This window comes from Zea mays, chromosome 5 (assembly GCF_902167145.1).
Source record: "Zea mays cultivar B73 chromosome 5, Zm-B73-REFERENCE-NAM-5.0, whole genome shotgun sequence".
Classification (NCBI taxonomy): Eukaryota; Viridiplantae; Streptophyta; class Magnoliopsida; order Poales; family Poaceae; genus Zea; species Zea mays.
In genome coordinates this window covers 116,481,233-116,553,168 of record NC_050100.1, presented here as the reverse complement: position 1 = coordinate 116,553,168, position 71,936 = coordinate 116,481,233, and the positions used below count along the sequence as shown (strand labels likewise).

Sequence of the window (71,936 nt, the reverse complement as noted above, 5' to 3'; positions counted from 1 at the left end):
TATAGTGTAGCGTAGTAGTAGTAGTAGTAGTAGGGAAGTATCAACTCATAATGAGTTGATTTGTAAGTACTGTTACTTCCCCTTAATGAAGAATGATATTGCCTTCTCTGTGCCAATTGTTCTGCTTCGTAATCAGTTAACTTCTGCTGTGATATTCATTGCTCATGATGCTCTCTGGTTGTAGCATAACTTAGAGTTCTTGAATCATTCCTCCGCCCACCTTATTTGTGAAGTTGATTTCCTTGGAATAGTAAGTAGATAACTCGGGCATCATATCGACGCTTTTAGAGGTAGCTGCCGAGTGACTTGAAGACGACGTCGGAGTTTTAGAGATAACTGTCGAGCGACCAAAGACGACGTCGGCGTGTCAGAGGTAACTGTCGAGCGACTGAATACGACGTCGGAGTTTTAGAGGTAACGCCGAGTGACTTGAGGATGACGTCGGAGTTTTAGAGATAACTGCCGAGCGATTGAACATGATGTCGGAGCTTTAGAGGTAACTGCCGAGCGACTGAGGACGACGTCGAAGTTTTAGAGGTAATGCCGAGTGACTGAAAATGACGTCGGAGTTTTAGAGATAACTGCCGAGCGACTTGAAGACGGCGTCGGAGTTTTAGAGATAACTGCCGAGCGACTGAAGACGACGTCGGCGTGTTAGAGGTAACCGCCGAGCGACTGAAGGTAACATCGGCGTTTTAGAGGTAACGGCCGAATTAGAACGGGCTGCGCCGGCCATGTTGAGGGTAATAGCCGAGTGATGATGTGGGAGTGACCGTCGGGTGACAATTTGGCACGCTGGTGTTTTGGAAGTAACTGCCGAGTGACAACGTGGCACGCTGGTGTTTTGGAGGTAACTGCCGGGTGCTGACTGGGCGCTTTTTGAAACGGTATCTGGCTCGGAAATATCCCATAAGTACTGCGCTTTTAGCCGCCTCTGCTTTCCGTGCCCTAGTTCTTGCTTTGCTGCCTCCAAATCCTCTCTGCAATTCGGCTCTTGCTCCGTCCGCCAGTAGAATTGAGATGGCGCCCAAGCGGAAAGCCTCGAGTTCATCCGTCGTGGTGATTCCCCCAATCGACCCCAACAGTCAGTTGCCTTTCGTAGGTAACCACATGTCTGTTGTCTCCGAGCTCGACCTTCTCCACCTCGTGTCCATCGGGGTCCTTCCCCTGAGGGAGCTCTGTTCTTGGCGGATTTGTCATGGGGTCACTGTCCCGACAGAGGATACCCATGAGTCCGTAATTTACGTTCCTTTTCTTCTCCGCGGTCTCGGTCTTCCCATTTCTCCCTTTTCCCGCGGCCTCCTTGATTTCTATCATCTTAACCTGACCCATTTGAATCCCAATTCTATTCTGCAAATTTCCATTTACATTCATTTATGTGAAGCTTTTCTTGGCGTGCTGCCACATTTTGGGTTGTGGAAGTACTTGTATCACTATCGCCCTAGGATGGCCGGGGGGCAGCATCAGTTGGTTGGGGGTGCTAGTTTGGAGATGCGTCATGGGAGGAAGACTGAGTATCTGGAAATCCCTCTCAAAGACAGTATCAAGGGATGGCGCTTGGAATGGTTTATTGTTGATAACCATGGCAATTCTCTCCCTTCACGGTCGGGAAGACAGTCGGATGTTCGCACTCCGAGTTGGACCGAATCCCCCACTGATCAGGAGGTGGCTGAAGCAGGGGCTTTGCTAGCTGAAGTTGGACTGCTGAAGGAGAGGGGTCTGACTGCTGAGGCTGTGGTTGCTGATTTTGTCTTCAAGAATATTCAGCCGCTGAAAGATAGGGCATACCCGGCTTATCTGTACCGAGGCCTAGCTGACTCGACTCGGGTTACCAACAGAAGAATTCCCTCTGTAGACTTGGTGAACCATCTTGAGATGATTCTTAGAGGCAAGGTATCAAATGTTGGTGCCCCAGTGGCATACTCAGCCTAGAACTTGCCTCCTCCCAAGGCCTTCACTCTTTTTGTGTCGAATCCACCTGTCACTGATGGCAGTTTGGGCCTTAGAGTGCGACCCTCTGCTGAAGAAGTTAGCACCTTGGTTGCCTCGCTCGGGGAAGTTCCTGATGGTGAACGGCAGGTTCACTTTGAGGTGCCCTTGGATCCTAGTGATGCAGAGATAAGTGCTATGCTTGATTTGCTGGCTGAGGACTCTTCCGATGCTGCTCCTGCTGGGACATTGATGGTGGCGCCTCTCCCAGAGGCTGGTACAACCTCAGATGTTTAGAAGCCTGTAAGTGTTCGCCCGAGACGTCCTTGCCGAGTCAATCAACTTGATCCTCCTGCTGATGAGCAGAAAAAGAAAAAGAGACGCCTCCAGCGAGTATCTAGTTTGGATCGGGACGTTGGTACTTCGGTTCCTGCTGCTGAAGAAGTGCCTGTGCCTGAATTTACTGACGCCTACCCCACTGGGTGTGCTCCATCTGCTGCTGATCCCAATGGGTGTGCTCCATCTGTTGCTGATCCCAATGGGGGTGCTCCATCTGTTGCTGATCCCAATGGGGGTGTTGCCTGTGCTGCTGGTGAAGACGACGGGGAGGAAGAAAATGAGGTCCCTCTGACTCGAAAGAACAGTCGGCAGTATGTCGCCAGCGGTGAAAGTAGTGGAGTTCCTTCTCCTGCTTTGTCTGCTCTCATTGGTCTGCAAGAATTGACCCTGGCGAATTTTGATCAGACTCTTGAGGATATGGTTCCAGAGGATCTGTTATCCGAGCCGGCAGATGATGGTGTGATGGAGGTTCGACGCTGGATTAAGGTCATCCCATGCCTCATCGACCTTAGAGTGCGGTCTCGAGGGTCAGGAGACTGACTTGGATCGTCCTGGTCCCATGGAAGTAACTGAGGGTCCATCAGCCTTAGAGGTGGCTACTGCAGAGAACTTGGTTCTCAAGGACGGTGTTGATACTTGCCTAGCCCCCGAGGATGTTGCCGGGGATGACTCGGCTCGGGTGGGAAGCGCAAGCCACTGCCCAGCCCCCGAGGGTACTGCCGGAGATGATCCGGCTCAAGTGGGCAGCGCAAACTATGACCCAGCCTCCGAGGGTGTCCGAGCGGGGTCTCCCTCTTGTACTTCTATGGACGTTCATGCGGGATCACCTCCGCACTCCGGCTGCATGGTGGTAGCCCAAGCTTTGGGCCAGGGAGTCGCTTTAGAGGGCAGCGTCCCCGCTGACCAAGTTTTGGGCTCTGTTGATGGCACTGAGTTGGTTTCTGCTGGTTCGTTGCAAGCTGCTTCGGGTGGCGACCTTACGCCCGGTCATCAGTTGATCTCTCACGATTTGGGAGTCCCTTCGTTCTTCTCCAATCTCTAGGTACTGTGATATATTCTGTCCTGACTTTCGTACTATATGAACTTCTGTCATTGCATTTATCTGTTCTCCTTATCAGGCTTTGGTGGACGGGATGGCTAGCCAGCTGAGGTTGCAGGGTGCTTCTGTTCCAGAAGGAGCTTTGTCTCTTGCGCGTTGGAATCCGGTGTTGCTTCAACATCGTGTCTCTGACTTGGAGGCGACCAATGCTGGTTAGTGCTTTTTTGCTTCTCTTTGTCTTCATTATTGAGCTGTCTTACATTCTGACCCCTTTTGTTTGATTGTCTCCTGCTAGATATGACTCGGCAGATTTCCACTCTTGAAGAAAAACATTCTCGTGATCAGGCCGAACTGGTCCAGCGGTGCTCTGATTTTGAAGAAAAGTATTCTCAAAGCCAGACTGAACTAGCTCAGGTCTCTGCTGCCTTAGATGACGCCAATGCACTGAGCTCTTCCCTTCACACTCAGCTTGATTCTGAAAAGGTGACTTATGAAACTGTGCCTTGCCTTACTGTGCTCCTATTGCTTGCTTGATGTTTGAAGGAGTTGATTCTTGTTTGCAGGAAGAAAAACGTGTCCTTGCTGCTTCTCGCGACAATCTTGACAGACTGTATCGTGATTCCAGCAACTCATTGACCATCCTGGAGAGGAGTCATCGCTTCACCATGGAGGAGTTAGACAACCATCGCTGTAAGCTGCAGGAATCTACGGATGAGGTGATCCGGCTCAAGCAATTGATATCGGCGAAGGATGCTACTATCAAAGAACTCTGTGCTTCCAAGAAATCCCTCGCCCAGGAGCTAGAAACCGCTCAGTTGGCTGCCAAGGTTGCTGAAGAAACTTCCATTACTCTGAGAGCCCAGTGCGACAGAGCCATGGATAAGGCCATTCGGGCGGGGCGAATCTTGATGAGGAGACCTGGCGTGGTTGTTCCTGAAGATATAAGGGCTGATGTGAATGCTGCTCCTGATTCCTCAAGTCGCCCTTCCTCGTCGGTTGCCCCTGAGAAAGATATCACGAAATAGAGAAATATTTTGCGTGCTTTGAGCACGCGGTTAGCATGGTCAGACATTTGTTAGAGAACATCAGTTTTAGCACTTGAATGATATTGTTATTCTCATATTGTTTCAGAATTCAACAGTACGTAAATTTACAGTAGTAAAATGCTGTGTGATGGTTTTGAAAACTTGTTTACGGGATATAGAAGTCATCCCTATATGAGTAATCGTAAGCGCGTCAGATTGCCTTAAGTTGCTGCTGACTTAAGTCGGTTGCCTTTGTTAATAGGGCATAGTGGTCACCCTGAGTTACGTAAGCGCGAGCATGTTGCACCGGCTTAAGTCGCTGCTGACTTTAGCCGATTGCTCTGTTAGCGGGGTATAGTGGTCACTCCGAGTTAAGTAAGCGCAAGCATGTTGCACCGCCTTAAGTCGTTGCCGACTTAAGCCGATTGCTCTGTTAGCAGGGCATAGTGGTAACCCCGAGTTAGGTAAGCATGAGCATGTTGCACCGCCTTAAGTCATTGCTAACTTAAGCCGATTGCTCCGTTAGTAGGGCATAATGGTCACCCCGAGTTAAGTAAGCGCGAGCATGTTGCACCGCCTTAAGTCATTGCCGACTTAAGCCGATTGCTCCGTTAGTAGGGCATAGTGGTCACCCCGAGTTAAGTAAGCGCGAGCATGTTGCACCTCCTTAAGTCATTGCCGACTTAAGCCGATTGCTCCGTTAGTATGGCATAGTGGTCACCCTGAGTTAAGTAAGCGCGAGCATGTTGCACCGCCTTAAGTCGTTGCCGACTTAAGCCGATTGCTCCGTTAGTAGGGCATAGTGGTCACCCCGAGTTAAGTAAGAATGCAAGTCGATCATGAACAAACTGAGTATCTTTGAAGCCTTTTTTATTGATGACATATTTCCCATTTTACAGAGTACATCGTCGTCCCGATAGCTTTTGAAATACAGCTAGGGATAAAACTTTCTGAGATGTTCTATATTCCAAGAGTTTCCAATTTCCGTGCCATCCATCTAAGTGAGATGATATGATCCTGGCCGAGTGACTTCTGCTACTATGAAGGGTCCTTCCCATAAAGGCGATAACTTGTGTCGTCCCTCCCCCGTTAGAATTCGTCGGAGGACGAGATCTCCTACTGAGAAGGATCGCTGTCGTATGGCCTTGTCGTGATGGCGCCTTAGAGTCTGCTGGTATCGTGCTGATTGAATTACTGCATTCAGTCGTTCTTCTTCGAGTACATCAATGTCTTCCAGCCTAGTAGCTTTGGCTTCTGCTATGCTTCGAAGATCAGCCTTGGCGCCCCGAACTTGAGATCAGCGGGTAACACTGCCTCCGACCCATAGACCATGAAGAAAGGAGTGTTTCCATGCAGAGCTCGGCTAGGTTGGGTTCTTAGGCTCCAAACGACGTAGGGCAATTCCCTTATCCATTTTCCTGCGAACTTTTCATTCTTATCGAAGACCTTTTTCCTGAGTGCCTCCAGTATCATCCCGTTGGCTCGCTCAACCTGCCCGTTGGCTCTTGGGTGTGCTATAGAAGCGTACTTGATCTGAATGCTTTTTTGCTCGCAGAAGTCGAAGAACTCTGAACTTGTAAAGTTGGATCCTAGGTCAGTTATGATGTTGTTTGGTATCCCGAATCTGAATATTATGTCTTGTATGAATTCCACGGCCTTAGCTGAGGTTAAAGAAGCAATGGGTTTGAACTCTATCCATTTAGTGAATTTGTCGATTGCTACCAGTACATGAGTGTATCCTCCTTGAGCTTTCTTGAAAGGTCCAATCATATCCAGTCCCCAGCATGCGAAGGGCCAAGTCACTGGTATGGTCTGCAATTGTTGTGCTGGTAGATGTTGTTGTTTCGACAAGTACTGGCAAGCTTCGCACCTCTGAACTAACTCGGCTGCGTCGTTCTTCGCTGTTGGCCAATAGAATCCTGACCTGAAGACCTTCCCGACTAGTGTCTTGGACACCGCGTGTATTCCACATTGCCCAGCATGGACTTCATCCAAAAGTCGCTTCCCGGTAGATGAGAGAATGCACTTCATGAAAACGCCTGATGCACCCCTTCTATATAATGTCTCCCCAATGAGCGTGTAGTGAGCCGACTGTCTGGCGATACGCTCGGCTGCATTTTTGTCATCTGGTTCCTCTTCATTCTTTATATACCTGATGATTGGCCTTCTCCAGTCATCAGAGTCTGACTCTGGTTGATTCACAATATTACACTCTTCTGCTTGATCCATTGAGATGCTCGGTTGTAGTATTTCTTGTACAAAGACTCCAGGTGGGACCTGAGTTCGACTGGATCCTAGCTTGGACAATACATCGGCTGCAGTGTTCCGATCTCTTTCTACATGATGAAATTCCAGACCCTCAAACTTATCTTCTAGTTTTCGGACGGCAGTGCAGTACTTTCCCATTGAATCGCTTGAACAATCCCATTCTTTGTTTATCTGGCTTATAACTACCAGAGAGTCTCCGTACACCATCAGTCTCTTGATGCCCAATGATATGGCGATGTTCAATCCATGGATCAGAGCTTCGTATTCGGCTGCATTGTTGGAGGCTGGAAATAGCAACTGGAGGGCATATTTGAGGCGCTCGCCTCCAGGTGCGGTGAAGAGAATTCCTGCTCCTGCTCCCTGCAGCTTCAGCGAGCCATCGAAATACATTCGCCATATTTCTGCAGTCTCTGGGTTATCTGGTACTTGCTGTTCAGTCCACTCTGATACAAAGTCAACCAATGCTTGAGTTTTGATGGCAGTGCGAGGTCGAAATTTGATGTCATGAGATCCCAGCTCACAGGCCCACTTGGCTATTCGGCCGATGGCTTCCTTGTTGTGAAGAATATCCCCTATCAGAAAACCGGGGACTACTATGACTTTGTGGTCGTCAAAGTAGTGACGTAGCTTGCGGGCAGTTAGAAGTACTGCATATAATAGCTTTTGAACTTGAGGATACTTTTTCTTCGAGGGACCCAGAACTTCACTGATGAAGTAAACAGGATGTTGCACTGGGTAGGCATGTCCTTCTTCTGCTCGCTCGACTACCAACGCGGTGCTTACCACGTGAGTCATGCAAGAGATATACAGCAGCAGATCTTCAGCTGGTTGAGTTAACGTGGCTCGCCGTGGCGGTTTCAGTACTGACGCGCCAGCTGTCGGTGTTTTGGGTCCGACCGCACACCCGGGGTTGCCCCTCAAGGTGTTTTAGGAGTAGGACGGTGTCGCCAACTGTAGCAAAATGGTTCGTGCGAGATGCACGAGGGACAATGGACAGTGTTCACAGGTTCGGGGCGCTTAGATATGCGTAACACCCTACGTCCTGGTGAATATGCTTTGTGTAATGGGTTACAAGGTAGCTCTCTAAAGCGAGAACGTGGAGAGTTGAGGTGGGTGGCTGAGTAATGGGATTGATCCTTTTGAAGGGGTGCCCCCTAGGCCTTATATATTCGACCGTGGGGCAATACACGTGGATATGATAACAATGTGCACCTAAAAGATAGTGAACTGTTTGAGTCTATCTTCCTATGATTCTGCTGACCTATCCTCGCCTGGTTCCGTTGCATGGGGCTCCAGCGCGGGAAAGTCGGATCCTTGTGGTCGCTTGCTCAACGTTGTGGGCCGTCCGAGCTTGCACCAATCTGGCCTTACATCAACCTGCTTTACTGATTGTCCCTTCCTAGGCCCACGAAGGAATGGCCTTACGATTTATTGGGCCCTTGGGCCTCTCGTGAGGTCTTTTACCCTTCCAGTGGACCCGGGGGATATCTGTCCCCCACAATGTTGTGTTAGAAACAACGAAAACTTTGAGCCCTGCTCCTACAAGGAAAGTTGCCGAAACTGCCAAAGTGCAACCCGAATTTGATACTAAGCAAGCAGAAATCGAAGCTGCAACAATTCAGGCTGAAACCGAAGCTGGGCCTTCAGTGCCCAACGGGATGGAGCTTGCTGATCCTAAGGAAAAATCAACAGAGTGGATTGCAACTGAAAAAATCGAAGCTCCTGGTCCCGAAGCGTCGAACAAAAGTACTGACTACATTATTCATCATGCTTCGGGAAAGGTACTATCCCAAGAAGAAATATAAGAAGCGCAACACTATGCCCAAAAATTGAAATATCCGAAGGGGGCGTTAGTGTTCAATGGCAGTGGCGAAGAAGACTTTTTGTACTGTCTCCCGGATAACAAAGAAATATCCGTTTGCCGGGAGATAGGTAAAAGCATCGGATTCTCGAAGCTAGAAGACGGTCTTTCGATTTTATCGAAGGACGAACTTGCTGATAGCCTAGCATACAATAGCATAAAGATATAAAAACTAACTCTAAATTTGAAAAATAAGGTATTTTATTTGTCATACTTATTATTTCCTCCACTTTGCAGGGCTTGATTCTTAGTAATGCCCTTAGGGCATAGAAAAATATAGAGGACGAAGGTTATACAACGGCCCTGAACAACCTTCGTTCAGAGGTAATTAAACTGAGAAACGAAGGTCTTGAAAAAGACAAAATCTTATTCTCTCTGGTTAACAAAGTCAAAGAAGATGAAGCTAGCTTCATAGCCCAGGTCGAAGCCCAAAAGACTGAGATTGAAGACCTTCGGAGGCAACTGGCCGAAGCTAAAGAAAAATGCGCGCTCGCAGAAGCTAACCAAGAAATCAGCGAATATTGGAAACATCATTTAGAGAAAAACGTTGAAGAACTTCGCACATCCAAGGAAAGATGCTTTGAAAAATCCTTGCACTGTGTGAAGAAAATAAAAATCAGCTTCGCCAACGTGGGCGCCTACTCTACCGAAGAAAACTTCATACGAGGCAACTCGAAGGTGTTATTGAATGGATAAGTGGGGAGGCCAAGAGCTTCGAAGAAATCTTAAGTGATCGCGGGGATGTCTGTGCATTTTTCGGTGCACGGGGGATTTCAGCTATCTTGGAGAAGGCGGGATGTGACCACATCAAGACCATGGCCCAGGCCGAAGCTGCCTTCTCCGCAGATGACACGAAGGATCCTTCAGCTGAAGCAACCTTGATGGGTGGAAAATTCTATAATGATGTCTGGGTGAATGGTGGCCGAGAGATGGCTCATGAAATTATAAATAAAAGTGAAAAAGACACCCATGACACCCGGATAGAAGCGAGACAAGCTGAAGAAGCTGCAGAGCGCGAAAAACGTATAGGTAATATCTTTTGGTATTCAGCTTCGGCATTTTGTTTTTGTGGCTTTGGACTAATTAATTTTTCCCACCTCAGCTGAATTATCCCCTCCACCAGAACTGTTCGATCCCCTGGCCGATCCAGAAATGAAGGAAGCACTGGAGATCATTAATATGGCTGAATCTATTGTTGACGAAGTCGTCAATAAACTACTAAATGAAGTAGCGGAGAAAATCCTGAACGAAGACTAGCACTTATTGTAAAAACATTTTTAAATGGTCAATGTAAGAGATACTAGAATGGACATTGTGCTTTTATTGTAACGAAGCTGTAATATTTGATGTGTATATCTTTGAATCTAATATGTAAATTATTTGAAATTCATTTCTTTGTGATGCATGAAATTTTATACACATACAGTTTTTGAGCCTTCGGCGAAAAAACACCTTCCCTTCTTTTCATGATTCGTAAAGAAACAGATCCATGCTTTGTGAAAATATCCATGCTTCGTGAAAATATCCATGCTCCATAAACAAGGGATCCCTTCTTTTGTAACAGAGCTGATGAAGCTATATTTCTCAGTTTACTTTGTGCCTTAGCACATTTTCATTTTTTACGAAGCATTCTCCGAAGATTGACTTCGTATTCAATTTGTGTCATTGGTGTGATATGATATATGATGTGATGCTATGCGGGATGATGTGATGATATGATGCAAAAATGATGCTAATGTTGAATACACACGCCCACACTGAAACACACAATCTTTGCATCTCCTTAGGAACGACTGGAATCTCTTTGCCGTTTATTTTTTGGCTTCACCGTTTATTTTTGGTGTAAGTTCTGCATCCCCTTAGGAACGTCTTTTGAACTTCTTCGCCTTCTATTTCGGCGGTATAAGTTCTGTATCCCCTTAGGAACGTCTTTTGAACTTCTTCGCCTTATATTCTGGCGGTATTTGGCTCTGCATTCCCTTTGGAACGACTTTTGAGCAGAAAACTTACACTGTGCTCCCTTAGGAACGACTTTTTTGTAGCTTCAGCAAAACTTACGTTGCGCTCCCTTACGAACGACTTTTTTGTAGTTTCGGTAATTTTTAGCTCTGCATTCCCTTAAGAACGACTTTTGAGCTTCGGCAATTTTTGAGCTTCGTAAGTCTGTGAAGAAGATATATTTCATTCTGATAGAAGCGAAACTATTACAAGGAATTAAAAACTAGATTTACATTGCTTGTTCTTTATTGAAAAACAAAATGACATAAAAACATAAAAGTATTTCAGATGTAGGATATCGCTCAATAAATGTGCTTTGATTCTGGCACAGTACTGTTGACTGTGCGAGCTTCGGATTCCTCCCTGAATTCACGCTGCTGTTGGGAGTGTTGGCGCCCTTCTGGTTGCTGGCTTCGGGAATAGGTAGGTTGCAGTGGTGGTGGCGGTGGGGGTTGTGGCCAGGAAGCCTGTGAATTGCTAGCTGAAGCAACAGAAGTTGTAGGATGATTGCCCACATATTCTGGTATGTAGGGAGAATGGCACGAAGCAGTGTGTAAGACCTGCTTCGGCTGATTCTGCCGAGCTTCGGCTTCTGCGATCTCCTTTTGCTTCATAATGGTGATTTGGCACATTCTTGTAGTATGGCCCTTGTCCTCACCACAGAATAAGCAATAGATCTTCCTGGATTGATCCCCATATCTTCCTCCGAAGCCCCTGGCGCCTCTGCCCCTTGGAGCTGGTGGTCTGAAAGAGCTTTGTTGTTGCCCCAAAGGTTGTGAGGTGTACTGTGGCCTCTGGAGCTGACTTCCTTTGTCGTCATTCTGACTGGAGCTATGGATTGACCTGACATGCCTCGGGTGTATTCTTCCTCTGAAGCCCCTGGTCATCTCCGAGAATCTGTAAGCTTCTTCCCTTCTTTGGCGGAAGTCGTTGTCAGCCCGAATGTATTCATCCATCTTCTGAAGCAACTTCTCCAGAGTTTGTGGGGGCTTCCTGGTGAAGTATTGAGCCGTAGGTCCTAGCCGAAGACCCTTGATCATGGCCTCAATGACAATTTCATTGGGCATTGTGGGCGCTTGTGCCCTTAGTTGCAAGAACCTTTGGACATACACCTGAAGGTATTCCTCATGGTCTTGCGTGCACTGGAACACGACCTGAGCTGTGGCTGGCTTCGTTTGAAAGCCTTGGAAACTGGTAACCAGCATGTCCTTGAGCTTCTGCCATGACGTGATTGTCCCTGGCCGAAGAGAAGAATACCATGTCTGGGCTACGTTCCGGACTGCCATGACGAAAGACTTCGCCATGACTGCGGTATTGCCCCGTACGAAGATATAGTTGCTTCGTAGCTCATCAAAAACTGCTTTGGATCTGAGTGCCCATCATACATGGGTAGCTGAGGTGGCTTGTATGATGGGAGCCATGGGGTAGCCTGCAGTTCTACTGCCAAGGGATAAGCATCATCAAAAGTAAAGGTATCATGACTAAAATCATCATACCATCCATCTTCGTTGAATAGGCCCTCTTGACGAAGCTCCCTGTGTTGGGGCCTTCGGTCTTGGTCATCTTGAGCAAGCTGACGCACTTCCTTAGTAGCTTCATCGATCTTCCTTTGAAGATCGGCCAGCCGAGCCATCTTCTCCTTTTTCCTTTGCACTTGTTGATGGATGATTTGCAGGTCCCTGATCTCTTGGTCCAACTCCTCCTCCTGGAATGTTGGACTGGTGGCCTTTCTCTTCTGGCTTCGAGACCCTCGGAGAGAGAGATTCTCCTGGTTTGTGTCCAGTGGATGCAGTGCAGTAGCCCCTAGCGCTGTTATCTTCTTCGACGGCATGACGAAGGTAACTGCTTTGCCGAAGGTTGTGGAAGTAGGTACACCGGAGGTGGGCGCCAATGTTGGGGACTTGTTCTCAAATGCTATGAGTTAAGAACAAGGCAACACAAATATTAATGGTTAAAGGTCCTTCGTCCTTTGAAGCATTATTTCCCTTAGGATATAATGATCTTCAGACGAAGGTCATGAAGGACATACCTTCATCATCGCAGTATATGTTAATGAAAGAAGAAGTATATGAAATATAAGAGACAACATGAATAATTATATGACATTACTAATATATCTTCTTTATGTTAACATGGATAAACAGAAACAATATTGAATTACATTTTGTACCTTCGGCTTGACAAAAGGTAAAAGTCCAAGCGTGACGCACAAATGAATACAAGTCAGCGTGAACAGTACGGGGGTACTGTTCATCTATTTATAGGCACAGGACGCAGCCTGTATAAATTTACATTCATGCCCTTCATATTTACTATTGACTTATGGACAACCCAGTGGGGACTAGATGGCCTTTTCCCCTTTAAGTCGGTTCCTTTTTCCGCCATTGAGTCGAAGCTCCCTTGCGCGTAGCTTCGGAGCAACATCAACCTTCGTCTTGACCATGCTTTTCACATCGTGTATGCTTTCAACCCGAGTCCGAAGGTACCTGTTCATATGTTAAACTTGGAAAACTTTGTTAAATCATGTTTTTGAGGACCTTCGGAAGATGAAGGCCCCCAACAACTACCCAGGTGAATGGCAAGGGATCCACTATGAGGCTTTCACAAAATATCCTTAGTACAAAGCCACTCGCTAAGGTTTCCACGTCAGTATTGATGGCCCTCTAGGTGAGGTAACTTAGCCAAGACTACCACCCCATGTTAACATGAGCTGCCATCAAACCACTGCTGCCCCCTCTTGCCCATCTTTTAGGTAAGGTTGCTAAGCACTAAGTCTATAGAGCTAATTACCAAAGCCAGAGGCATTATAGCACTCGTGGTTGCACTGTTATCCTGGGTGGTCACTCCATGTTCCATTTAACACAAAATGTTCTTTTTTTAACCATCGGGTTAACATTATAATAAAACTTCATTTCCGGAACATAGTATCATTAAAAGAGTGACATCATATTTATCAAGTTGAGCAATATCAAAAATTGCTAAGCATATCATTTATTCTAGGGTAATTCAAGGAATAGGGTTGGTAATTCTTGGAAATCCTTATTTAGGCAAATCCCATCAAATTATGCAATATCCGAAAAGTAAACATTATTATATGCACTATTTAGGTACAAATAGAAATGCAGAGGGAGAATCCACTTTCCTTGCTCGAAAGTGTCCTGTAGGTCGTCCTCGAACGTGTTTGGTTCGTCTACCTCACATTCAACTTCTAGCATCGATTTGTGTATCGTACATACAAAAGAATACATACGCCAAATAAATAAACATACACCATTACATGGGTAATCATTCACCATTACATACACATTCATATATCATACAACTATACTCATAGATATGTCTAAAGCATAAATATTTATTAATCCACTATATCCTCTACTTTGAGTTATTATTGGTGAAAATGTGAGTAGGTGACTATGACAATATTTTATCTAGTATAATGTTGATAAAATGTCTTAACAAACTTTACGGAAAATAATTAATTATTTGCTTTATTACTAATAATAGTCCTTTGGGTTTTATCCTTTTCTTTCTAAATAGAAATTATGCGTATAGCTAAAAATGTTTTATTCCTAAATCACCTAACATTAATATTCTAAGAATTAATGTAGATTACTAATTTTGGACTTTAGTAATATAATCATGGTGATTTTGAAATAAATATTTCACTAATTCTAAGTAATTAAGTGCTATACGTATGAACACATTTATCATGACTAGTAATAATCTAGATTTTAACAAGACCAAGAAAATGAGACCTAGTACTTATTTTAATTCCTTATATCATTAAAATTGTACTTAAACAATCATTTACATAATATTATTTTATATGCTAAAATGAGCAGTTAATCAAAAAGGATTCTAGTACCTAATCACAGAATGACAATCTATGTATTTTTCAAATTATAAAATATTGTCCATATTCAAAATACTATTGCCGGGGTTGATTCCAAATTACATGTATACTTCGAGGAGTAGCACATAAGATTTTAGGACTTCTTTTTGATACATTTGTACTGCAGAAAATACAGGAATAATTTCTAGAAACTGGAGGGCCAAAACGCAAAACTATCATCTTCTACCTTGGGTTAGTGCTTGTGAGCAGGGAGGAGCTCGATCGAGAGGGAATCGGCTGGGCGGGGAGCAGGTAAGGGGCTCGGCGTCGGGGTGGCCGGGGACGGGCACGACGAGGCTCGAGCTCCGGCGTGGCAGCTTGACGGGGCGCGGCTCCGGCGTGCAGGGCGCGGTGGCAGAGCTCCGGCGGTCGGCGGCATAGCGAGAGAGAGAACAAGGGAAGGAGAGCGAGCTCGGGTGAAGGGAGAGGGAGAGAGCTCGGTCAGCTTTTATGGGGAGGGAGAGGCACCGAGGGGAGAGGGAGAGAACGGTCGGCGGCTTCAAAGCCATTAATGGCGGTCGTTACCACCATTGAGTGAGGGCGGGACGTGGGGGGGAGGAGGAGATGGCAGCGGCTGTTTTCGGTTCGGGAAGCGGAGAGGACGCGGGTCGGGGCCAGGGCGCGCCTCGGCTGGCCGGCTACCCAGCCGGGGTGGTCAGGGCACGGCAGCGCGGCGCGAGGAGAGCGCGGGCACTAGGCGGCGACGAGAGGTAGGAGAAGGGGCCCCTGACGGGTGGCCCCACGCGTCAGTGAGAGACGGAGGGAGGGAGGTGGTGGGCGCGCGGCTGATGGGCTGTTTGGGCCGATTTTGGCCGGCGACTAGGGTTTCTCTTTTTCTTTTTTTTTATTTTCTATTAAAATATAAATAAATATATTTTTAAATATTTCTAAAAATCGTAATAATTATACCAAAATTATTTATAACTAAAATACTTATTTTTGGGCCAATATTTCTATATAAAAGGAATTCTACGAAACATCCATAAATCAAATATGATCAAACAAAATTATTCTAAATGCAAATAAAAATCAAACACTTCAAAGAAAAATTCATTACTATATTTAACACTAATAATCTAAATGCATTATTTTTAGTTGATGGTTTTGTGGTGTTACAATGAGCTTCGTAGATATCACGCCTGATGCCAAGCTTCGTCACCCTTTTTCCTTACAAAGGGGATAGGGTTTTTTAACAAAGCCGAAGAGATAATATTTGTACAAAGCGTACCTAAAGTCCATAAAGGTACATTTTCCCAAAAAAGCAATCATGCCAATGTTGTTCCTAAGGAAATGCAAAGCTAAAGTTTTATCACCAAGTAAAGGTGAAAAAGCTCCGAAGTCGTTCTTAGCTAAAATTTTATCACCAAGGTGAAAAGCTCTAAAGTCGTTCCTAAGGAAATGTAGAGCTACGCTTTGTTTCGGGTAAAAAGAAGGGAAGGTGTTTTTCGCCTTCAACTCAAAATACCAGTAAGGTTTGGTTTCACACGCAACAAAGCGCATAAAAGTAAACAGAAAAGGCAACAAAGGGTTAAGTGTTATATTACAGCAAGCGGTGCTTTAATTACATAAATATTCATTTCAAGTATACAAAATATCTTACTTCGACCTAAAAGACAAAATCAGCTTTGGCATCACTCACTTATTGTCTTTCTTTGTCTTCTTCGATTCTTTGTTCTACATGAAAGAAGAACATGGTAAGCATTTAAGAGAGTCTAAATAGAAACTTCAGCAATACAAGCCGAAGGATGAACCTTTCTGGTATATTCCTTGGCTTCCGAAGCAGCAAGCTGTCGGCCACCTTTGTCCCGTAATTCAAAGAAAAAAACATCTTTGCATCATTGAGGACGTTCTTCGAAGGAGTTTTAATATCTTCGACAGCCATGCCAAAACTAGCTTCACCAACGCTTTTAATATGATTACAGCAAGCCTTCTCAAGTACCAAAGTCATCTCACGTGAACCAATCATTGCGCACTAGTCACTGCGGACGTTATTGATTCAACTTTCTCCAATTATTTTTCTATCCACCCAACTACTCCTTCGGTGTCGCCGCTAGCATATAAAGTTGCCCTCAAAGTTGCACCAACCGAAGAGAAGATTCTCTTCATGGCATCATAACATCGAGAAGAAAGCGCAAAGGAGTTACCCTGAAGCTGATCTAAAGTTTTCATTATCCTTTGATTCTCTCTGTGCTAGCTGGTAGTGTCATCTTTTGTAGATTCGAGGTTGGTACGAAGAACCTTGATGTCTGGAAGCTGTTCTAAAGTTTTCATTACCGGGAAGCAAGGGCAAAGTTGCTGACGACATGCCCCCGCACGTGCATGGTGTTTAAAAATCAACAGTGCCTAAGATTAATTTGATAATGCAGCATAAAACGTAAAACCCATATCTACTGGCAGATAATATCCATGACATTAGAAGAGAACAGATCTGAACTAACTCAACAAGATTAACGCATAAAAGAAGAATCGACAACAGATCTAACCATAAAACTATCATCGCAATAAATTGAAAGTGCAGATTTACTGTTGGGGGCCTTCCTCTTCCAAAGGTCCTCAAAAACTTAACTAACATGTTTTCCAGTATGACATACTGTCTCAGGAGGCTTCGGCTTCTAGATGAAGGTGTGCACGGTATAAAGGCATGGTTTGAAGGAAGGATAAACTAGCTCCAAAGTTGTGACTGGAGAAGCTTCGGCTCAGCACAAGGACGATGGTGAAAGATGGAACCGACCTAAGGGAGAAAATACCACTTAGTCCTCGATATTTTGCCTTATGATTAATGGTAAATGTCAGGGACATGAATGTAATTTTGCCCGGGCTGCGTCCCGTGCCTATAAATAGATGAACAGTAGCACCATACTGTTCATGCTGATTTAAAAATCACTCTCGCGTCACTCCCGCATTTTTACCTTCTGTCAAGCCGAAGGTACACATGTAATATAAATATTGTTGATATTTACTCATGTTTATATGAAGCAAGAATATGAATAATCTAATGATTTGAGATAATTATTCATATTCCCTTTGTATTTCATATGTCTCCATTTATATTCTTGTCTATTGGGATGATGAAGATATGTCATTCATCACCTTTGTCTGAAGATCATTATATCCTAAGGGAGATAATGCTTCGAAGGACGAAGGTTTTTGATCATTAACAATTGTGTTGCCTTGTTCTTGATGTATAGCATTTGAGAACAAGGACCAACATTGGCGCCCACCTCCGGTGAACCCATTCGACCACCTTCGACAAGCATCAACCTTCGTCATGCCGCCGAAGAAGACAGCAGCGCTAGGGGCTGCACTGCAGCTATTGGACATTAATCAAGAAACGCTACACGAAGCTAGGAGCCAGAAGAAGAAGGCTACCAACCCCACACCTCAGGAGGAGGAACTGGACCAAGAGATCAGGGATCTCGAAGCTATCCATCAACAGGTCCAGAAAAAGAGAGAGAAAATGCTTCGGCTCGCTAATCTCCAGAAGAAGATTGATGAGGCCGCCGAAGAAATGCGACACCTCACCCAGGATGACCAAGACTGAAGGCCCCAACACAGGGAGCTTCGTCAAGAAAGTTCATACAACGATGATGAATGGTATGGTGATTTTCATCATGGCAATTTTGCTTTTGATGATGCTTCTCCCTTGGCAGCAGAATTGCAGGCTACCCTGTGGCCCCCATCATACAAGCCACCTCAGCTTCCCATGTATGATGGGCACTCAGACCCAAAGTAGTTCCTGATGAGCTACGAAGCAACCATATCTTCATATCGAGGAAATATTGCAGTCATGGCGAAATCCTTCGTCATGGCAGTCAAAAGCGTAGCACAAACTTGGTACTCTTCGCTCTGGCCAGGGACAATCACATCATGGCAGAAGCTCAAGGATATGCTAATTACTAGCTTCCAAGGCTTTCAAACAAAGACAGTTACTGCTCAGGCTCTGTTTCAATGCATACAAGACCATGAGGAGTAGCTTCAGGCGTATGTCCGAAGGTTCCTACGTCTGAGAGCACAAGCACCTACAGTGCCCAATGAAATTGTCATTAAGGCCATGATCAAAGGGCTTCGGCTAGGACCTACAACTCAATATTTCGCCAGGACGCCCCCACAAACCCTGGAGAAGCTCCTTCAGAAGATAGATGAATATATCTGGGCTGATAATGATTTCTGCCAAAGAAGGGAGGAAGCATACAAGTTTTCTGAGATGGCCAGGGGCTTCGGAGGAAGAATTCTCCCCAGGCACGTCAGGTCGATCCATAATTCCAACCCAAATGATGATAGAGGAAGTCAACCTCAAAGGAAACAACACAGCTCCCAGTCATTAGGGCCACAGCAAAGCTCCTTTAGGCTACCAGCCCCAAGAGGCAGAGCGGGCAGAAGCTTCGGAGGAAGATACGGAGACCAGCCCAGAAGACTATTTTGCTTATTCTGCGGTGAAGACAAAGGCCACACTACAAGAACATGCCAAGTCACAATTCAGAAGTAAAAAGAGATTGCCGAAGCTGATGCACGGCAGAATCAGCCGAAGCAGGTCCTACATACTGCTTCGTGCTATTCTCCCAGAGTACGTAGGTAATCAACAGCCTACGGCATTTGTCGCTTCGGCAAGCCATTCTCAAGCTTCCTGGACCCAGCTCCCACCACCACCACCGCTACCACCTACTCTGACCCGAAGCCAACAGCTAGAAGGGCACCAGCACGCTCAACAGCAGTGCGATTTTTGAGAAGAGTCCGAAGCTCGCACAGTCAACAGTACTGTACCTGAATCCAAGCACATCTACTAAAAGAATATCCTACCCTTGGTGTATCTTTATCTTTTCTATCATTTTATTTTTCTTGTATGAGAAACAAGTCACAAAGGATTGAATCCTGATTTCATGTAATAATTCTACTCGTATTATTGAGTAAAATGCTTCTTCCTAACAAACTTTCGAAGCTGTGAAAGTTGTTTTTAAGGGAGCGGAGTAAGTTCTGAAGTTGTAAAAGTCGTTCCTAAGGGAGCGTAGAGTAAGTTCCGAAGCTGCAAAAGCCATTCCTAAGGAAGCAAAAAGTAAGTTCTGAAGCTACAAAAGACGTTCCTAAGGGAGCGCAGAGTAAGTTACGAAGCTCAAAAGTCGTTCCTAAGGGAATATAGAGCCAAAATACCACCGAAATATAAGGTGAAGAAGCTCCAAAGTCATTCCCAAGGGGATGCAGAGCTTAAATACCACCGAAATAGAAGTTGAAGAAGCTCCAAAGTCGTTCCTAAGGGGATGCAGAGCTTAAAGACTCCAAAGACGTCCCCAAGGGGATGCAGAGTCTTGAATGTTTCAGTGTGGGTGTGTGTATCCAGCATAAACATCACATTGCATCATATCATTGCATCATTTCGCATAGCATTACATCATACATCATACCGCGTCGACAACAAAGATTGAGCATGAAGCAAATCTTCGTGCAATAACTTGATGAATCTAAGGCACGAAGAAAACCTTCGGCAAATGCAATTTTACCTGGAAAGCCTGTTGACAAGTCACACAACAGTCTCGCTATAAAAGGGGTTTTCTTTACGAAGCATTAAAAGAAAGGAAGGTGTTTTTTCGCCGAAGGCTCAACAATGGTATGTGCGTAAATTTCATGCATCGCAAAGAAATATATTACATTAACATACATGTTTGATAATTGTTTCATACACAAATATTGCATTGTATCATTACAACAAAAGTCTAGTCTTCTTTGAGAATTTTCTCGGTGGCCTCATTCAGCAGCCTATCGACGACTTCGTCGATGATGGTATTAGCAACACTCATTACATCCAACGCCTCTTTCATAACAGGATCGACCTGGGGGTCGTATGGCTCGGGTAGCGGTGAGAGTTCAGCTATAGTAAACAAATCGTTAGTCCAAAGCCAGAAAACAAACACCGAAGCTAAAATTCAAAAATAATACCTATACGCCTTGCGCACTCGGCAGCTTCTTCGGATCGCTTAGCTTCTTCTCGATCATCATGGGTTTCCTTTTCATTTTTCTTTATAATTTCGTTGGCCAATTCTCGGCCACCATTCACCCAGACATCGGAATAAAACTTCTCGCCCACCAAAGTGGCTTCGGCCGAGAGGCCCTTCGTGTCATCTGTGGAGAAGGCGGCTTCGGTCTGGGCTACAGCTTTAACATGGTCACAACCAACCTTCTCCAGAATTGTTGCAACCCCCCGAGCGCCGGCGAAGGCACAAATATCACCACGATCACTAAGGATCTCTTCAAAGGCTTCGACTTCTTCACCTATCCAATCAATGACTCCCTCGGGGTCACCTCGAATGAACTTTTCTTCGGAAGAATACACACCCACCTTGGCAAAGCTGGTTTTCAGTTTTCTTACGCAATCCGAGGATTTCTCAAAGCATCTCTCCTTGGATTCACGAAGCTCCTCAACATTCTTTTCCAGCCTAGCATTCGACCATTCACTTATTTCTTGCTTTGCTTTTGCAAGTTCAAAATCTTCATTAGCCTCGTCAAGTTTTTTCTGAAGGTTCTCAACTTCAGCTTTATGGGCTTCAGATTGACCATTAAATTTTGCTTCATATTTCTTCACTCTATCCACCAATGAAAGCAGAATTTTATCTTTCTCTAAGGCTTCATTTCTCAGTCTGATAACCTCCGACCAAAGGCTACCAAGGGCTATCTGACAACTTTCATCTTCAGCATTCTTTTGTGCCCTCAAAGCGTTGCTAAGAATTAAGCCCTGCAAAAAGGAGACAAAGGAACAGCACGAGAATAAAGAACAAAAAATAATCTATTTACAAATTCATAACTATCGTACCTTCATACTATTGTATGCAAGGCTGTCTACGAGGTCATCCTTTGACATGGCAGAGAGGCCAACTTCAAGCTTCGGAAATCCAATATTTTTTGCCATCTCCTGGCAAACAGATATTTCCTTGTTGTCTGGGAGACAGTATAGAAAATCATCTTCGTTGGTGCCATTGTACACTAGGGCCCCTCTCGGGTACTTCAATTCTCGGGCGTAGTGTTTGGCTTCCACGATTTCTTCTTCAGACAACCTCTTACCCGAAGCATGTCGTATAATAAAGTCAAGATCTTCGGAGGGTGCTTCGGGAGTAGAAGATTTAACTTTTTCGGGCATGTCTTTCTTCTCCAGAGCCAAGCCAGCATCTGGAGATTCTTGTTCAGTTCTTTGCTCAGTTCCAGTAGGCACTGCCTCAATGGGCACTGAGGGCCCAGCTTTGGCTTCAACACGAGTCGTACCAGCTTCGGCAACCTTCTTTGCTGGGGCAGGAGTTAATGACCTTGTTGACTCCATGACAGCGTCCAACACACTTGCCATCCTCCTCCTCTTAGGAGTCATGGCAGGAGCTTTTGACACCTTCGGCAATTCTGACTCCGCTAGTGAACTTAAGATTTTTGGTGGTCCCGTCGTTTCCTCTTGGTCTGGCTCTTCGGCTGCCTTTCCTTCGGCTTCGGCACCATGTTTTGGTGTTTCGACTGGCTCGGCTACAGGAACCTTCGGCAATTCAACCAATTTTACCCTGGGGCTGGCAGGAGCAGGCTGTTCTGCCTCATAAATGGAAGATGCCCCTTCACCAAGCTTTGGCACTATGGCCATTTCAATATATCTAGGCCGGTGCGTTAAAACTTTAATCTTTTTGCCCTTCGGCGCAACAGATATGGCCGAAGTAGCAACTTTCCTTTTCTTTCCCTACTTTCGCGAGGGATAAGCATAGTCTGGGTACACGAAGCCAATAACGTCAAAGACTCTGTTCAACCTCTTCTTGCCTCTTCCTCTGAAGGCTGAGGTCAAGGCATCATCTTCGGCTCTCGTATATGCCCCAAGCAACTCATCGCTAGTCGCCTCAACACAGATCAGTCAATCATCATTCGGCTCATCAAACTGATCGCAGTATCTTAAGGTGTATTTCAAATAAACCAAACCACCTTGACTGGACCCGGCAGCAGTCTCCTTCGGCATCTCCTAGTCATCCACAAGAGGCCACACTCTGTAGGCTATATGTTCCTGGACTAGGTCCCTTGTGTCAATGAAGGCGCAAACATTGTTGAAAGACTTCTAGCATGCTTCAATATCATTCCCAAGCGTAGTAGCCGGCCTTCTAATGCCGAAGCGAGACCAGATAGGGCGTTGGATAATCCCCTTTATGTCTTCCCTTTCAATCAGATTATTCTTAACATAAAACCATTCCTCCATCTAGGCCCCTGGCCACCTTTTCCGAAATGTTGGAACTGGATAACTTACACCAGACCGAGGCACGAAGCCACAACAATCAAAGTTGTTGTGATACTGCTCCTTACTAGTAGACTTCGTCTCATACAACAGCTCGTGCATGTTGCAGAAGCATTTGGCACTCGGCTCTAGCCCTTGGCTTCTCGCGATCCAAACAAAAACCCCCATCCTGATAATGGCTTCAGGGGTAATCTGATGAAGAAAAATTTCGAAGGTCTTCAGCACTTCAACCAGGAATTTGCTTAATGGGAACCGAAGCGCTGCCTTCATGAAGCTTCTGTAAACAACCACTTCATCTTCTTCGAGAGCAGGGGCGACACTATCCCCTCCAGCTCTCATAATAGAAATATCTCCCTTTCATAGCATCAATTTGATTCTGCTTAATGGATGATTTCCTAAAGATGGTGTGACTTGGTCGCCAGGGCCGGTTTTCAGCATCTTCGTCGTCACTTTCCATATCAAAGCTTCCGCTATCGTCAGAATCTTCAGACAGACCAGCTAGCATTTCGTTTGTAATCTTCTCTATATTTGTCCTTGAGATCACCTAGAGGGGGGTGAATAGGTGATCCTGTAAAAACTTGAAACTTAATCCGCAAAACTTGATTAGGAGTTAGCACAATTAAGCCAAGTGGCTGGAGAAGAGTCTTTGCAAGACACGATAACCACAAGAAGATCAATCACAGATAGACATAGTGGTTTATCCCGTGGTTCGGCCAAGTTCAACACTTGCCTACTCCACGTTGTGGCGTCCCAACGGACGAGGGTTGCAATCAACCCCTCTCAAGCGGTCCAAAGACCCACTTGAATACCACGGTGTTTTGCTTTGCTTTACTATATCCCGTTTGCGAGGAATCTCCACAACTTGGAGCCTCTCGCCCTTACACTTTGAAGTTCACAAAGAAGCACGGAGTAAGGGAGGGATGAGCAACACACACAAGACACGAAATCAGAGTACCAACACGCACACAAGTCGCAACAAGAGCTCACAACACAACTTAGCGAGTTCACAACTCAAATGGAGCTCTAATTGCTATCGCAAAGAATCAAATGCGCGGAATCGAAGTCTTGGTGCTTAGGAATGCTTAGAGAATGCTTGGTGTACTCCTCCATGCGCCTAGGGGTCCCTTTTATAGCCCCAAGGCAGCTAGGAGCCGTTGAGTGCATTCCAGGAAGGCAATTCTTGCCTTCTGTCGCCTGGTGCACCGGACAGTCCGGTGCACCACCAGACACTGTCCGGTGCGGATCTCCTTCCTTATTTGGCGAAGCCGACCGTTGGTGCTTTGGAGCCGTTGGCGCACCGGACACTGTCCGGTGCACACCGGACAGTCCGGTGCCCCCCTTCCAACCGTTGGCTCGGCCACGTGTCTCGCGCGGATCGCGCGGCCCACCGTTGGCCCGGCCAACCGTTGGCTCACCGGACAGTCCGGTGCACACCGGACAGTCCGGTGAATTATAGTCGTACGCCGTTAATCACTTCCCGAGAGCAGCAAGTTCGCCTGAGCCAGCCTGGCACACCGGACACTGTCCGGTGCACCCAGACAGAGCTGAGTTTGGCTGAACAAAGCCATCTTTAATTTCAACTTGATTTTTCCTGTTTCCAGCACTTAGACACAATACATTAGTCTCTAAAATAATGTACTAAGTCTGAGAAACATACCTTTATACTTGATTTGTACTTTATCCACCATTTAACACTTAGGCACTTGTGTTGGACACTAAATCACCAAAATACTTAGAAATGGCCCAAGGGCACATTTCCCTTTCAATCTCCCCCTTTTTGGTGATTTATGCCAACACAATATAAAGCAAGTAGAACAAGTGCAAAATCAATTCAAATAAGAACTCAAAATTGTTTTGATTTAGATTTGACATATATGGATCATTCTTTGCCACCACTTGGTTTGTTTTTGCAAATCAAACTCAATTTCCTATCTCTAAGTCAAACACACATGTTGACACATAAAGAGAGATATTTCACGAGAAATTGATCAAGGATTCAAAAAACTCCCCCTTTTTCCCATAATTAAGCCTTCTCCCCACAAGAGACCAACTTTGGACAATAAGAGACAAACAAGAGTATTTTGTCAAACAAAAACTCTAACTCTACTATTTTCAAAATTCTCAAGTGGTAGCTTATCCATTTCCTTGCTTTGGCCTTATTTTCTCCCCCTTTGGCATCAAGCACCAAAACGGGATCAATCTTGGCCCTTTAACCCCATTGCCTCACCAAAATCTTCAACTAAGAGTAAAAAGGCAATAAGAGTACAAGGATGAACTTGGAATAAGTTACTCTTTCATCGGAGTGCAGTGGAAGTCTTGCATGGTCCAAGTCCACCTTTTCCCTTTCAAACCTCCTTTGAGACTAAATTAAGCAAACTCAAGCACATAGTTAGTCTCAAAGGGTCAAGTTGTAGCACATCTCCCCCTAAATATGTGCATCACTTGCAAGTGGACTTGTGAGGTCCGGGGAGTGTTTGTACAACTTGAGCACATAAGTAAACAACAAAATGCTTAAGGAACATGATCAAGGAATAAAACACATGTATGCTATAAATCAATCCAAGTTCCACGAATCTAAGACATTTAGCTCACTACGCAACTTGCAAAAGGTCTGCTCAGCTAAAGGCTTGGTAAAGATATCGGCTAGCTGGTTCTCGGAGCTAACATGAAACACTTCGATATCCCCCTTTTGCTGGTGGTCTCTCAAAAAGTGATGCCGGATGTCTATGTGCTTTGTGCGACTGTGTTCAACAGGATTATCCGCCATGCGGATAGCACTCTCATTATCACATAGGAGTGGGACTTTTCTCAGATTGTAGCCAAAGTCCTGGAGGGTTTGCCTCATCCAAAGTAGTTGCGCGCAACACTGTCCTGCGGCAACATACTCGGCCTCAGCGGTGGATAGGGCAACGGAAGTTTGTTTCTTAGAACTCCAAGACACCAGGGACCTTCCTAAGAATTGGCACGTCCCCGATGTACTCTTCCTATCGACCTTACATCCAGCATAGTCGGAGTCTGAATATCCAATCAAGTCAAAGGTAGACCCCTTTGGATACCAGATCTCGAAGCAAGGCGTAGCGACTAAATATCTAAGAATTCGCTTCACCTCCACTAAGTGACATTCCCTTGGATCGGCTTGAAATCTAGCACACATGCATACGCTAAGCATAATATCCGGTCTACTAGCACATAAATAAAGTAAAGACCCTATCATAGACCGGTATGCCTTTTGATCAACGGACTTACCTCCTTTGTTGAGGTCGGTGTGTTCGTCGGTTCCTATTGGAGTCTTTGCGGGCTTGGCGTCCTTCATCCCAAACCGCTTGATCAAGTCTTGTGTGTACTTCGTTTGGGAGATGAAGGTCCCATCCTTGAGTTGCCTCACTTGGAACCCAAGGAAATAGCTTAACTCGCCCATCATCGACATCTCATACTTTTGAGTCATCACCCTGCTAAACTCTTCACAAGACTTTTGATTAGTAGAACCAAATATTATGTCATCGACATAAATTTGGCACACAAAAAGATCACCATCACAAGTCTTAGTAAAAAGAGTTGGATCGGCTTTCCCAACCTTGAAAGCATTAGCAATTAAAAAGTCTCTAAGGCATTCATACCATGCTCTTGGGGCTTGCTTAAGTCCATAGAGCGCCTTAGAGAGCTTACACACATGGTCGGGGTACCGTTCATCCTCGAAGCCAGGGGTTGCTCCACGTACACCTCCTCCTTGATTGGCCCGTTGAGGAAAGCGCTCTTCACATCCATTTGGAACAACCTGAAAGAATGGTGAGCGGCATATGCTAGCAAAATGCGGATGGACTCTAGCCTAGCCACAGGAGCAAAAGTCTCCTCAAAGTCCAAACCTGCGACTTGGGCATAACCTTTTGCCGCAAGTCTACCCTTGTTCCTTGTCACCACCCCGTGCTCGTCTTGTTTGTTGCAAAACACCCACTTGGTTCCCACAACATTTTGCTTGGGATGAGGCACCAGTGTCCAAACTTCATTTCTCTTGAAGTTATTGAGCTCCTCTTGCATGGCCAACACCAAGTCCGGATCTAGCAAGGCCTCCTCTACCCTGAAAGGCTCAATAGAAGAGACAAAAGAGTAATGCTCACAAAAATTAACTAATCGAGATCAAGTAGTTACTCCCTTGCTAATGTCACCCAAAATTTGGTCGACGGGATGATCCCTTTGAATCATCGCTCGGACTTGAGTTGGAGGTGCAGGTTGTGCTTCTTCCTCCATTACTTGATCATCTTGTGCTCCCCCTTGATCACACGCCTCCTTTTGATGAACCTGTTCATCTTCTTGAGTTGGGGGATGCACCATTGTTGAGGAAGAAGGTTGATCTTGCTCCTTTTGTTCCATTGGCCTCACATCTCCAATCGCCATGGTGCGCATTGCGGCCGTTGGAACGTCTTCTTCATCTACATCATCAAGATCAACAACTTGCTCTCTTGGAGAGCCATTAGTCTCATCAAATACAACGTCGCTAGAGACTTCAACCAAACCCGATGATTTGTTGAAGACCCTATACGCTTTTGTATTTGAGTCATAACCTAACAAAAACCCTTCTACGGCTTTGGGAGCAAATTTGGAATTCCTACCCTTCTTCACTAGAATGTAGCATTTACTCCCAAAAATTCGAAAATACGAAACATTGGGTTTGTTACCAGTTAGTAGCTCATACGAAGTCTTCTTGAGGAGGCGATGAAGGTAGACCCGGTTGATGGCGTGGCAAGCCGTGTTCACGGCTTCCGACCAAAAGCGCTCGAGGGTCTTGAACTCTCCAAGCATCGTCCTCACCATGTCTATAAGCGTCATGTTCTTCCTCTCTACCACACCATTTTGCTGTGGTGTGTAGGGAGCGGAGAACTCGTGCTTGATTCCTTCCTCCTCAAGATACTCCTCCACTTGAAGGTTCTTGAATTCGGACCCATTATTGCTTCTTATCTTCTTCACCTTGAGCTCAAACTCGTTTTGAGCTCTCCTTAGGAAGCGCTTGAGGGTCCCTTGGGTTTCAGATTTATCCTGCAAAAAGAATACCCAAGTGAAGCGGGAAAAATCATCAACTATAACAAGACCATACTTACTTCCTCCTATGCTTAGATAGGCGACGGGTCCGAAGAGGTCCATATGAAGTAACTCCAGGGGTCTTGATGTTGTCATCACATTTTTGGCATGATGAGAGCTTCCCACCTGTTTCCCTGCTTGACAAGCTGCACAAGGTCTATCTTTTTCGAAAGTAACATTAGTTAGACCTATCACGTGTTCTCCCTTTAGAAGCTTGCGAAGGTTCTTCATCCCCACATGTGCTAAGCGGCGATGCCACAGCCAGCCCATGCTAGTCTTAGCAATTAAGCATGCATCTAGACTGGCCTCCTCTTTTGCAAAATCAACTAAATAGAGTTTGTCGTCTAATACACCCTTAAAAGCTAGTGAACCATCACTTCTTCTAAAGACAGACACATCTACATTTGTGAATAGACAATTATATCTCATATTACATAATTGACTTACGGATAACAAATTATATCCAAGCGACTCAACTAAGAATACATTAGAAATAGAATGCTCATTTGAGATTGCAATCTTGCCTAAGCCTTTAACCCTGCCTTGATTCCCGTCACCGAATATGATTGAATCTTGGGGATCCTTGTTCTTGACGTAGGAAGAGAACATCCTCTTTTCCCCGTCATGTGGTTTGTGCATCCGCTGTCGATAATCTAGCTAGAGCCCCCGGATGCATAAACCTGCAAGACAAATTTAGGCTTGGGTCTTAGGTACCCAACTCTTGTTGGGTCCTACAAGGTTAGTACAAATAGCCTTAGGGACCCAAATGCAAGTTTTATCTCCCTTGCATTTTGCCCCTAATTTTCTAGCAATTATCTTCCTATGCTTTCTACAAATAGCAAAGGAAGCATTTAAAGCATGATAAATTGTAGAAGGTTCACTATTTGTTTTCCTAGGCACATGAACAACATTTCTACTAGACATGTGATTTATAGCATTTCTCCTAGCTAAATTTCTATCATGCATAATAGAAGAACTAGAAGCAACCATAGCATGAGAATCAAAAGCATCATAACTTCTATAAACATTTCTAGAATGTCTCCTATCATGATACATGAAGGCATGGTTCTTTTGAGCACTACTAACCATAGGGGCCTTCCCTTTCTCCTTGGCGGAGATGGAAGCCTTTTGGCTTGTTAAGTTCTTGACTTCCCTCTTGAAGCCAAGACCATCCTTAATTGAGGGGTGTCTACCAATCGTGTAGGCATCCCTTGCAAATTTTAGCTTGTCAAATTCACTCTTGCTAGTCTTAAGTTGAGCATTAAGACTAGCCACTTCATCATTTAATTTAGAAATGCAAGCTAGGTGTTCACTACAAGCATCAACATTAAAATCTTTGCACCTATTGCAAATTGTAACATGTTCTACACAAGAGTTAGATTTATTTGCTACTTCTAGTTTAGCATTTAAATCATCATTAACACCTTTTAGAGTAGAAATTGTTTCATGACAAGTAGATAGTTCACAAGAAAGCATTTCATTCCTTTTAACTTCTAGAGCAAGAGAATTTTGTGCACTAACAAATTTATCATGCTCTTCATACAAAAGATCCTCTTGCTTTTCTAATAACATATTCTTATCATTCAAAGCATCAATCAATTCATTAATCTTATCAATCTTAGTTCTATCTAATCCCTTGAATAAGCATGAATAGTCTATTTCATCATCATCACTAGACTCATCCTCGCTTGAAGAAGCATAAGTAGTATTGTTTCGAGTACATACCTTCTTATCCTTATCGTTGACCACCATCCCCTTGCCCCTAGGATCCATCTCTTCGGGCGGTTAGTCCCTTTCTTGAAGAGAACGGCTCTGATACCAATTGAGAGCACCTAGAGGGGGGGTGAATAGGTGATCCTGTAAAAACTTGAAACTTAATCCACAAAACTTGATTAGGAGTTAGCACAATTAAGCCAAGTGGCTAGAGAAGAGTCTTTGCAAGACACGATAACCACAAGAAGATCAATCACAGATAGACACAGTGGTTTATCTCGTGGTTCGGCCAAGTTCAACACTTGTCTACTCCATGTTGTGGCGTCCCAACGGACGAGGGTTGCAATCAACCCCTCTCAAGCGGTCCAAAGACCCACTTGAATACCACGGTGTTTTGCTTTGCTTTACTATATCCCGTTTGCGAGGAATCTCCACAACTTGGAGCCTCTCGCCCTTACACTTTGAAGTTCACAAAGAAGCACGGAGTAAGGGAGGGATGAGCAACACACACAAGACACGAAATCAGAGTACCAACACGCACACAAGTCGCAACAAGAGCTCACAACACAACTTAGCGAGTTCACAACTCAAATGGAGCTCTAATTGCTATCGCAAAGAATCAAATGCGCGGAATCAAAGTCTTGGTGCTTAGGAATGCTTAGAGAATGCTTGGTGTACTCCTCCATGCGCCTAGGGGTCCCTTTTATAGCCCCAAGGCAGCTAGGAGCCGTTGAGTGCATTCCAGGAAGGCAATTCTTGCCTTCTGTCGCCTGGTGCATCGGACAGTCCGGTGCACCACCGGACACTGTCTGGTGCGGATCTCCTTCCTTATTTGGCGAAGCCGACCGTTGGCGCTTTGGAGCCGTTGGCGCACTGGACACTGTCCGGTGCACACCGGACAGTCCGGTGCCCCCCTTCCGACCGTTGGCTCGGCCACGTGTCTCGCGAGGATCGCGCGGCCGACCGTTGGCCCGGCCAACCATTGGCTCACCGGACAGTCCGGTGCACACCGGACAGTCCGGTGAATTATAGCCGTACGCCGTTAATCACTTCCCGAGAGCAGCAAGTTCGCCTGAGCCAGCCTGGCGCATCGGACACTGTCCGGTGCACCACCGGACAGTCCGGTGCACCCAGACAGAGCTAACTTTGGCTGAACAAAGCCATCTTTAATTTCAACTTGATTTTTCCTATTTCCAGCACTTAGACACAATACATTAGTCTCTAAAACAATGTACTAAGTCTGAGAAACATACCTTTATACTTGATTTGTACTTTATCCACCATTTAACACTTAGGCACTTGTGTTGGACACTAAATCACCAAAATACTTAGAAATGGCCCAAGGGCACATTTCCCTTTCAGTCCTCTCCATAGCCTCGTAAAAACCAGCTAGTGTGGGATCAACAACCTTCTTCTCGTCAGCCATTTGATGCACACTTGAACAAATGTCGAAGCTCACAAAACAAGCGAAATCTGACGGCAAAAAAATTAAAACTTGAAAAATAGCACAAGCAATTGAGATGGCGCAGCAAATGCTATCGTTGCAGGTTCCTATGTATATGCCCAGTGCATTGCAACTTGGCGGGCCCTACATGTCATTGACTTTCGCTATTCTAGCGAAGGGAAGGTGTTTTTTCGGACCTTCGGCTAAAGGCCTTCGTTCACGTCGCAGTCTGAATTTGTCAAATGCAAAGACAAATTGATACTGCGAGGGGCTACAGTTGGGGGCCTTCCTCTTCCGAAGGTCCTCAAAAACTTAAGTAACATGTTTTCCAGTATGACATACTGTCTCAGGAGGCTTCGGCTTCTAGATGAAGGTGTGCACGGTATAAAGGCATGGTCTGATGGAAGGATAAACTAGCTCCGAAGCTGTGACTGGAGAAGCTTCGGCTTAGCACAAGGATGATGGTGAAAGATGGAACCGACCTAAGGGAGAAAATACCACTTAGTCCTCGATAGTTTGCCTTATGATTAATGGTAAATGTCAAGGACATGAATGTAATTTTGCCCAGGCTGCGCCCGGTGCCTATAAATAGATAAACAGTAGCACTATACTGTTCACGCTGATTTAAAAATCACTCTCGCGTCACTCCCGCATTTTTACCTTCTGTCAAACCGAAGGTACACATGTAATATAAATATTGTTGATATTTACTCATGTTTATATGAAGCAAGAATATGAATAATCTAATGATTTGAGATAATTATTCATATTCCCTTTGTATTTCATATGTCTCCATTTATATTCTTGCATATTGGGATGATGAAGGTATGTCCTTCATGACCTTCGTTTGAAGATCATTATATCCTAAGGTAGATAATGCTTCGAAGGACGAAGGTCTTTGATCATTAACAATTGTGTTGCCTTGTTCTTGATGTATAACATTTGAGAACAAGGACCAACATTTACTTATAGTGATTTTCACGAGTGATGGTAAGAAACCCGAGCGGATGTGCATGAAGCACTTCCCAGAAAGTTGATTCATCGGCACCTATGCAGGTCGTCAAAACGCCGGCGGTGGGTCGGATGTCTGGATCCCAGCTCGCGGCGCGGTGGTTGCAACGGAATCCGGGATTCCAGGGTGGTGGATTGCAACGGCGGGCGCCTCGGGCCTTTATGTGCTGACCCCGCGACCGTCTTCCCCATCCTCGCGCCTCGATTAGGAAAGCATCAACGTGATCAGAGGGTTGGGAAAAGCTTGGCATTCCGCCAATCGGGTGCCGCCGCCGTGGGAATCTCATCAACGCGAGCTCCCGTGCGGCCACCTCAGGGTGGTGGTGCGGAATCACCGTTGTGTTCGGGTCTCCTACAAGGTTTACGGAGCTGGGAAGAAGCGATTGGGGTCGAAGGGAGTCTGGAATTCTTCGCTCCGCTATCTCCTCCGTCGCAGTCAGCTCGGTTCCGTGGCTGGAGAATTATTCTGCGCCACTACAGGTAAATTACCCATCCACGTGTTCACCATTAGTTCTGCATTGTGTTGAGGCTATCGGGCTCAGGGTTGGGGTTTTAAAGCGCTAGGCCGCGGTTCGCAGGTGTTCGTCGCTAGCACAGTGGAGTCGCCGTACCCAGGCGAGCGCGGAGAAGAGATGGCGCGGGCCGTCGATTTCTTGATGGGTGGTCGAGATTAGGTGAAGTGCGGTAGGATTGGTAGCCGTGGGATCGTGAATGCGCGGTGGGGATTCAATCTTGCTTTCCCCGTGGCGAGTCAATCGGGACCGTATGGTTCTGATCGGACGGTTTGAGGCGATTCAGACTTCATAAAATCATAACCATTGGATTCCGATCTGATGACGCCAGTCACACACTGATTCATAGCACGATAAAATCTAATCGCAGCCGCAAGCATTAGATCGGACGGCCTATATCACCTCGTATCCTTTCGTCGTGCGCATCTTGCGGAACAACCCCTCGGTTATCCAGGAACCAACCCGCCATCCTGCGCGGGTGCCCTCTGTGTCTAGGGTTTTTTATTGATTGGCCCGTGTACTTTACAGAAAATGACTCGCAGTCCAGGGGCAAATAAAAATAGAGAATTAAATATGGAAATTGATTTTTAATGCAAAAGAAATTTCAGAAACTTGTAAAATTCATATAAAATTCATTTTTAGTCTAAATTGACCCATTCCAGCTCCTAAATTTTTGTAATATTATTGGTTACCCATTAGTGCCACTGTTTTGGCATGAAGGCACATTAAAGTTTATCTAGTACTGAGTCTTGTATTAAATACATAAAACCTTCAGAAATTCATATCTTAAAATCTATAACTCCAAAATTAATATTTACAGTTCCTATGATCTTATTTTAATGTCTAGATTATTATTGTGTATTTTATTTACATGTTTGGTGTGATGTTAATTTTTGCTATACTATGTATGTATTGTATTGATGCGAGTAGACGAGCAAGCTATTGAGGATCCTGAGGTTCAGCTGGTAGAAACTGCTGAGCAGGAGCTCGTTGAAGGCAAGTTGTGCCCTTGATCACTTCTTTTACCTATTCATGTTCTTATTAATCATAATGATCTGCATAGGTTAATTTTGATGGGACCCAATAGGATACCCTAGAATTTGACTATCTTTATACCTTGTTTCACCACTGGTTTTACTACAAACTTTTTGGGTAGTATATGCTATTGCTTTATATGGCTTTGGGTATAAATATATTCATCACTCATTGTTATACTTTTTATTATCTGTTTATTATTATTATTCATGATAAGATCATTATGTTAATGGGAACATGGAGAACCACCCGGGAAAACAGTGCTACCACAAGGGTATAATGGGACGCCCTTGGCTGATTAACTAGGAAAGCTAGTGGATGACTACCTTACCCGAAAGGGGCAAGGGCAGTAGGGGAGTGGTCAGTGTAGGGAGGTCCTTGGGTTGATTTTGCTGCGATGGCGGTCAGGCGAGGGATTCCTGCATTGGAGCTTCCTATAAACTGTAGCGGATTTTCTGAAGGTAGTGGAACTTTGTAAAGGCCTCGTAGTGGTACCCTGCCTCGCTTCCTAGGTAGAGGTGTATGGGGTCTGATCAACTCCGTGGCAAATGGGTAACACGACTTGTGGGTAAGGATGTGCAACCTCTGCAGAGTGTAAAACTGGTATACTAGCCGTGCTCACGGTCATGAGCGGCTCGAACACTCACATGATTAATTTATGGAACTTAAACTTAATCTGTCATTTCATTGTATTTGGGATTATTTTATTATTACTTTTACTTATTATTATAATGGTTTGGTATTTACTTACACTTAGTAATTGCTAATAAAATTTTGACCAACTTATAAAAGCAATGCTCAGCTTCAGCCTTTATTTCATTGATCAGCCTTACACTTCATGAACTCTCACCTTTGGTGAGTTCATGCCACATTATTCCCCATGACTTGTTGAGCTATGAACGTATGTGAGCTCACTCTTGCTGTCTCATACCCCCCCCCACAGGAGAAGAGCAGGTGGTTCAGGAGGAGCCACAAGGCGAGGAGTATGATCTGATCTAGGTGGCGTTTCTCAGTTGACATCGGCGCCGACGATCCTTAGTTCGTTTTATGTTTATTCTTTTATTTTGTATTAAGTCTTCCGCTATGTAATAAATACTCTGATGTTTTACGACATTTATCTCTATACACTCTGTTATTATATATGTTGTCTTCTTGGCGCATGTATGAGATGCACATGGCTTTGTTCCTTAAAGCCGGGTGTGACAGGAGAAAAGCGACGGTGCAGATAATTGAGATGGAGAGAACAAGGCGGTTCTGTTTTCTATACGCCCCTCGTCTAGCAGACGTCTTCCTTAAATAGAGGACCAACCTGGACTAGATAATAGTTCGATCTGCTAAATTCCAAGAATTGCTCCCCTGGAATATCTCTACGTGCAACCACATGGAGATCTCGCACATAACGTGCGTGCCCATTACTCCCGGTTGACGTGGCAATCTAGGTGTAGTATTCGATAACCAAACAAAACAAAAGGCAAAAATTGAACTGTCGTTTAGAACACTTCACGTCACGACCGCGCATTGTCACAAGTCACAAATCACGCAATAAATAACGCGAGCGAGCGCGCGTGTGGCAGCCTTCATAGCCCTTTATTTGTCTCATATGAAGAGTAGTGAACACTACCACATATAAGTTGGTTCTCCCCTACCTAGATGAGCAACATAGAACTAAAGTTGCATGTCATCTATACACACCACATTGACTTCCTTAGTGAATTGAGCCACACACTAGTGGACCTAATTCTAACGCATGGTCCGGAGCAGGCGTCGTCCATTCCGGTGCGCGCCGACGGTGATGTATGCTAGCTACAAGGAAGTTGCAGGAAGCTACATCGAGGCAGGTGAAATATTGAGATCTATAATATATAATATATATTTGTTTTTATATAATTATTATGTATTAATATCTATACTATATATAAAGCATCAGTTTCAATGGTCGTCTTGCGTCATCTTTTTACAAATAACTCCTCACAGTTATTTCAAATTAATCCGCTGCACGCCTATAGATGGTCAAACGGCACCCGGCACGGGCCAGACGCCAAGAACATCATGCTCAGATATTTTAAATATTGAATATAAATTGTATATATGTATATACGTTTTTTGTAAAATAAGAAATATATAATCGTGTCGGGCCGGACCAGTACTACGGGCCGAGGCTACAGCCTAAGCACGGCACGACGTTCTTGGCTCTTGCAAACATTAGGTCGTTTCTAAGACCACATTGGCGCAATGGACTCCATGACATTTGAGGTTGCTGAATTGGATGGAGCAACAATGATTTGTCACACTAACAGTAAAAATAAAAGGTTATTTGTTGGTTTTAAACGTTAGTAATTGCTACGAAGTAGCATAATTTTTATGAAGAAAATCCAGTTTTTATTGATGCCTGACTTTAGCAATCACTCCATATTTTGATATATCTTTTTTATAAGTTTGAGTTTATGTGACTTATTTTCGAAACTTGAGCTCACAAACTTTCTCTTATTTGATCTCTGTATGGTGGAATTATGTCATTTTATAATCTCTGTTCGTTCAGTTGGACAGTTGGTCGTTGTGAACTCTTTTCTAATCGCTCACTTCATTGGTCGTGTTGTACCAAGACATATTGCATGGAGTAAGCAATAACATCAGTTAGCCAAATAAAAAAAAATGTTATATGGAGAGCGAAGACAACCAATAAAAAATCTTAAAATTTTATTGGTGGATAGTTTACGTGGGTATTGTTATAAGCCGTCGCAACGCACGGGCAAACCGACTAGTTTTATCTAATTTGTGTCTCTTGGTAACGTACGATCATTCATTGTACTATTTTAATTAATATAAATCTGGATAATTATGCTCCTTAATTTGATTTGACGGGGATCGATGGGATGAGTAGATGGCCGGACGGGAAGCACACGTACGGTCGCGGTACGCGTGTGCGCCATGCAACTCGCGAAGTCGTGAACTTGTGATCCGGTGCTTGGTCGTTTTCCACGGAGAACGCATGATATTATCAGCGATTGCCCACGGGCCACGGGCCACGGCCCACGGCGCTAACCTATACCATGCGTCGTAGGAGCGAGTAGTGCTAGCCGGCCAGCAAGCACGACGGCGACCCAATGCAGGTACCGAACCATCGAATTTTAAACAACGGCGACGCCGGGAACAACGACGGCCCAAGCTACGCCATCTTTCGAGACAACTTTACCGAACTTTAGATTCATTGGAAACAATTCTACCCTAAACAAATTTATTAAACAGTTTAGATTTCATAGAATCTAAGTTCATCAGAATGGTGAATCTAGGAACCAGATTCGTGAAACGTACGTGCTGCGTCTTGTGTGCTGTCGTTCTCTCTCCTTCTCTCATCTCTTTCTCTCTCTTTCTTTGGATGCAATCAGCGTCGTCGATGGAACCGAGAAACCGGCCGGCCGGCGGCTAGCCGCGGCAGAAAATAAAGGACACTAGCTCATAAATTTGTTAGAGTACATCGGATTCTCTCGGCCGTGTCTACTATTACGTAGTAGCTAGTTCTCTCACTATATATATATAGTCTCATGCACACCATCCATCGCCTACGGCCTACTACGCTCTAATAACGGACGACAAAGACGGAGTAACCATGCTTAACTTAATTGCTTAATGTAACGACCGATGTCTATCAATAGGAGTATTTATTGTTTAATTAATCGCTGACCAAAATGCGTAGCGTAGCGTACGCACGTACGCACGTCAGTCGCTCTTGTCTTGGCTAGGTACGTAAGACGACGTTTTCACGTTGTCTCATCCGGAAATGGATGCCACTGATCCATCCATCCATCCATCTCGATGATTCCTATGCAATGTGCCATTCAAACCCAGTGAGTCCTCAGCTTCCTGGGCTGCCCAATGCGATATGTGGTCCGATCAACAGGCCATTTTGGGCCCTGCTTATTTTGCTGCCCACACTGGCACACTTGATGCTCACTTGACTTGCGAATAATAAATAGTTTTTATGAATTAGAGATTGGCATAGATGTATGTATGAACCTATTTTTCAAGGTTCATTCTTTCTAGGTGCGTGGTATTGATACAGGCTTGATTACCATGTAGTATGTGTTTTTGATGTACTTTGCATTGATTAATTAGTTGCCAAAGAGGTCGACGTCCGGTCCGATCGATCACAACGGAACCATGCATGTCCTGAGGCTAGAGTGTGTAAGCTCAGGGATTGTTTGTCGGTACATAGAAGAAAAAGGCTAATAAGCTTTTGGAAATCCATCCGCGCGAGCAAGCCACTCGACATACATGGAAATTACCACTGGTCAAACACGCACGTGTGCTCCCTAATCAAGTACTAGACACCAGTACTACTGCTATATAGTCTGTCATGTGAGCACATGCCTGGAGCACAGCGTTCGAACTGGCCCGGCCAGCCTGTTTTTTTGCGAGGGGATGCAGTTGGAGGAGGCTAAAAGAGACCCCCCAGACCCATGGGCGTGGTAGGCTAGCTGTGGCGCGCCATGGCCGCTGGCTCGATCCACACTCCACCACGCACGAGAAAGCTACGGTTGGAGTGGATCCGAGTGATTAAAGCCAGCTTTATTGCGCTGTCCCCAGATTTGTCCTTGCGGCCTCAGCTTTCCAAGGAAAGATAACAACAAAAGTTAAAAACAGATGGCGAGTAGTTGCTAGGGCAAAACCGTGCAATTACGGCACAGCTGACCATATCCTACTTGCCCCTCCTTTCACCAACCCACACTTTGATGCCCAGTTCAGATCTACTGATCTCCGCACGAGACGAGAGTAGGACAACCGGCCGGCTTTCTAATCTACTGATGATGACGGACCCATGCATGTAAAGACTGGAAAGTGCCCAACTACTACAACTCTTGTCAACACTAATAATCCATCTCTGCACTGCCAGATTAGTAGACTGCATTTTTTTTTTTGGTATTGTCTACCGCTCCAGCCTCCAGGGATGGAGGTACCATTAATGTGGATATGGAGGACTACTACAACGTAGTAACAGATTCCAAGTTCCCAACGTTTTCCAACGCATTTCTTTTTTCTTGCGATGATGCTGGAACTTATCTATAGTACTAGTATATTCATATTTTACTATACCATGCATGTCGGTTTGCCGCTTTGAGCGGATTAATAATCTATACAGAATACAAACATATACATAAAAGAAAGAAAGAAAGAAAACCAAGCAGCTTCCGGTTCCTCGCTAAGGTCCATGATTTTGCCGGGAATGATTTGGGGAGACCAGCTTAGTCATATATATGGTCCCAAAAAGAACCTTACCTCTCTGTCCACTGCGCCTAGGCAACATCAAACAGATTCATTTCTAACGTAGGTGATGATTAAAAATAATAATTCGGACTCCGAGATGCGCCTCAGGTTACAGGAGCTGAGGAACAGATAACTGCTGCCAAACATGCAGGGGCTTCAAATCCAAATAAAATACAGTGCACTGCATGCTCCTATTTTCTTTTGACTCCACCGGCAATTTTTAAAGATACACCTGTGCACAATGCGTGAGAAAAGGGTGTACGTACCAGACAGTGTCAGAGGACAAGATCTCACAGAACCTTCTTATGCTCCAGTCAGAGGTGATCGACTGACACATGACATCCCCACCGTAGATGTACTGCAGGTACCTGTTTCTCATTAATTAACTCGACAAGGGCAACAGACTCAATCAATTTATTTCACCTTTTTATTTTACACAGCTTAACTTCTGTAGCAACGGGGGCAGTTGCTCGCCTGGTAAAAATATGACCCACAGCTTACCGATTTATTGCAGACCGACGCTTCATTTTGGTATCACAGGAAAGCCTAGCACCTCATTCATGCAAATGGCTCGGCTTAGAAATACGAGCGCACGGCATGACCACGAGCTCACCCGTAACTGATTTTTTTTTTCTTTTTCTCCCTTTCTAAAAAAGCACGGCTGTGAAAGATATTCCAAGGTGTGACTTGCTGAAAAACCCCAGTCAAAACCATTAAGATACTTCACATCCAAACAATGCGTGCAAACTGATACTTCCAAACAAAATGGCAACAGTTTTTTTTTCTGGAAAGCACCCAAACGGGAAAGTTGTGGGAGAGGGAACACAACATTTAAGTGTGCAAAGTCGTAATCTGCAACCAAACATTTTCAGCAAAGACTCCAGCTCCCTTTCAAAGAACCCAAAATTATTAGAATGTTTGGATACAGCGAAGGATCTGATCTTACTATAAACATTTGTCATCCTAAGACAAGAGTAAGCTTATTGCTGAAGCAGACTACCATAAACCTTTAGAGCTACCGTCTTGTGGATAGTTTCAGAGGTTAACGAAAGAAAGCCAAGTTCAAGTGAAATGAAATGAAATTTTCTACAAACCGAAGCACACGAGATGTTCAATGGAGAAGAAATGAAGTTACGTGTAGACAGATTATTATAGCCTAACTTCATAACCATTTTGCAACCTGATTTCTATTGTGAGAATATAGCGAAGCCAAAATGTAAACATACTATCAAATTCTCCACTGAACAACAGTTCAGTCTACTCCCATATTATAAGTGACAGAAAAAAAAAACTTTTATATTTCTTCATTGAACAAGTATCCATCAACTGAGCACACACCATCATCATCACCAGTCTGTACCTGCAGCTACCTCAGACAAGCTTAAATGCCAACCATCTCCAAGCAATTCCAGAACTAACACCCCAGGACAAAGGCACCCTTGTCAATTCTCATACACAGGTCGCACTGAAATCACTCTAAACACACAATCTATATTCAGTTCAAGAACAATTCACTGTAAATTTCAACATCCCATTACATATTTATAGAGAAAAAATTGGGTGACGGAACACGACTAGAGATTCCAAATGAAGCAAAAGAATTTTGACGTTATCTCAAAAATATGCAGTAAATATTCCAACACCCTAAGTTTCAGCACAAGTCTTACCTATATGCTTTGCCGCAGTGTCCACGCTTCCAGTGATACTCAACAATATGATTGGCCCCAGTAGCTCTGGAAAAAGAGATGAAGTTATCCAAAACAGATGTACATTAACCCTACATAAACTACTACTAGGACTATGTGGATCAACTTAGGGTTGCCCCACAAATAAATGTGGCAGCCATGGGTGTAGGTGAGAGTGTTTATTACCACTGTACTAGCAGGGAAGGTGGTTATGCTATGCATACACACAGTTCACCGACAGCCCACACCTGCAGACACCATGTGGCCCCCCCTTCAGTTGCCCCTCCCCTCATCTTTTGCCTCTATAGTTTTATCCATTGACGCACGCTTGGTCTACTGCTCTTGGCCCCAGCACCCCTGCTCTCCAGTCAGTGTATGCCGCCTTCTATCAAGGTGGCTTGGTGACTGGTGAGTGAAAACTAGGTCCAGACATATTCTCCACTCCTTTCCTCTCTTACTACCTACGCAGCTAACCACATTTATCACTCACTGCAGAAGCAAGTACAGGCTGGGCAGTTTATATTCACTCAAACCAGCCCGTTCCTCCCCCACACGGCCACACACACTTCACTTCATAGGCGCCCCAGCAGAGCTCATCTCTGCCTCCTGTGTCCTTCTCCATGACAGAGAATCTCCACTCCAGGAAAATGGTACAGCCAAAGAAGTTTCGTGGAGTCCGGCAGCGCCACTGGGGCTCCTGGGTCTCTGAGATCAGGCATCCCCTCCTGTAAGGCCTCCGTCCCTCTAATTTTTAGGGAACATAAACTACTGATGCAACCATAATTCTGAATTGCAATGCATGTATCTTTTTGTGATACGTACAGTAAGAGGAGGGTCTGGCTGGGTACCTTTGAGACGGCTGAGGAGGCAGCGAGAGCATATGATGAGGCTGCTGTGCTGATGAGCGGACGCAACGCCAAGACCAACTTCCCAATCCAAAGAAGCAGCACAGGGGAGCCTACCCCAGCTGCGGGAAGGGACGCCCGCAGCAACTTCAGCAGCGGCTCCTCTACCACCAACCTGTCCCAGATTCTCAGTGCGAAGCTCCGCAAATGCTGCAAGGCGCCATCACCGTCCCTGACCTGTCTCCGCCTTGACCCTGAGAAGTCCCACATTGGTGTTTGGCAGAAGCGTGCAGGAGCCCGTGCTGACTCCAACTGGGTCATGACAGTGGAGCTCAACAAAGATGCAGCATCCACTGATGCTGCATCACAGTCCACATCAGCAACAACTGCTCCACCAGCCACGCCGATGGATGAGGAGGAGAGGATCGCACTGCAAATGATCGAAGAGTTGCTGAGCAGCAGCAGCCCAGCTTCACCCTCAAACGGAGATGACCAAGGTCGCTTCATCATCTGAAAAGCATGGATCAAACAGCACAAGTCACCATCCCAGATCAGAGTTTCGCTAGGTCGGTTGGTACACAAGCAGTTCAGGTTGCTTCAGTAATATAGATATATGTCTATTACTAAATCCAACTTACAAGAACTATAAAGTTTGCAATTGTGTGCAGTTCTATGTACGTGAAAAGCTCTACATACACATGTTCCTATCAAGATACTTTGTTACACATCAATGTCAGTGATATAATTGCTTATAAAAGAAATAAATAGATTATGATTGTGTTACTGCTCATCCTTTGCTTGGATCCTGATGTCAAACTCAGTTGAAGAATCTCAACAGTTTTTTTTTAAATAGTGAGTATACAGTCTTACTTTATTTCTTCAAACAAAGAAAAAAAAGCTAAACAAATAAAAAATCTCAAAACAGGATGAAGGTGATGTTTGCGGATAACTTTACTTTTATGAAAGAATGGTTAGAAGGGCCATGCTTTATGAGATGTCATCACTATGGCATACAAGACAAACCAGCAAGTAGACAATACATCCAATTCCACATTACCAAGCACTACTGAACACTATTAAGAATGGAACATTTAAAGATGGCAAAAACTGTTATGCAATCAAGATTCTCGTGCAATCGTCGTGCCATCAAATTAAAGTCATAAAAAATTCTCAAAAGAATTATATATGTACTTCATTATTTACTCTACCAATATATTAAATTTTGTATTCTAATTCATCCTATGTTAGGAGATATAAAAAGGAGAAAAATGATATAATTCTCTTATTTATATCTCTTAACATAGAATGAATTAGAACGTAAACTTTATATATTGGTAGAGTAAACAATGAAGTACAATTATATTCTTTTTAAAAAAAAAATCATGACTTTTGGTAGCTTGATTGCATAGCAGTTTTTGCCTTTAAAGATACCCTCTTCTGCCAATCTTGTATTAATGAATAGGTCATGCACTATGTTCAGCATCATGTAACTATCAAAAGCTCTACAATGTGGACGTAGAGATGCACTAAGGGTGGAACAATCAACCCAGCGTATGGACCATGAAGATGTGCAACAAACACTTTAAAGGCCTTAAGGTTATATTTCTCCTCATTAAATAAGCAAATGTAATATATAAATAATTGATAATCATGACAAGGTAGTACAGACAAATGTCATAATGATCAGCATAACATTTGCCATCAGACTAGGAACAATTGATTGTTCTTAGAATTTTGCCATCTAGCTCCAGTATCCCATGGCCGGAATCAGAGTTACCATACCATACCAAAATTGAGGCCTTCATGTGCCCATCACATGCCATTATGACCGAAAAGGCAGCCATCCAATCAGATACATTAGTGAAAATAACTTGCATAGTGGTGATTCATCCACCACAGTAGTAGTAAACTCATGATCAGCAATTCTTGGCATTGAGCTACCCCTAACAAGTAACAACTTGTATCTTAGCTGGCATGCAAACATGACAGTGCAAACCCCTGCACGAGTGCAATAGATAACAAGTTAACAAAAAAAAACACAGTAACTGTGCTATTTTCTCTTCCAGAACTCAAAGAGCAGACAGCGAAAAAAGCAATTATCAGCTCCATGGTTGTATTTGGAGGTTGGTGCAAAGCATGCAGTCAATGCTAAGGGCCCAGCCAGTTAGTTGGTCAGTCAGAATGTACGATTGTATTAGAGAAGAATAAAAGAGAAGGAAACTATATTCCCACCAGTGTTGATCCGTTCCGAGTTGTGTTTCAAAAAATAACAAAACAGCAACTTTGAGGCCTGTCATTTCGAAAGAATTTCTGGATAGCTACATAAAAGAGTTAAGTTGTTTCAAGATAGTTTAGATGCCTGTTTTATATCCAGTTCTTGTCTACACTGGATAATGGTATAAACATGGAAGGTTTGGAGTAATGCTTGTTTTTGTTCCCAATTTTTTGTCTACAGCAGTCAAACCGAATTTCATTACCAGGGAGCAACAAAATTACAATAGTTTAGTGAGAGACAAAGCAGTCCAGACGCAAACAAAAACGCCGTCACCTCTGACCACCAAGGGTTCAGCCGATTAGGCACTTCTGACCGTGCAAAAAAATAATGTTCCCACTAGTGTTTATCTCAATCATATGTTCCACATGTAGTTATGTTTGATAACTTCAGTTCATTCAGTGGGTACTAGCTGTTTCCCCTTAAAATTTCTTAAGTTATTTCCCATTACTACCATTGTTATCTCCTAATCAATAGACGATTGTATTCATAATTTGGTAGAAATTTGCTGTGCATCCAGCGCCAATAGTAGACTATAACACAGACAGTATGTGAAATTTGATGGCCTGACCACAAAATTTAGAGGTATGACATGAACATCTCCAATTTTTTTGCTATTCTGTTTCTGTGCTCGGAAGGGCAGGCTTGGTGTAGTGGTGAGAACTGTCTCACTGAGTCACCAGGCCACGGGTTCGAACTAGCATTTCCGCATTTGCGGAAGGAAGGCTTGCCTTGGTTTATCCCTTTCCCAGACCCACTCACATGGAAGCCTCCGGCACTGGGTCTGCCCTTCTATTTCTGTGCTCGATAATTTCTAGTACCACATTAGCTGATTAAGGAACTTCTATAATGCAAAAGCATGCAATGAATATGTCCAGCAAGAAAGCTGTAGTGGTCCCTTAATATTAACTCAATCCTTTGCATCGATCCTATTCAAATAGACCACTGATGTCATCTTAATTAAGATTGAGAAGCACGTCGTATTAACTTATTCACTTGGTAATGGTGGTCTTGTCATACACTAGATCTACCCAAAATGGTTTAAATAAAGTTCAAATGTACTCCCTCCGGTCCAGTATATAAGGCACAATTTGACATGACATGGTCTTCTTTGACCATTATATTGTTTATAATCATAGTATTAAGACTATTGGATAGTGCATTTAATTACAAATCTAATCATATCAAATTTGTATTACAATAGTTAACAATGGTTGGCCAAATTATTAGTCAAAGATTGTAAAGTTTGAACCTTGATATGCGTGTGTTCCTTATAAACTGGACCGGAGGGAATTCGTGTCATTAATTAAACTGCATACCAAGGGTAAACATTGTAGAACGTTTCTGCAAATTATAGCTTGTGGAACAGAAAATTATTGAATGTTGCAATAGTTACAATGAATAAAAATATGTTCTACCTGCTAATTTGTTATTCCACTGAATCTTCTTTTTGCACTCAAAACTATTGCTAGTAACCTTTCCAAAAACACGTTAATTCTCCCAAACCTTGCATCAGATAAGCAGGGAGTGAACAGAATATGAATACAAAATATAGTGATTGAACATTAACAATAAGGGAACAAATTGAATGCAAAAAAGGTTACAGAGTGTAGGGTTCAGCTATATTTTTCAGCATAGTTACTTCTCATCAAATTGTTATATTGTCAGATTCAGCACAGCATCTTCGGCTACGAATGAGCTACAGACAGTTTACCAACCCATATACTAGACATTTGTAAGGGCAACCACTAGAGTGTAAGATCCAACCTGCCCCTTTGAGTAGGGATAAGTACCACAGGTCCACAACATAGTGGTCCTGAAGTACTTTCTAAGCTTTCTTTATGTTTTGTTTATTAAGATCAGCATACACCCTCACTGCTATGGAATTGTACATGGTAACATTCAACCAAAATCACAATGATCCGTTCAGTTTTCAGTAATGAAGCACTATTCAGATTCAAATCTCACTTCACCAACATAACTGAATGAAATAACTCAGGAGGTGAAACAATACTCTAGTAGCCTACAAGATATAATAAAGCTAATCAATTTTCAATCAAACTGCATGTTCATTTACTGATAAAGAAACTAGAGACAAACATAAAAAATAGTAAAATACTGTAGCTGAAAATGAGCACAGGAAAAGTCACTTGTATCATATGCATTTGACTTACATTTTGTTAAAATTTACAAGCAATGAATCTTGTTTATGTTTTTCCAATGTATTGATCTCAGACATCACACATTGAGAAATAATCATGGACTGTTTGCCCCTGTTGGGTCTGTGCATGATTGAAATTCAGGAATAGTATGAACTCTAGAGATAACCAAATTATCCTTTAGGTAGATACTAAATAGACAGATCTTCAAACGAATTGACAAGACAGTCTCAGAAAAACATGCAAAAACATCATATTTCATTTCAAGAAAGATAGAGCAACTCTTTCACACATGTTGGTCAAGAACGAGACCTAGAGCTCAACTTTCTCTTCCTCTCGCTACCAACATAAACACCAGCTGTGTATCTTGAATTTGCAATTTCACGGGGTATCGGTGCTCCTGCAGTCTTCAGAACCTGAACAAGCTCTTTGAAAATCCTTCTATCCTCCTCATTCACAAACACAACAGCCATACCCTCCTCACCCATCCGGGATGCCCTTCCAACTTGGTGAATATATTCATCAATGGAATTTGGTAAATCAAACAATATCACTTGACGTACTTTCAGAAGATCCATTCCACGCCCCAGGACGCCAGTAGAAACAACGACAGATACTTCTCCTGTTAAAAACCTTCGCAAATTCTCTCTTCTCTCAATCATCGTTTTCTCACCATGGATAGAAACAACCTCTAATCCAGTAGCAACAGTAATTGCTTCAGACAACAGATCAGCTCCAACCCTGGAACTCACAAACACAACAGCAGGAGGTTTAAAATGTTGCTTGCTTTTCATTATCTCAAAAATCTTCTGCTTCTTCTTCTTAGACTCCACCCAAATGACTACTTGTTTAACTAATTTGTTTGGTCTGTTTGGGTTCCCACAAGAGATACTTATCACATTATTAGCCAGTGAGTTAGACATCTTCTCAACTTCTGAATGTATTGTTGCTGAAAACATCATAACCTGTGGGTGTGAAAGTGACTGAAAAATCTGCATGGCCTGATCCCTGAATCCCCTCTCCAGCAGGCAGTCCACCTCATCCAAAACGAATACAGAAACATAGGTAAGGTCAACATTGTGTTTCATGAGAAGATCAATTAGCCTCCCAGGGGTGCCAACAATTAACTCAACACCATTTTCAATTCTGTAAATTTGTTGAGGCAATGGATCTCCGCCGACAATTAGAGCAGTTTTGAAAGGCAAACCTTTACCAAGCACCTTTGCTTGCTCTTCTACCTGCAGGCATAGCTCTCTTGTTGGAGCAAGAACTATAGCCAACGGTCCTTGATTGCCTGTGCATTCTTGTGATCTTAATCGTGAACAATGAGCAATTATGGGAATTAGAAAAGATGCAGTTTTCCCTGAACCAGTATCAGCAGAAACAAGTAAACTTCTATTACTCATTGATGCAGGGATGACTTGCATCTGCACTGGAGTAGGCATGCAATATCCCGCAGTCTCGAGATTGTGCACAAGCTTCTCAGGAAGACCACAGGCAGAGAAACACATGATTGGATCAGGAACAGCATCACCCTTGACACAAATGTCAAGTTTACTCCTCAGTGAACTGATCCGGCTGTCAGCTAAAGTAAGTATATTTGGAAAATTGATGTCCTTAATACAAAAGCTCTCATCGCCTAAAGGAAGGTTCACACGCTTTGCTGCTTTTACTGCTGGCTTTGTTTTAGCAACTATCCGAGAAAGAAGGATTGTCTTACATTCCACACTGCAGATGTCATCATCAGTCTGATCACATATATATTCACCATATCGGCCACACACAACACAGCGAGGCTCCCCAGGAAGAGCTTCTCTCTGCTCAAAGCATCTTTCCTTCACAGGTAAATCTGCAAGTAACATATATGAGAGGAAATACATTGATATCTGATCAAAATGGATGGAATAGTGAGCCAGCTAATTTTAGTCTTTGACCTCCTAATTACTGAACATCAAGTCAATAAGGAAGTTGCGGCTTTACTATATAGTTTTAAGGACCATAAATAGATCTATGTAAGGTGTAATAAAAATTTTAGTGCCATGCATTTCTGTGTTGTAGAGTTTTTCCTTCCTCCAGTTTCTGTGTAATATAGGCGTTCAATATGATGTGGGATTTCAAGAAACGTGCAGCAACCAATCCAGTACAATTACCTTCCAGCTCATTATTATCCGATGATGAAACAACAAAACTATCAGCTGATTGGTTCTCCCCTTGCTCCATTCAGTCCAGGAAGAAAAGAAAAGGCACTAGTCAACTACACAGAAGAAAGGTAGATACGATCAGTTCAGACACCTCAAATATTAACCCAACCCAATCCAACCACTATTTAGAAAGAGGTAAAATGTTAGGTCATATTTCAAAGAGAAACATGAAATTTCGACAGGTTTCAACTGCTTTCTGTGATTTGTATTCTGTACGAGTGGAATATGGATTTAAGTTAAAGCACACAGCTCGTTACCCGCAACCCGTGGGTCACCAACTCGCAATGACGCCCACCTCGGACGGTCACGGCCAAAGCGCCCGAGTTTGGAGCCTCTACCGCCCCTAGGGTTTGGAAGTTGAGGGCGGAGACACCGGGGGCAGCAACAGCTCCTGGTGGCCCACGAGGCGCGGGGCACAGCTGATTCCCGAGGCGTTTGCCTGTCGGCTGCGATTTCCCGCGTAGGGCGCTGGCGGGAGCTAGATGAAGGCCAATCAACGACTCCACTTCAAGCAGGCAGAAAGGTAGTGTCACGACCCTTGGCCGCCAAACCCTAGACGTGACTCGTGAGCGCGCGAACCTACAAAGAACCGATGAACTAACTAAGGTAAGTAAGGCGTTGTTTTCTCGCTTATTGTTTGCCGGTGGCTAATTAGCAGCTAAATAATTAGCTAAAAAAATTAGCTAGATTATGTTTGGAGACTTGGCTAATAGATTTTTTTATACGACCTATTAACACGTATTAGCAAGGTCAAATGGCTAATAGATAAACAGTTTGTCAGCCATCCGACTGACAATTAACCAATTTATTAGCCGATCTGTTTGGAGGTTAAGGTGCTAAAATTAGCCGGTAAACTATTTGCCACAAGGATCCAAACAGGCTCTAAGTCACCGGAGGCGACGAGAAACACATGTAATCCTTTCATTCATTTCATGATTCCTCTTATTCATCTGCTACAAATATTTATAGATCATTTATATAGGTCAGATTATAATCAAGGGTTAGGCCACACTTAGGCTCAGATTAACCATAATCCTTCTATAAGCTTCTCCACCAGATCTACTCTTCAGCACGCATTTGTGCACCAGCACTCACCTGTGCGCTGGTCATGACATTTCCCCCTCCAACAGAACTCGCTTGTCCCCAAGCGAGGGCTTCGGCACCAGATCTACTCTTCAGCACGCATTTGTGCACCAGCACTCACCTGTGCACTGGTCATGACATTTCCCCCTCCAACAGAACTCGCTTGTCCCCAAGCGAGGGCTTCGGGAAACCTATTCTTGATGACATGAGTCTTCCCATGTTGCCGAAGAAGCAGGCAAGCCTGACCATTTGATTAAGACTTGAGGCACCACATGATTACCCTTCCTGACCAACCTTCGATCCACAATCTCCTCAGGTCAAATCCCTAGACCAGTTAAATCTGCCACCTTGGAGAGCTCAGCAAAAACTAGGGTATATTTTGGATGAAAGGCCTTCAGTTGGGACACATGAAAAATAGGATGGATCTAAGCATTTTTAGGCAGATCCAATCGATAAGCCACAGCACCAATTTTGGTCACAATCTTAAAAGAACCAAAAAAAAACTTAAAGAGAGCTTTGGGTATGGTCTGTTGACCACTGTCTTCTGTGCATAAGGTTGCAATTTGAGAAGCAGAAGTTCCCCCACCTGAAATTCCCTTGGAGTTCGACCTCTATCTGCTAATTGCTTCATTCTGTTCTGAGCTTGGGCCAATCTTTCCTTGAGCAACTCAGAAGTCACATGTCTCTCCTGCAACCAGATAGTGACATCCCTATCTTCCCCATCTCTCAGCCAAGGAACAACCATCACAGGAGGATCATAACCATACAAAAATTTGAAAGGAGAGCAGTCCCGAATAGAGTGGTAGGTAGTGTTATACCAGAATTCTGCTAGAGCCAACCATTGCTTCCATTTGTGAGGGTGATCATAAACTCCACACCTAATATATTGTTCCAAACACTAGTTCACCCTCTCAGTTTGCCATATGTCTGTGTATGGTAGGCATTAGAGAATAATAACTTCACTCCTATGAGCTGAAACAAATGTGTCCAGAAAGAGCTTGTAAACAACTTATCTCTATCTGAGACTATAGTTTTATGAGCTCCATGTAGCTTAACCACATAATCCAGAACACATGGGCTACCCCTTGAGCAGTGAATGGATGTCTAAGGGAAATAAAATGAGCATACATAGAAAACTTGTCCGCTATCACCAAAAAAGTGTCAAAACCCTCAAACTTAGACAATCCCTCCACAAAATCCAATGAGACATCCTCCCAGACACCTTTAGGAACAGGCAAAGGTTGCAACAGTCCTGGTGGATGTACCTGTTGGGGGCCTTCATCTCCCAAAGGTCCTCAAAACACGATAACCATTGGTTATTAACATGTTATCAAGTATTGTAGGAGCTTAGGCACCAGAACACGGAACGATGGAGGGACGATGAAGATAGCTTCGTCATAACAACACAGGAAGACGATGTAAGAAGAAGGTGTCATCCTAAATGTTGAAAGCAAAAGACAATGTTCCCCTTGTATTATTTGTAAATCCTGTGTGTAATCGTTGTGGGTATAAATATAATTTCGTACAAAGCTGTACGATTCCCTATAAATAGGTGAACAGTGACCTGCATAAAGTACCTTTTAAAGGACTGGATACTTGCTGTGCGTAATCTTTTCTCTAGATTACCTTCATTCTAACTCACTCTGTAGAGCCGAAGGTATGATTGTAAATACATTTTATGAAAGAGGAGAAATGCGATATTAATATATCTGAGATGAGTTGACATGTTTGAACCCTTTTTACATTCTTTACATATTTATTTATTTATGTAACTGAATCATGATTTACCCAGTTAAGTCTTAACCTTCGTCTTTGAAGGAGTTATCCGAAGGGATAACTGCTTGGGGAAGAAGGTTGATTATCTTTTTAATAGTGTGTTGCCTTGTTTTTAATTGTACATAGTAATTGAGAACAAGTAACCAACATTGGCGCCCACCTCCATTGAACTCATCAACGACCACCTTCGTCATGCCACGAAGAAGACAACGGCGCCAGGGACTATTCTTGCTCATCTGGATACCAATCAGGACAAAATTCTTCTAAGTGAGGCCTGAAGCCAGAAGAGGAAGGCTGCTAGCCCAACCCTACAGGATGAGGAGCTAGATCAAGAGATCAGCAACCTAGAAGTCATACACCAACAAGTGGAGAAGAGAAAGGAGAAGATGCTTTGGTTGCTTGAGCTACAAAAGAAGATCGACGAAATGCGACACATCGCACAAGAAACCGAACAAGGGTATCGACTACAACAAAGAGACCTTCATTAGGAAGGCCCCAGCCATGAAGATATGTGCTATGATGATTTTAACCATGACAATATTGCTTTTGATGATGTTTCTCCCCTAGCTATAGAGCTGCAGGCTGTGCCATGGCCACCTTCATACAAGCCACCCCAGCTACCCATGTACGATGGCCACTTTGACCCAAAGCAATTCTCATGAGCTATGAAGCAACCATATCATCCTATGGTGGCAACACGAGTGTCATGGTCAAATCCTTCGTCATGGCGGGCAAGAGTGTTGCCAAAACTTGGTACTCCTCTCTCAGGCCAGGAACAATCACCTCTTGGCATAAACTGAAGGACATGTTGATTACAAGCTTTTAGGCGTTTTAGACAAAACCGGTGACTGCTCAGGCTCTGTTCCAATGCACATAAGACCATGAGGAATATTTACAGGCTTACGTCCAAAGGTTTTTGCGGCTCATAGCCTAGGCACCAATGGTGCCAAATGAAATTTTCATTGAAACGATGATTAAGGGACTTCGGCCAGGTCTAACGACATAGTATTTTGCCAGGAAACCCTCTCAAACTCTAGAGAAGCTTATCCAAAAATGGATGAGTATATCAGGGCCGATAATGATTTTCGACGAAGAAGAGAGAAAGCTTACAAGTTCTCTGAGATGTCCAGGGGCTTCGAGGGAAGATTTAATCCAAGACATATTAGAACAATCCACAATCTAGGCTAAAGTGAAGACAAGAACAACATAATCAAGGGCAGCAGAGTAATTCCCAATCAATAGGGACGCACCAGAGTTCCTTTAGACCGCCGCCCCCAAGAGGCAGAGGAGGCCAGAGCTTCGGAGGAAGATACAACTCTCAGCCAAGAAGACTATTCTGTCTGTTCTATGGAGAGTATAAGGGACACACAACAAGGACTTACCAAGTCACGATACAAAAACAGAAGGAAATAGCTGAAGCCGAAGCACGGTAAAATCAGCCGAAGCAAGTTCTTCACACTGCTTCGTACTACTCTCCATACATCCCAGAGTATGTACGCAACCAACAGCCACTTCCATAGTCCACAGCTTCAGTCGCCTCAGCAAGTCACTCTCTAGCTAGGTGGGCCATACCTCAATCACCTGCACCAGTTCCATCTACATCTTACAATCAGCAACCTCAGAGGTAATATCAAGATCAATAGCAGCGTGATGTGAGGGAAGAGTCTGAAGCTCGAATAGTCAACAACACCGTTCCAGAATCCAAACATATCTACTGAAGCATCAGAGGGGCTGGGTCAAGAGTTCAAAGCATATCTATTGTAATTTTTGTTTCTTTTGCTTTACATTTTGCCTCAAAAACACTTTAAGAAGGTACATCCTTCGACACTTTGTAATAAATTTGAGGTTACACCATCGAGTGTAACAAAAGTACTGAAGAAGCTTCAAAGTCGTTCCTAAGGGGATGCAAAGCTAAAATGCCACCTAGTAAATGTGAAGAAGCTCCAAAGTCGTTCCTAAGGGGATGCAGAGCTAAAATGCCACCTAGTAAAGGTGAAGAATCTCCAAAGTCGTTCCTAAGGGGATGCAGAGCTAAAATACCACCTAGTAAAGGTGAAGAGGCTCCAAAGTCGTTCTTAAGGGGATGCAGAGCTAAAATGACACCTAGTAAAGGTGAAGAGACTCCAAAGTCGTTCCTAAGGGGATGCAGATTCTTATTATAATGCCTTTTCTATCATCATATTAACCCAAGCATCCTTGCATCATATCGTCACATCATTTCGCATCATACCATCATGCATCATCCTGCATCAATCGTGAAGAAAAAAGAAGGGGGAGTTGCCCATCTGCAGATATGGCTTAGCTACGAAGCTAAATACATATTTCTTGAGACATCAAAGATTGAAGACAGGAGAATGGAAAGAAGGGGAAAATATTACATCTTCAACAGTCATCACCACCAATGTCTTGACTCCGGTAACAGATATTGTATGATATCACAAGACCTTCGGCTGAGAAGTTTTTTCTTTTCGAAGCGTGAAAAGAAGGGAAGGTGTTTTTTTCACCTTCGACTCAAAAATGGTATGTACATTAATTTCACGCTCCATAAAGAAAATAGTACACAGTGCAAAAATATATAGAACACAATTGTTTTTACACAGACCAACACACAAACGATAGAATGTCTTTACATATTTTTTACACATGAATTTGACGGTCTCTACAAACAATTCAATTGTATTCCTTCAGTACTTTCTCTGCAGCTTCGTTTAAAAGTTTGTCGATGGCTTCATCTATTGCTGCGTTTACCACCCTAAATTTGTCAAGGATTCCCTTAGCGATGGATCTGCTTCGGGGTCATATGGTTCTGGTGGTGGAGAAAGTTCTGCTGCTTAAAGAAGCTGCTTAGTGGCCAAATGGCGAAGGTAAGAAATAACGAGACCACAGATTAAACGTAAAATACACACACCTATGTGTCGTTCAAGCTCGGTAGCTTCTTCAGCTTTCCTAGCTTCTTCTTTAGCCCGATGAGCCTGAGAAAAATGTAGGAGTAAAAAACGCAGACAATAAGTCGTAGATGCGAAAAGTAAGAATTCAGAATCTAAAATGACCTCTTCTTCATCTTGTTTGATAGCTTCATCCGTGTTGGTTACTTGTTTTCAAATGTTGTGAGTCAAGAACAAGGCAACATAATTGTTAATCGCTAAGGACCTTCGTCCTTCAAAGCATTATCTCCTTGTGGGTATAATGCTTCTCAGACGAAGATCAAGAAGAATGTACCTTCATCATATCAATACATAGATAAAAATGTGAAGGAGTAAGTATGATAATTATATCTTAATAATTCATTTATTCTTGCATTCCATAAAACATATATGAATATCAACAATGTTAATATTACATTGATACCTTCGGCTTGCTCGAAGGCAGGGATGCGAGAGAGTGAATACCATCCAGCGTGAACAGTACGGTGCTACTGTTCATCTATTTATAGGCACGAGACGCAGCCCGGATAAAAGTACTTATGCCCCTGACATCTATTTATAATCACAACATGACCCATTAAGGACTAAATAGTCTTCTTCCCCCTTTCGGTCAGCATCATATTTGGTCTTCGTCATCATATTAAGTCGAAGCTCTTTTAGCTACAGCTTCGGTGACTATTCTTATCACCTTCGGGTTACATCTTCACATCGTATGTCTTTGCCATAAGAGAAGACCTTTATGCTGAAGCCGAAGCCCCCTGTATTAATCTGTATACTGAAAACACATGATTAATCACACTTTTGAGGACCTTCGAAAGAGGAAGGCCCCCAACAGTAGCTCCTTGCAGTATTGATTTGTTTCTTTGCAACAAATTTAGTCTGCAACATGAACGAAGGCCTTTTAGCCGAAGGTCCGAAAAAACACCTTCCCTTTGCTAGAATAGCGAATGACACTGACATGCGGGACCCACCAAACCGTGGGGCGCTGGACATATAAATAGGAGCTTGCATTGAAAGCATTTCTTGTGCCATTTCAGTTGCTTACATTGTGCTTGTCATTTTAAACTTTCTTGCTTTGCTGAGTTTAATTGGATTTCGAGCTTCGGCATTTCAACGACCATCGACTTAATGGCTGACGAGAAGACGGTTGTTGATCCGGCGCTGTCCGAGTTTGATGAAGCTATGGAAAAAACCAACGCAGAGAAGATTGCACATGAGATGTTAGCTGGGATATCCGAGGGTTCCAGTGATAGTGAAAGTTTTGATGTAAAAAGCGGGAATGAAGATGCCGAAGATCAGCCCTGAAGACCAAGCCATGTTGTCTTTGGGAAATCAACTATCAAGCAAGGGCAAATTGATGCAATGAGGGGAAGGTACTTCCGTGATATCTCAATTGTGAGGGCTGGAGGGGAAAATAATGTCCCTTTGCCCAAAGCTGACGAGGTGGTAGTTTATAGAAGCTTCATGAAGGCAGGGCTTCGGTTGCCTCTGGATAAATTGCAGGTCGAAGTCCTGAAAACCTTAGAAATTTACCTTCATCAGCTTACTCTCGAAGCTATCATCAAGATGGGGATTTTTATATGGGCCATGAGGAGCCAGGGATTAGAACATAATGTGAAATGCTTTTGCAACATCCATGAGCTGTCTTATGAGATGAAGACTACCGGAAAGGAGCAATATCACAACAACTTCGGTTGCTACAACTTCGTGTCTCGCTCTGAGGCAAGCTACCTAATTCCTACGTTTCGGAAGAGATGGCCGGGGGCGTGGATGCAAGAATGGTTCTACGTGAAGAATGATCTAGTTGAAAGGGAGGATATTAAGGGGATTATTCAACGTCCTATATGGTCTCGCTTCGGCATTAGGAGGCCATCCACTGCCCTTGGGAATGATATACAAGCATGCCAGGCTGCTTTTAATACATTATGTACTTACATAGGCACAAGGGGCTTAGTCCAGGAGTACATTGCTTATAAAGTGTGGCCACTCACAAAATGAGTGGGAGATGCTGAAGGAGGCTACTGCTGGGTCTAGCCAAGGTGGTTCAATCTACCTAAAGTACACATTCAAATACAGGAGCTAGTTTGATGAGCCAAATGATGACTCGCTAGATGCCATTGAAGCAACCAGTGATGAATTGCTTGGAGCCTACTCGAAGGCTGAAGACGATGCTATGACAACGGCCTTCGGGGCTCGAGGCAAAAAGAGCTAAACAGACTATTTGATGTCATCAGATTTGTATACCCAGATTACTATTATCCTTCATGAAAGCAAGGAAAGAAAAGAAAGACTGCTACTTCGGTGACTTCTAGCGCACCGAGGTCAAAGAAAGTAAGGTTTTGACACATCGTCCCAAGCGTATTGAAACGGCCAAAGTGCCGAAGCTAATTGAGGGGTCCTCTTTCGTATCTGAGCCAAGTTGCTCCGCTCCTGTCGAAGCTAGGACAGAACCAGCTGAAGGGCCAGAACTGAAGAAGGAGGTAGAGCAACCGAAGGCCCTGAGTCCTTTGCGCGAGACGGAGCTGCCGAAGTCATCAAGGATTCCTGTAGCAACTCCAAGGAAGAGGAGAATGGCCAGCGTACTAGACACTGTCATGGAATCTGTAAAGGTACCAACTCCTGCTTCCGCAGCAACGCCTGATATAGAGGGCGAAGTTTTAAAGAAATCTGGCGAAGCTGGCACGGAGCAGGCTACTTCTGAGGCTGGACCCTCAGTTCCTGCCAAAGCACGACCTTCGGAGGCTGCTCCTCTAACCTTGGAAAAAGAAGGTGTCCCTGAGAAATCCAAGTCTCCTGCTCCCGAAGCACCTGCCGAAGAGCTGGAGTTTATCATGCGACATGCTTTGGGGAAACAATTATCGGAGGAGCAGATTGCCGAAACAAGGGAATACACCAAGGATCTGAAGTATCCACAAGTATCCTTGGTGTTCAACGGCAATGATGAAGATGATTTTCTCTATTGCCTACCAGACAATAAAGAGATATCTGTTTTCCAGGAAATGATGAGGAACATGGGATTCCCGAAGCTTGAGCTTGGCCTATCTGCAATGTCAAAGGATGATCTTGCAGATAGTCTTGCTTATAATAGCTTGAAGGTATATATATTTTTATTGTAAAGTAAACTATACTTGTAGCTTTTATTTCTATCATTATGTTCTCATATATTGTTATTATCAGGGCTTAATTCTAAGTAAGGCTTTAAACGCCCAAAGGGAAGCAGAAGACGAGAGTTGCCAAATGGCTCTTGGTAACCTTCGAACGGAGGTTATTTCACTAAGGAATGAAGCTCTTGAGATGGATAAGATATTGTTTTCCTTAGTGGACAGGCTGAAAACTAGTGAAGCCAAGCTTATTGCACAAACTGAAGCTCACAAGGCCGAGGTTGAAGGTTTAAAGAAGAAACTTGCGGAAATGAATGAAAAATTTGAAGTTGCAAATGCTAAGCAAGAAAGAAGTGAATTGGAAAGATCAAAGGGTGCAAAAGAATGTCGAAGAGCTCCGGGACTACAAGGAGAGATGCTACGAAATATCCTTGGAATGCGCCAATAAGCTAAAAATTAGTTTTGCAAAGGTGGGAGCATACTCTTCGGAGCAGAAGTTTATCCGCGGTGATCCCGAAGGGGTTATTTAGTGGATCGGTGAAGAAGCCGAAGATTTTGATGAAATACTCAGCGATCGTGGGGATTTCTGCGCTTTCGCGCGGCGCACGAGGGGTCGTGGAAATTTTAGAGAAAGCCGGTTGTGAACATGTTAAGGGCACAGCCTAGCCGGAATCCATCTTCTCAGCGGATGACACCAAGGACCCTTCGACCGAAGCCTCTTTGCTGGGCGGGAGGTTTTACTCCGATTTTTGGATGAAGGGCGGTTGTGAGATGGCTGACGAAGCAATTACAAAGAATGAGAAGGAATCTTACGACGCTCAAGAAGAGGCTAAAAGAGCTGAAGAAGCTACTGAACGCGCCAGGATTATAGGTACTTTTTTGAGGTTTAGCTTCGTTGTTCGTTTTTAGCTTCGAAATTAACCAACATATTCTTTATTGCAGCTGCCTTTCGCCACCACTGGAACCGTATAGTGCCGAAGCTGACTCGGCCATGAAGGAAGCTTTGGATATAGTGAAAATTGCAAACGAAGTCGTTGACAGACTATTACACGAAGGTGCTGAAAAAGTGCTAAAAGAAGATTAAATTTTTGTATGCTTGAAAATGTAATGCTTGTGTATGGCTGTCGTCTTGTGTAAGAAACAAACATCGAGTATTTGTATGTACATTAATGTAATATATCTCTTTGCAATGCATGAAACCTTCGTACGTACCGTTTTTGAGCTTTTGGTGAAAAACACCTTCTCTTCTTTTCATGTTTCACAAAGAAAATGATTTTTCTTATGCCACTGTTGACGAAGGTTAGTTCATGTAGTACAATATATCTGCCGAAGGCACATCTTGTGCTGTAACATTCCTTTTCATAATCCGGTTGATTTTTTAGAGAAAGCAGCTTTTCTTTGTTTCTCCAGACCTTCGATGCAAGATGATGTATGATACGATGCTATGAAGTATGATATGATGGTATGATGCAAAATGATGTTTATGCCGAAGGTAAAAACCCATGTGAATACACAACCAGACTCTGCATCCCCTTAGGAACGACTTTGGAGTCTCTTCACCTTTTACTTAGGTGGTATTTCATCTCTGCATCCCCTTAGGAACAACTTTGGAGCTAAGCTCTGCATCCTCTTAGGAACGACTTTGGAGCTTCTTCACCTTTGATTTAGATGGCATCTTAGCTCTGCATTCCCTTAGGAACAACTTTTGAGCTTTGGAACTTAATCTGCGCTCCCTTAGGAACGACTTTGGAGCTTCGGAACTTACTCTGTGCTCCCTTAGGAACGACTTTGGAGCTTCGAAACTTAGTTTTGTCACACTCGATGGTGTAACCACAGGTTTATTACATCGAGTTGAAGGTTAAACCTTCTTGTATTGTCTTTTGTGACGGAAATATATGTAACGCCCTGAATTTGGGGGTAGAATTTTTTCTTCTTTTCTCTCACCAAATTCGGGCGTTACTCTCTTTTCTCTTTCCCCGTTTTGCTCTTTCTTCCCAATTTCAAACCAGTATAGCGACATGTGTCCGCGTCATGTATAAACCAAAACCTAAGTGTCATGGGTGTTGCATCATGCCGAAGCACATTTCTTTGTCTGATATTGAGTGTTCGTCTCGTTCCGTTCCGGATTTCGGTTCGCGATTTAATTCCGTTTAGTGGTCGTGCACGTCGTGGGTCTTCGATCCGCGAAGTGGCCCGGCCCAGCCTAGCCCAGCCCAGCCTAGCCCTGCCCGGCCCTGCGCGCCCCTGGCACCCAAAACCCCCCCATGCGCCCCCCTTCTCTCTCTCTCTCATTTGGATCTCCCGCGCAACAACCTCTCCTCTCCCTCTTCCACCTCTCTCTCCCCGTGGTGCCCTAGGAATTGGAGACGGCGATCACCGGATTTTGGACCCCGAGGTGAGCTCCCCTCCCCTTCTTCTCTCTCTCTCCCTCTCCCTCCTCTTCTTCTCCCCACGTGCGCCCCCTTTTTCTCCCCCTGCTCGCGCGCGCCCCTGCCCGCCCCTGCTCGCCGGCGGCGCGGCGCCCCCCGGCCCCGCGCGGCGGCGCCCGCCCTCCCCCGGCCGCGGCGGCGTCCGCCCGCCCCTCCCCTTGCGCGCGGCGGCGGCGCCCACCCTTCCCCCTCGCGCGCGGTGGCGGCGCCCGCCCCCACCCCGGCCCGCGGCGGCGCCCGCCCGTCCCCGCCCCTCCCCGGCGCGGCAGCGCCCGCCCCCGGCCCCTGCGCGTGGCGGCGCCCGCCCCGCCCCGGCCCCTGCGCGTGGCGCTCGCCCGCCCCGCCCCCGCCCCTGCTCGCCGGTGCGCGGCCCCCGGCGCGGCCCCCGGCGCGGCCTCGACCCCCTGCGCGCGTCGTCCTGGCCCTCGGCGTGGCTCGCGTGGCCTCGCGTTCCCCGTTTGTTGCCGCTAGCGCGTTCCCGCGTGCGCGACCCGCGCTCGCGGTGATTATTTTTGGTTGGTAGTCAATGTCAAACTCCGTTCGTTAGCGTGCTACGTCGCGCGCTTCGTCGCGCGACGGATTTGTCTAATTTCAGATTCTATCTATGTGTTGCGTCGTGCGCTTCGTCGCGCGACGATCCATTTTAATTTCAGGTTGTTTAAGGTGTAACGTCGCGCGTGTATTCACGCGACGTTCCACTTTAGGATCAGTTTAGTTGACGCTTAACGTCTTTTCATAACTAAGGCGAAGTGTCTCGTTGCGTGCCCGGTCGCGCGACGAGTCGTTAACTTCTTAATTTGTTTTAGAGTGCTATGTCGCGCGTCTCGCCGCGCGACCATCCTTTTTATTTATCTCCACCTGCTTATAATGATTAGACATGAAACATGACTTTACTTTACGCTGAACATAGTGTCTACATTAAATTTCCGTCCATCAAGCGAGGGGTTAATTTATAATCATGCAACGTGATCGTTTCTCGACTGTCTTTTCCTCTTTCTCTCTTAACCGTACTCGCGAACCCGCGTGGAACGTCTGTTTACTTATTGCATTCTATTGTATGGTGTACTGTTCTTTTGTATTAAATATGTGGATGTATGTATGTTTGCAATCGCATAGAGATCGATCCGGTCGAAGAGCCCGAGGAACCCGCAGGAGAAGCCCCTGAGCAGCAGTCGGTTGGTGGAGGCAAGTGTCCCTTGACCTATCTCTGTCCTATTCATTATTTAATTCACCTCCCGCTCTACACATTTATGCCTAAGGATTGACTAGCTTTTGTTACCCATGTCGTTGTCTACCTATCTGGGTTGGATTATTATTGTTTAGCTTTATGCTATTGCTTAACTCTAATCAATGAACATGATGAGATTATCTATGATACGCTGTTTTCCCTTCTCTTATTATGATGTTGTACTTGTGGCCTTAAGGGGGCTCGAGCGGTTTCTCGAGTGCCTCTCCGTAAGGACCTGTTCTATGGATGACCGCCCGGGAAAACAGTGCAACCATGAGGGTGGAATGGGATGCCCTTAGCTGAATAATTAGAGGATCCGGGGTGTAGTTCGCTTAGCCGTCGTGCCGTCAATGGGGCTCGGTGTATGCGGCTCGCTCTGCCAAGTTTGGGTTCGCCCCTTGGGGAGGAGTGCGGTGCATTTAGGAAACCTAACGGGTGGCTACAGCCCCGGGGAATCTTTGTAAAGGCTACGTAGTGAAACCCTGCCTATTCACCTTGGTAGTGTTTAAGGGTTTGATCGGCCCGAGGCAAGAGGGAATCACGGCTTGTGGGTAAAGTGCACAACCTCTGCAGAGTGTTTGAAAACTGATATATCAGCCGTGCTCGCGGTTATGAGCGGCCAAGGGAGCTCCAGTGATTAGTGGTACTTGATCAGAGACATTATGGTACAGGTGGCTATGAGATCGATGGTTTTGGTTATGACTATGGTGCTGGTAAGTGGTATTCTTTCCGTTTGGAAAGGGTACATCAGTTAAGAACTTGGGTTAATGCTAAAATTTGGCTTTCTATTAGTAAATAATAATCTGACCAACTAAAAGCAACTGCTTGACTTATCCCCACATAAAGCTAGTTATGAAAAGACGTTAAGCGTCAACTAAACTGATCCTTGCTGAGTATGTTGATGTGTACTCACCCTTGCTTTACACACCAAACCCCCCCATCCCCAGGTTGTCAGCATTGCAACCACTGCTCAGGCAAAGATGAAGCTGTGGAAGGAGACTTCCATGAGTTCCAAGACTACGACGAGTTCTAGGCGTGGGTTAGTGGCAACCCCCAGTCGGCTGCCTGTGAAGGCCGCGGTTATCTACGTTTCTTTTCCGCACTTTGATTTATTGTAAGGACTATATGGACGTCTCAGACGTATGATGTAATCGACTATTTCCCTTCTTAATACTATTTTGAGCACTGTGTGATGATGTCCATGTTATGTAACTGCTGTGTACGTGAATAACTGATCCTGGCACGTACATGGTTCGCATTCGGTTTGCCTTCTAAAAACCGGGTGTGACATAAGTGGTATCAAAGCCGTGCTGACTGTAGGACCGCTAACCTAGAATAGAATGGTCGTTCTAAGGACTATAGACCTCTGTCCCTTCCTTGACTTTGATATCCCTTTAAAAGTTGGTCATACCGACCACACCTATGTTCTACTATATATTATACCTTGCTGAAAATCATGTTTTATTCTAATCCTTCATTTATTTATGGTTTATTACTTGCTGGTCATATTAATTCTGTTCTCACCCTTTTGCTTGCGATGTCTTTTGTAGATGGCTAGACTTAGACACACTGCACGAAAGTCCGTCATCCCCTTCTTACCCTCCCGCCTTGCTGAGCGTCCGCTTCGCCGTCCCGTGGCCGGACAGTCCAGCCACTTGGAGAGACTGCACCACCGCCTGCATGAGGAGCAGGAACGTCGACGACAGGAGCAGCAGGGCTCTTCTTTCTCGCTCCAGCAGGAGATAGAGTCCGTGAGGAGCTGCTCCCCTGTGCTTCCTCTGGAGGCGCCCCCTGCACCACCACTGGGCGCCCCAGCTTCTGGAGTAGCTGCTGGAGGAGACCCAGACGACGGAGGTGGCGAAGACAGCTCGAGCCACGACACCGACCTTTCTGCTAACCATGAGCCGGAAGGATGGGTTGCTCGACCCATCACTCGCGACGCTGCTCGCGGGTGTCACTTCCACGATGCGCTCGACACCCTGCTACGTCGGGCACTTAACCGGCATACTTGGTCCATCGAGTATCGCTGTGTGGTCTACCAGCATAGTCGCGGGGTCTACCCGGACCGCTGGGAGGCAACCTGCTTGGTGCGCCGCCCGGAGAACAGTCTCTAGGGTGCGGAGGCCTGCTCAGAGCACTATTCTATCTCTGAGCGGGACTCAGCTGAGGCAGCCATGCAAGATGCTGCACGGCGTGCGCTTTCGCACTACTGCTCGGTTTTCGGTGGGGTAGCTGACGGCCTTGACCGGAAGTATTACCCCCGCCGTCCATCTGGCAGCACAGGAGGCGTGATTGTCTCACCTGTCGGTGAGGGCAATCCTAGGTTGAGCAGCACAGTCAACCTAGTCGCCGTGCTAAACATGGAGCTGGACCATGCATTAGACGAGCTGAGTAGGGCTCGTGCTGAGATCGCCCTGCTGCGGGCTGAGCGCGCGGAACGTCGTCACCTGGATGGTGGTTCCCCCGCTCCCGTCGAGACTCAGCACCCGTACCGCTCACCTCGGCGTGGACACCAGTCTTATGGCAATCCCGACTGCAAGACCAAGATAACTCTAGAACCATAGCTCGTTAGAGTTGGATCTTGTAATTAATACGAAATATATACGTAGAAGCTACAGTCTTAGCGTTAGTCTCGGTCTTAGTTAGTCTTAGTTAGACAGGGTAGTTTGCTATATCCTGTGCATTTATGGTTGTCATGATGAACTATGTTTGGTTTGGATCTTTGTAATGACTGTCACCAGAGTGTGGGTATCCCCTGCATTTTGGTTTACCTATTATGTTAATGGAGTTAGTTATATAGTTGGGAAACCTTTTATTCCACTTTCCTCTTTATCTGAGAAGTTGTGTGGTCTGTGTTGGAGATCAGTGAAGATGCTCATCTGTTCAGTGCTGTTGAAGAATTCTATACTCTTTTCTTATGCTGCAAGATTTGCCAGATCAGTTCTGATGTGTGGTTGCATTCTGCAGATGTCAGAGAACAGGCGCAGAGGAGGAAGGCGTGCTCAGCAAAAGCGAGCCGCTCAACAGGAGGAGGTGCCCCAGCAGCAGCACCTGCCGCCCCCGCCCCCGATGTCCATCGAGCAGATGTTTCTGATGCAGACTCAGGCAGTTCAAGCCATCGGTCAGACTTTGGCCGCCATTCAGCAGCAGCAGCAGCAACAGCAGCAGGCCCCACCTCAGCCTCAGATGCCTCAGATGCCCAGAGACAAGCGTGCTGAATTCATGAGAGGTCATCCACCAACGTTCGCTCACTCTTCTGACCCCATGGATGCTGAAGACTGGCTGCGCACTGTGGAGCGGGAGTTGCATACCACTCAGTGCGATGACAGGGAGAAAGTCTTATATGGTCCCCGTCTGTTGAGAGGAGCAGCCCAATCATGGTGGGAGTCTTACCTCGCCACCCATGCCCACCCTGACGCCATCACCTGGGAAGAGTTCAGAGGTAGCTTTCGTCAGTACCATGTTCCTGCAGGTCTGATGACAGTGAAGAAGGAGGAGTTCCTGGCCCTCAAGCAAGGGCCATTGTCTGTCAGTGAGTACCGGGACAGGTTTCTGCAATTGTCTTGCTATGCTCCTGAAGATGTCAACACCGACGCCAAGCGACAGTACCGTTTCCTGAGAGGCTTGGTTGACCCTCTACAGTACCAACTGATGAATCACACCTTCCCGACATTCCAGCACCTGATTGACAGGGCAATCATGACAGAGAGGAAGCGTAAGGAGATGGAAGAGCGTAAGCGCAAGATCAGTGGACCCCAGCCTGGAAGCAGCAATCGTCCTCGTTTCTCAGGCAATCAACCTCAGCAGTTCAGGCAGAACCAGCGTCCACCTCAGCAGCATCAGCAGTTCCAAAGGCAGTATCCTCAGCACCAGTACCAGAACCGTCAGAGCAATCAGTCAGGAGGTCAGTTTCAGAGGCAGAATCAGCAAGCACCTCGTCTTCCTGCCCCAGCAGCCCAGCAGAACAATCAGGCAGCACCAGCTCAGGTTGGAAACAGAGCATGTTTCCACTGTGGAGAGCAAGGCCACTGGGTGATGCAATGTCCGAAGAAGGCAGCCCAGCAGCAGTCAGGCCCCAATGCCCCAGCAAAGCAGAATGTGCCTCAGCCTGGAGCAGGCAATCGCTCTCAGCCGCGCTATAATCATGGAAGGCTGAACCACTTGGAGGCTGAAGCAGTTCAGGAGACCCCTGGCATGATAGTAGTTATGTTCCCAGTCGACTCCCATATTGCAGAAGTGTTATTTGATACTGGAGCAACGCATTCTTTCATTACTGCATCATGGGTAGAAGCACATAATCTTCCAATTACTACCATGTCAACCCCCATTCAAATTGACTCAGCCGGTGGTAGAATTCGAGCCGATAGCATTTGTTTGAATATAAGTGTGGAAATAAGGGGGATAGTGTTTCCCGCCAACCTTATAGTAATGGGTACTCAGGGAATAGATGTCATCCTAGGGATGAATTGGCTAGATAAGTATCAGGCAGTTATCAGTTGTGATAAAAGGACCATCAAGTTGGTGTCCCCACTAGGAGAGGAAGTGGTGACCGAGTTAGTCCCGCCTGAGCCAAAGAAAGGAAGTTGTTATCAGATAGCTGTTGATAGCAGTGAAGCAGACCCAATCAAGAGTATCAAGGTTGTGTCCGAGTTCCCAGATGTGTTTCCAAAGGACTTACCGGGTATGCCACCAGAGCGGAAAGTTGAGTTTGCCATAGAGCTTCTTCCTGGAACCGCCCCCATCTTTAAGAGAGCTTATCGAATATCCGGACCAGAGTTGGTTGAGCTTAAGGAACAGATTGATGAGCTGTCAGAGAAAGGTTACATCCGGCCAAGCACCTTGCCTTGGGCCGCCCCTGTCCTATTTGTGGAGAAGAAAGATGGCACCAAGAGGATGTGTATTGACTACCGAGCTTTGAATGAGGTCACGATCAAGAACAAGTATCCCTTGCCCAGAATAGAAGATCTGTTCGACCAGTTGAGAGGAGCCAGTGTGTTCTCCAAGATTGATCTGAGGTCAGGTTATCATCAGCTCAGGATCCGACCTTCGGACATTCCGAAGACAGCATTCATTACCAAGTATGGGTTGTATGAGTTCACAGTGATGTCTTTTGGTTTGACCAATGCGCCAGCGTTCTTCATGAACTTGATGAACAGTGTATTCATGGATTACCTTGATAATTTTGTGGTGGTATTCATTGATGACATTCTGATTTATTCTCAAAGCGAAGAAGAGCACGCAGATCATTTGAAGATGGTATTGCAGAGATTGCGAGAGCACCAGTTGTATGCAAAGTTGAGCAAGTGTGAGTTCTGGATCAATGAAGTCATGTTCTTGGGTCACATAATCAACAAAGAAGGATTGGCTGTGGATCCGAAGAAAGTGGCAGACATTTTGAACTGGAAAGCGCCAACAGATGCTAGAGGAATCAAGAGTTTCATTGGAATGGCCGGATATTATCGGCGATTCATTGAAGGGTTTTCGAAGATTGCGAAACCAATGACAGCGTTGCTAGGCAACAAAGTTGAGTTCAAGTGGACCCAGAAATGCCAAGAGGCCTTTTGAAGCGCTGAAAGAAAAGTTGACTACAGCGCCTGTCCTAGTCTTGCCTGATGTGCACAAGCCCTTCTCGGTGTATTGCGATGCTTGTTACACAGGTTTGGGATGTGTGTTGATGCAAGAGGGAAGAGTTGTGGCTTACTCGTCCCGACAGCTGAAGGTTCATGAGAAGAATTACCCAATCCATGATCTAGAGTTGGCAGCAGTGGTTCACGCACTGAAGACATGGAGGCACTATTTGTATGGACAGAAATGTGATGTTTACACAGACCACAAGAGTCTGAAGTACATATTCACTTAGTCCGAGTTGAATATGAGGCAGCGAAGATGGTTAGAGTTGATCAAAGATTATGAGTTGGAGATTCATTACCATCCAGGCAAAGCAAACGTAGTGGCAGATGCTTTGAGCAGGAAGAGTCAAGTCAATCTGATGGTCGCTCGTCCGATGCCTTATGAGTTGGCCAAGGAGTTTGACAGGTTGAGTCTCGGATTTCTGAACAATTCGCGAGGAGTCACAGTTGAGTTGGAACCTACCCTAGAGCGGGAAGTCAAAGAAGCGCAGAAGAATGATGAGAAAATCAGTGAGATCCGGCGACTGATTCTAGATGGCAGAGGCAAAGATTTTCGAGAGGATGCAGAAGGCGTGATATGGTTCAAAGACCGCTTGTGTGTTCCCAACGTCCAGTCGATTCGGGAGTTGATCCTTAAGGAAGCTCATGAGACGGCCTATTCGATTCACCCTGGCAGTGAGAAGATGTATCAGGATCTGAAAAAGAAATTCTGGTGGTACGGAATGAAGAGGGAAATCGCAGAGCATGTGGCTATGTGCGATAGTTGTCGAAGAATTAAGGCAGAGCACCAGAGACCTGCTGGATTGTTGCAACCGTTGCAGATCCCTCAGTGGAAATGGGATGAAATTGGTATGGATTTCATAGTCGGATTGCCTCGCACTCGAGCCGGCTACGATTCCATTTGGGTAGTGGTGGACCGCTTGACCAAGTCAGCCCACTTCATACCTGTCAAGACCACTATAGCAGTGCAGTATTGGCAGAATTGTACATGTCTCGGATCGTTTGCCTTCATGGTGTGCCAAAGAAGATAGTGTCAGACAGAGGAACGCAGTTCACCTCTCATTTCTGGCAGTAGTTGCATGAAGCTTTAGGCACGCATCTGAATTTCAGTTCAGCTTATCATCCGCAGACAGATGGCCAGACCGAAAGGACCAACCAAATTCTTGAAGACATGTTGAGAGCCTGTGCGTTGCAAGATCAATCCGGATGGGATAAGAGATTGCCTTATGCAGAGTTTTCCTATAACAACAGTTACCAGGCCAGTTTGAAGATGTCACCATTTCAGGCGCTCTATGGAAGGAGTTGTAGAACTCCGTTGCAATGGGATCAGCCTGGAGAAAAGCAAGTGTTTGGGCCAGACATTTTGCTTGAAGCCGAAGAGAACATCAAGATGGTCCGAGAGAATCTGAAGATAGCGCAATCAAGACAGCAAAGCTATGCAGACACAAGAAGAAGAGAGCTGAGTTTCGAAGTCGGAGACTTTGTCTATCTGAAAGTGTCGCCGATCAGAGGAGTCAGAAGGTTCGGAGTGAAAGGCAAGCTAGCACCCCGCTACATTGGTCCGTATCAGATTCTTGCAAGACGTGGAGAAGTGGCCTAACAGCTCAGTTTGCCAGAGAATTTGTCTGCGGTGCATGATGTCTTTCATGTGTCTCAGTTGAAGAAGTGCTTGCGTGTGCTAGAAGAGCAGTTGCCAGTGGAAAGTCTTGAAGTCCAGGAGGACTTGACCTACGTTGAGAAGCCAGTGCAAATCCTTGAGGTTGCAGACCGAGTCACCCGAAGGAAGACCATCAGAATGTGCAAAGTCAGATGGAATCATCACTCTGAAGAAGAAGCAACCTGGGAGCGTGAAGATGATCTGATGGCTAAATACCCTGAGCTCTTTGCTAGCCAACCCTGAATCTCGAGGGCGAGATTCTTTTAAGGGGGATAGGTTTGTAACGCCCTGAATTTGGGGGTAGAAGTTTTTCTTCTTTTCTCTCACCAAATTCGGGCGTTACTCTCTTTTCTCTTTCCCCGTTTTGCTCTTTCTTCCCAATTTCAAACCAGTATAGCGACAGGTGTCCGCGTCATGTATAAACCAAAACCTAAGTGTCATGGGTGTTGCATCATGCCGAAGCACATTTCTTTGTCTGATATTGAGTGTTCGTCTCGTTCCGTTCCGGATTTCGGTTCGTGATTTAATTCCGTTTAGTGGTCGTGCACGTCGTGGGTCTTCGATCCGCGAAGTGGCCCGGCCCAGCCTAGCCCAGCCCAGCCCAGCCCTGCCCGGCCCTGTGCGCCCCTGGCGCCCAAAACCCCCCCATGCGCCCCCCTTCTCTCTCTCATTTGGATCTCCCGCGCAACAACCTCTCCTCTCCCTCTTCCACCTCTCTCTCCCTGTGGTGCCCTAGGAATTGGAGACGACGATCACTGGATTTTGGACCCCGAGGTGAGCTCCCCTCCCCTTCTTCTCTCTCTCTCCCTCTCCCTCCTCTTCTTCTCCCCACGCGCGCCCCCTTTTTCTCCCCCTGCTCGCGCGCGCCCCTGCCCGCCCCTGCTCGCCGGCGGCGCGGCACCCCCCGCCCCTGCCCGGCCCCGCGCGGCGGCGCCCGCCCTCCCCCGGCCGCGGCGGCGCTCGCCCGCCCCTCCCCCGGCCGCGGCGGTGTCCGCCCGCCCCTCCCCTCGCGCGCGGCGGCGGCGCCCGCCCTTCCCCCTCGCGCGCGGTGGAGGCGCCCGCCCTTCCCCCTCGCGCGCGGTGGAGGCGCCCGCCCCCACCCCGGCCCGCGGCGGCGCCCGCCTGTCCCCGCCCCTCCCCAGCGCAGTAGCGCCCGCCCCCGGCCCCTGCGCGTGGCGCTCGCCCGCCCCGCCCCTGCTCGCCGGTGCGCGGCCCCCGGCGCGGCCTCGACCCCCTACGCGCGTCGTCCTGGCCCTCGGCGTGGCTCGCGTGGCCTCGCGTTCCCCGTTTGTTGCCGCTAGCGCGTTCCCGCGTGCGCGACCCGCGCTCGCGGTGATTATTTTTGGTTGGTAGTCAATGTCAAACTCCGTTCGTTAGCGTGCTGCGTCGCGCGCTTCGTCGCGCGACGGATTTGTCTAATTTCAGATTCTATCTATGTGTTGCGTCGTGCGCTTCGTCGTGCGACGATCCATTTTAATTTCAGGTTGTTTAAGGTGTAACGTCGCGCGTGTATTCACGCGACGTTCCACTTTAGGCTCAGTTTAGTTGACGCTTAACGTCTTTTCATAACTAAGGCGAAGTGTCTCGTTGCGTGCCCGGTCGCGCGACGAGTCGTTAACTTCTTAATTTGTTTTAGAGTGCTATGTCGCGCGTCTCGCCGCGCGACCATCCTTTTTATTTATCTCCACCTGCTTATAATGATTAGACATGAAACATGACTTTACTTTACGCTGAACATAGTGTCTACATTAAATTTCCGTCCATCAAGCGAGTGGTTAATTTATAATCATGCAACGTGATCGTTTCTCGACTGTCTTTTCCTCTTTCTCTCTTAACCGTACTCGCGAACCCGCGTGGAACGTCTGTTTACTTATTGCATTCTATTGTATGGTGTACTGTTCTTTTGTATTAAATATGTGGATGTATGTATGTTTGCAATCGCATAGAGATCGATCCGGTCGAAGAGCCCGAGGAACCCGCAGGAGAAGCCCCTGAGCAGCAGTCGGTTGGTGGAGGCAAGTGTCCCTTGACCTATCTCTGTCCTATTCATTATTTAATTCACCTCCCGCTCTACACATTTATGCCAAAGATTGACTAGCTTTTGTTACCCATGTCCTTGTCTACCTATCTGGGTTGGATTATTATTGTTTAGCTTTATGCTATTGCTTAACTCTAATCAATGAACATGATGAGATTATCTATGATACGCTGTTTTCCCTTCTCTTATTATGATGTTGTACTTGTGGCCTTAAGGGGGGCTCGAGCGGTTTCTCGAGTGCCTCTCCGTAAGGACCTGTTCTATGGATGACCGCCCGGGAAAACAGTGCAACCATGAGGGTGGAATGGGATGCCCTTAGCTGAATAATTAGAGGATCCGGGGTGTAGTTCGCTTACCCGTCGTGCCGTCAATGGGGCTCGGTGTATGCGGCTCGCTCTGCCAAGTTTGGGTTCGCCCCTTGGGGAGGAGTGCGGTGCATTTAGGAAACCTAACGGGTGGCTACAGCCCCGGGGAATCTTTGTAAAGGCTACGTAGTGAAACCCTGCCTATTCACCTTGGTAGTGTTTAAGGGTTTGATCGGCCCGAGGCAAGAGGGAATCACGGCTTGTGGGTAAAGTGCACAACCTCTGCAGAGTGTTTGAAAACTGATATATCAGCCGTGCTCGCGGTTATGAGCGGCCAAGGGAGCTCCAGTGATTAGTGGTACTTGATCAGAGACATTATGGTACAGGTGGCTATGAGATCGATGGTTTTGGTTATGACTATGGTGCTGGTAAGTGGTATTCTTTCCGTTTGGATAGGGTACATCGGGTTAAGAACTTGGGTTAATGCTAAAACTTGGCTTTCTATTAGTAAATAATAATCTGACCAACTAAAAGCAACTGCTTGACTTATCCCCACATAAAGCTAGTCCACTACAGCCAAACAGGATACTTGCTGAGTATGTTGATGTGTACTCACCCTTGCTCTACACACCAACCCCCCCCCATCCCCAGGTTGTCAGCATTGCAACCACTGCTCAGGCGAAGATGAAGCTGTGGAAGGAGACTTCCAGGAGTTCCAAGACTACGACGAGTTCTAGGCGTGGGTTAGCGGCAACCCCCAGTCGGCTGCCTGTGAAGGCCGCGGTTATCTACGTTTCTTTTCCGCACTTTGATTTATTGTAAGGACTATATGGACGTCTCAGACGTATGATGTAATCGACTATTTCCCTTCTTAATACTATTTTGAGCACTGTGTGATGATGTCCATGTTATGTAACTGCTGTGTACGTGAATAACTGATCCTGGCACGTACATGGTTCGCATTCGGTTTGCCTTCTAAAAATCGGGTGTGACAATATAAAAGCAAAAAAAAAGTAGAAATGGGAAAAACCGGAGCTTTCTTTTGGCCAAAACATTATGCCATCTTCAGTACATATGCCTGGATTCGGGCACAGTGCTGTTAACTGTGTGTTGGGGGCCTTCGGCTTCCGAATGTCCTCAAAAACATGATTTAACAATGTTTCTGCAGTAAAGTACATTAACAGGTATCTTCGGACTCGGATCAGAGCCACGATATGAAGAAGCATAAAGAACACGAAGGTTGGCGCAGAGCCGAAGCTGTGTGTAGAAGAGCTTCGGAATAGCGGCGGAAAAGGAAACCGACTTAAAGATGAAAAACCAGATTAGACCTCGAAGAATTATCATAGAGTTATTGATAAATGTAAAGGGCATTAATGTAATTTTGCGTGGGCTGCGACCCGTGCCTATAAATAGGTGAACAGTATCCCCGTACTGTTCACGCTGATTTGGCATTGGCTTTTGCGTCACACTTGTACTTTTACCTTCTCACGAGCTGAAGGTACATTTGTAATTTGATATCATTTCTATTTTTCCATCATAAAAAAATGGAAATAAGTCGACAATAATACACAACTGTTTATGTTATCTTTTATGTTTCATATGATTCCTTCTTCATTATTATATTTTATGCTGATGAAGGTATGTCCTTCATAACCTTCGTCCGAAAATCATTATATCCTTAGGGAAATAATGCTTCGAAGGACGAAGGATATTAACATTTAACATTTTGTGTTGCCTTGTTCTTGATTCATAGCATTTGAGAACAAGTCCCCAACATTGGCGCCCACCTCCGGTGAACTCACTTCCATTTTTTGAGTCTTGAACACTTTCGGCAAGCATCACCTTCGCCATGCCGCCGAAAAAAGCTTCAGCGACAGGGGCTGCTACTTTACAGCCGCTGGATCCCAATCAGGATGTCCTTTCTCTTAGAGAGGCCCGAAGCCAGAAGAGGAAGGCTGTTAGT

The 71,936-nt window shown here is 45.2% G+C and overlaps 2 protein-coding genes across 13 annotated transcripts; one reads left to right on the top strand and one right to left on the bottom strand.

The window, feature by feature from the left end:
* Nucleotides 1-38,420: 38,420 nt before the first annotated feature.
* On the bottom strand, nucleotides 38,421-48,493 carry LOC103626807 (DEAD-box ATP-dependent RNA helicase 41). 12 transcript variants are annotated; one of them, XM_008647155.3, is made up of 7 exons: nucleotides 48,060-48,429; nucleotides 47,752-47,855; nucleotides 45,914-47,450; nucleotides 44,861-44,948; nucleotides 42,953-43,168; nucleotides 41,174-41,680; nucleotides 38,421-40,373 (listed from the first exon to the last, which is right to left on the bottom strand). In XM_008647155.3, the coding sequence occupies exons 2-4, from the start codon at nucleotides 47,819-47,821 to the stop codon at nucleotides 44,864-44,866; spliced, it is 1,692 nt and encodes a 563-aa protein (XP_008645377.1). In that variant the 5' UTR covers nucleotides 47,822-47,855; nucleotides 48,060-48,429; the 3' UTR covers nucleotides 38,421-40,373; nucleotides 41,174-41,680; nucleotides 42,953-43,168; nucleotides 44,861-44,863. The 12 variants fall into 12 exon arrangements, with proteins under 12 accessions (XP_008645377.1, XP_035815001.1, XP_008645379.1 ...); XM_035959108.1 differs by having other exon boundaries at nucleotides 42,958-43,168; XM_008647157.4 differs by having other exon boundaries at nucleotides 42,958-43,168; nucleotides 48,098-48,426.
* EREB46 (Ethylene-responsive transcription factor WIN1) lies at nucleotides 40,874-41,960 on the top strand. Its single transcript, NM_001155213.1, has 2 exons — nucleotides 40,874-41,052; nucleotides 41,150-41,960. Exons 1-2 carry the CDS (start codon nucleotides 40,946-40,948, stop codon nucleotides 41,682-41,684), a joined length of 642 nt encoding a protein of 213 aa, NP_001148685.1. The 5' UTR covers nucleotides 40,874-40,945; the 3' UTR covers nucleotides 41,685-41,960.
* Nucleotides 48,494-71,936: the final 23,443 nt, after the last annotated feature.

What these genes read in the sequence shown, in the direction of transcription:
- EREB46 (NM_001155213.1), top strand. Translation starts at nt 40,946, where the DNA reads ATGACAGAGAATCTCCACTCCAGGAAAATGGTACAGCCAAAGAAGTTT. An exon ending in GAGATCAGGCATCCCCTCCT is followed by an intron (nt 41,053 to 41,149) that starts GTAAGGCCTCCG and finishes TGATACGTACAG; the next exon opens with TAAGAGGAGGGTCTGGCTGG.
- LOC103626807 (XM_035959107.1), bottom strand. Translation starts at nt 47,821, where the DNA reads ATGGAGCAAGGGGAGAACCAATCAGCTGATAGTTTTGTTGTTTCATCA. An exon ending in GGATAATAATGAGCTGGAAG is followed by an intron (nt 47,451 to 47,751) that starts GTAATTGTACTG and finishes TGTTACTTGCAG; the next exon opens with ATTTACCTGTGAAGGAAAGA. An exon ending in AAGAGAAAGTTGAGCTCTAG is followed by an intron (nt 44,949 to 45,913) that starts GTCTCGTTCTTG and finishes ATCTGATGCAAG; the next exon opens with GTTTGGGAGAATTAACGTGT.